At 37.4% G+C, this 60,948-nt stretch overlaps 2 protein-coding genes across 3 annotated transcripts; both read right to left on the minus strand.

Annotated features, from left to right (window-relative positions):
* Positions 1-20,653: 20,653 nt before the first annotated feature.
* Positions 20,654-32,791, minus strand: lhfpl2b (LHFPL tetraspan subfamily member 2b). The gene is made up of 3 exons (XM_060884079.1): positions 32,660-32,791; positions 26,187-26,803; positions 20,654-22,020 (listed from the first exon to the last, which is right to left on the minus strand). The coding sequence occupies exons 2-3, from the start codon at positions 26,593-26,595 to the stop codon at positions 21,764-21,766; spliced, it is 666 nt and encodes a 221-aa protein (XP_060740062.1). The 5' UTR covers positions 26,596-26,803; positions 32,660-32,791; the 3' UTR covers positions 20,654-21,763.
* A 6,524-nt stretch (positions 32,792-39,315) lies between these two features.
* homer1b (homer scaffold protein 1b) lies at positions 39,316-60,687 on the minus strand. Of its 2 annotated transcripts, XM_060884194.1 has the most exons (9): positions 60,225-60,687; positions 55,262-55,418; positions 50,792-50,923; positions 48,509-48,601; positions 47,732-47,889; positions 42,085-42,241; positions 40,836-40,946; positions 40,682-40,762; positions 39,316-40,547 (listed from the first exon to the last, which is right to left on the minus strand). In XM_060884194.1, the coding sequence occupies exons 1-9, from the start codon at positions 60,227-60,229 to the stop codon at positions 40,359-40,361; spliced, it is 1,083 nt and encodes a 360-aa protein (XP_060740177.1). In that variant the 5' UTR covers positions 60,230-60,687; the 3' UTR covers positions 39,316-40,358. The 2 variants fall into 2 exon arrangements, with proteins under 2 accessions (XP_060740177.1, XP_060740176.1); XM_060884193.1 differs by lacking the exon at positions 60,225-60,687 and having other exon boundaries at positions 55,262-55,663.
* Positions 60,688-60,948: the final 261 nt, after the last annotated feature.

Genomic DNA, 60,948 nt, shown 5'->3' on the forward strand with positions numbered 1-60,948 from the left:
TTGCTCTGTCATGTTATGATTGATGTGTTTAGGTTGCCTGGGTTGTTTCTGTCATAACGGCACGGATAAGAAACATTTCACTGAGCACAACGGCTTTGCATGTTTATACTGAATGACCCATAAACCATCTCCCTCTTGCCTACAATAGTGCCTCTCTCCTTGGTTAAGGCACAGAGTCGTAAAAGTGTAATGACAGTGCAACCTTGAGCTACTTTTATCCTGTCACGTTGTCCATCACCGATGAAGTTAGCGACAGCTCCATCCGGATTCCTCTCCACTGATTTATTAATGGGAAAATAAACGTTATACTCTGTTCAGTCCCGTGTCCCTAAGAGATTCTCTCCCTTTACGCTGCAGTGTTGGTTGTTGTTATTATTCTGTGGAAGATGTCGGGCTGGTTTTGAGGGCGCCGTGAGTGCTGAGGGGTTTGAACAGGGGGTAAGATGCCTTCCCCGAGCTGCAGGTGATGGATGGGAGCTGGGCTCGGCTGACAGATGATCTAACAGGTGTTCATAACCAGTTTATAAGAGCCTTTATTTATGACAGGCCACAGCCAAGCTGCTGCAGAGCAACCTCGCCAGCTGCAGCCGGAGGCACCTCAGGGGCCAGATGCAGCGCTAGCCACCGTCAAACTCTGTCCGGAATCATAATTAGCCAATGATTTGTCGGGGGAGGTTACATGGGCACCAAATGAAGAGGAGGGAGGGGATTGGAGGCATGCTGTCTGCTAATAATGAGAGGACACCGCTAGTCACTCCAACAGATTGTGGCTTCCTTAGACAATGAACTAATGCTACTGGGTTTAGAACACTAAGTGCATATTGTCTACTGGCATATGAACCATTAATTAAAATTTAGAGGTGTGTGTGTGTGTGTGTGTGTGTGTGCTGTTCCATAGACATTGAAGACTACTATTTATAGTCCTTCTCCTTGAAAAGTTTGCAATGTTCCTCTAAGCTGTTGTGATAATGTTGTATCTTCAAGTGTAGATCTCAACACCCCAAGACTGTAGCATTCTCCCGCATTTTTCCACACCAAGCCACAGGTCCTGCATGAGGATATTCATGTAGCTGTAATGCATGGCGCTGGAAAATGGATGACCGTGCTGCTGGAGGTGACGTGTTTGTTCTCCTATAAAGCATTGCCTGGAGGTGTGGGTGCAGAGGGGAGAGGGTGTCATGGGTGTGATAAATGGCCGCTTGGTAACATCTTCACTCCTGACCTCCCACACGTTTGAATAAGCAGCACATTACAGAGGGCCTACTTCATGCACATGAACTGGAAGCCATTCACATTTGGAAGACTCCAGAAGCATTGTGGGTAATTGAGATGCCAGAGAAGTCAGTATAGAGCATCTTGCAGAAAAATATCTTTTGTCTGTAACCACTATAACTTGACTTTAGTGTCAGTACCTTGAAAAAGTAGAAGAGAATCTACAAAGTAGTCTTTACAATATAACACCATCAGAGCAAAACTCTTTAATTTAGCAGATGGATTCACAAAATAGTGTGTTGTTGATATCCTATTATATGTTTCTTGATTTGATATCAAAGCAATAATTTGAACTGTGCAGAAAATTGGGTATTGTTTTTGTTGCCTAATTTGAACAGTGTTTTTTTTAACATGCTTTTTTTTTTTTTAATAAAAAAGGGTTTTCCTTTATAATAGCATTGGTGATGACAGAAGCAGTCCATGTAATCAGACAGAAGTTCAATTCAATTCTTTTTACAGTGGACATTGTCACAAAGAAGCTTTACAGGAATGAAAAATTTATAATACAAGATATAACATTTTTAATTTAAATGTATTGATATTTCTAATGAGCAAACCAGAGGCAAAGGTGGCAAGGAAAAACTTCCTGAGACAACATGAACCTAACCCCATCCTCATTTTCTTGACACCATAGACATAGTATGATTACAAGTCATGTTAAATTGCCAGCTGAGATTTTTGAACCCATGGCTGTAACCAGGATAAAAATTTTACTGAGGTCTACACAACTGAAATACTTAATACACCCCAATGCAGAATGTCTAGCATACTACATCAATGGCTAATTTTTCTTCTTCATTATATATTTTCCTTTCCTTTTTTCATAAATTGCTCCATTTTAAATTTGATTAAGTCATAACTAAATATTAGTTTACCAGATAAGAACTTGTTGATTTCAGCCTTCAAATTTAGGAAATGTCACACAAGCTTTTTCTTTCAAATTTCTTAAAAATTACATTGAATTGAATTCATATTAAAGGGGCAGACTTTATGGAATATTCCTTGTCAAATGGCATGGACTTTATACTTTATAAGGAGCATATGAAGTAAGAAATCCTTTGCAAAATCACAACTTTTGTTATTGAAATTTAACTTATTATTTGCAACGAAATTGAAGACATATCACTCTTTCTTACAGAGCATCTTCTGTATTTATCTTTGTATATTTTACAGAGTTATTTGGTTTCTTATTAAAGAATGATAGAGATTGTATCACTAATTAATGTTATATTTTATACATTATTGATTTGTATAATATATTTGCATCTGTATTTAATAAAAAGCTGTCAGTATACTTTCTACTTTACCGCATCAGCTTTTATTCTTCAACAGCATCGTCTTTTATTCTTCAATCACATGGTAGTGATTATAAAACCCTCACAAATATACATGCTCAAATTACACCAGACCTGCCGAGTTCTGGTCCTCACTGTCCTTATAGCCAGTTACAGCCATGTTTTGAATCTAATATCTAGATCATCTACTGCTACAGCAAGGCAGGCTTGTAATCTGGATATTGCCTACTGACTCAGACAAGTTTTCTAGTTTTTTAAATGTAGTGGTCATTATTATTTTAATAATGCAGTCTAACTTTTTAAAAACATGTCAGTTTAACTCATGTAACAAACTTGCAGTCTAAAATAATTTTGCAATCAGTCTTAATACTGCTTTGTCAGAATGTTATAATGGGAATAACCTTGTAAAATTGTCAACTGTTACAGTCATTATATAGCGCAAAGTCATTTAAATCACATTTTTAGATCATAAAAGTGATTTTATCTCAGGCTTGACACATTGTACCCAAAACACACAGGGACACAGATTAGGAAAGAATATCAAAACACCACAAATCCCATAATTACCAGCTATTAGTGTGAGAGTGACAAAACCTGCCAGTCTATTATTGCAGATGACTGAAAAGCCATTTAGGATGGGCCACCACCTCGTTGTCAATCGCAGCCATTCAGCAGTGCCCCAGGGGGTTAGACAGGGAGCAGACCCAGACCTGCTTGGGAAGATGGAGTGTTGAGGTAAACGCCCCTGTGCCGTCCTCGGTGGGCCTGGAGGAGCGTGTTCAGCGCCGCGTATCTCAGCAACACCGTATTGAGGGTGAACAGGGACACATGGGCCTATTGAAGGCAGTAACAAGTGCCAAGCGGGGCCCTGACCCTCACCACCCCTCTCCAGTGTCTCAGCCCTCCCTGCAGCCCTGGGAAAGCCACGTGTCTGAATCGAAGCCATCTGCCTCAATTTGCCTAACATATTTGGCCACAATGGCCGGCCAGTTATCCATGACAAAGGGCCACAATAGGCCGTCCTCAGACACGCAGTGAGGCTGGAGAGTGCAGCGTGGACCCATTCGTCTGAACACCAACTGGACAGTGGCTCATGTTCGACGATTAGCACACTCTGCCCGTCGCCAGCAGCTCAGCACTGTCTCAGGGGATATGGGTAATTACCATCAACAGAAGAAAGGGAGTTTATCAGCAGACTCTTAAACCCCCCTCTCTCTTCAGCCTTAATCAGGAGTAAATGAGTAATATACTCAAGGGTCCTTTCTTCTGACTCTGCTTTTTTGTAATTCGGTATGTGTCAAAAGCATACATTACAGATAACAAGGGATATGTTGTGTGAACAACAGCTATTCCAGGATTAATGAAAGAGGGCTTAGGAAAATGCTACAAAAGGATTATAGTTGAACAAGTAGAGCAGAGGAAAAAACCCAGAAATCAGAAAGTGTCCAATTTGAAGGGGTTCAAACTGTTCAAATGTGAGTAGAAATGAAATTCAATTGAAGTAATTCAGTCAGTCAATCAGTTCAACTAGGTATTTTCACTTCAATTTCAACAGAAGGTTGTGATTATTAAGTTTATTGTGTCTTTATTAGTTGATGAATGATGTGCAAGCACGCTTCTTGAATAAATATTATACACTCTTCGTTTAAAGTCCATATTATTTTATTTATTATATGCTAATGACTGTAAATATAAGAAGTACAATACTTCATTTAGTTACTGAGTAAAACACAAGTGTGAATTGTAGTAATATATGCCATATGTACTGTAGTTAAGTGAGTGCATTTACAATGATATATTATTACTGTCTAATGTACTGTGGGCTGGAGAGATTAAGAAACTAAAGCTCTTTTTAGTGTCCTCTCTCTTGACCTCTATTAATTTTGAACATGTTCATTGGTTTCCCACACTTGTTCTGAATGGTTTCTATTATTAGATTTATACCATTTTATTTTTTTTCTTTTGCTCTTAATCAAAGCATAGTATTATTTATGCTGCTCTGAGGTCAATAAAAGTGTTATTTGAATCAGGATAGGTGTCAATATGGGAGTTATTACATGTTTTGATGCAAATTTATTGATTATAAGATTATGGTTTTCTTTTCTGTTTTTCTTTTTAGTGCTTTACTTCAGCTTTCAGAACAAACACAAAAATAGCACTATATTGTTATGGTTTAACTGCTAGAAATAAGCTGTCTTCTGTTCACCACATATCATGTCCAAAGGTTAAAACCAAGCAATTACTGTCATTTTCATGCTTTGTGATAAAAATCATAACACGGTTCCCTCAGGTGGTGTCACTCTTCACTCTTGTCACTTGAACAGTGACCAGCCATCGAAGAGGGCGGCCCATTCAGCCGAGCTCTCTTTTGACATGGAGTCCTCAATTAAAGTGTGCTGAAGCAGACACAATCCTATTAGTGAGCAGCGAGTGAGAAAAGAGGGCTGGCCCCTTCATTTGTGCTGCCAGAATGATTATCCTCGAGTTGGTAAATTGCACTGAGGCCCCACATGGATTATGGTAAACAGCGTACAGAGTGAATGTGGTGATGACCACAAGCTAGCAGATTCTTTTCAATTTTATTTTGATGATATTAATTGAAGATGTACTTCAGTAAATTTCCATGGAAATTATCAGTGCTGTGATAGTACTGATAGCGTTGAACACAATTAAATGTTACGGTTATCATACAAAATAGTGTCTCAGTATAGCTAGTTAACCTGTAATAGACCTTCATCTAATTCATCTGACCAATATCAACATTGCCACAAAAATTACAATAATGCTGGTAATTATAAAGCTATTAACACCTTAATTTTTTTTTTTTTTTTTTTTACCAAAGTACTGAGCAGTGCTGCCTCTTAGTGGTCAAATCCACTGCCCACTCACAGTGTGTAAAGCATTTACACTAAGCATGGCATGAAAATGATACACCATACACACCATGTATATGATTTAGCATTCTAAGCAACAGTTCCAGACACGCAAGCATCTCCAGCTGGTATCTGGTTGCTTGTACATTAGATTGGTACTGACATAAAATCCAATTTTTACTCATTTTAAGATTTACATGTAGACGTTCAGTGCAATCATTTAAAAAATGATCACTTGCTGTAGCTTTTGAACAGTGAAATGAATGTAAATAGCAGCAAAACAGTACTTATGAACAGCTATTACATGCTGGCGTATCTCCCTCCGTCTCTGTTTTTTGAAAGATTGCTGTTTAATAAATTAATGCAACCATGTTTGTTTATGCTAAAGCCCTGTTCTGCACTGGGAGTAAATTCGAGTGTTGTTTAAAGCCAAGTACTTTTGTCAAGCTGTTGCAAATGGAATGATGGATGGCACTCAGGGCCTTTGCAAGTGAATGCATTGCTTCCTGTTTAACCTTAACATCCTTGTTGCTAATGGTTTGTCTGAGTCAGATTTTAAAAGACATAGTGCTGCTCCATTGAAATCAAAATTAAAAATCCACCATACCATATTTCTCCAAGCAGGGAAATACATTATGTGCTGCTAATGTATTGGCATAAAGCAAAGTAACATCCCATCAAGTGCTTCAATTTGGGCTTTTTTCCCATTCATGCTGTTTTATTGCTATGGGCAATTTGTACCACTCAGCATGACAGTGTCAACTGAATCAAGATTAATTTACATGCAAAGGAACACTTAGCGAAGCGGCTTGATAAGCAAACACATTGTCTCGATTGCTGAGCTGGAAAAAAGGCTTGGGAGAGTGGGACAAAATTAAGGAGCATCAAATGTGATTGCTCAAGGTAGTTAACAGAGCAAAATGGCAAGATTTTTACGAGGAGTTAGAAATTGTACATGGCAGTAAAACTGGGCTAGAAGTCATGTTTACTTTTTATTATATATTTATATAGGAGATAATAGTGTTAATGTTTAATAATAATTCTAAGATCAGGGTGTGTTAAACAGCTGATTTACATAATTACAATAAAATAAAATGTAAATTAATTCAAATTTGAAATATCAGGTTATCAGGTTATATTTATATGTATATTTATCATGTAGAAAATCAAGCATGTCAAGCATATATATATATATATATATATATATATATATATATATATATATTTATATATATATATATATATATAAAGAAGAAAGAAAGAAAGACATACAGTTATTACTTTTACAGTGCTGAGACTCCAGAGGGGAATACTTTTAGGATGTGCCTTACTGTTGTGCTTGAGAGATAAGACATGTGTCTTGTGCTCACTGGCCCCCGTAAACACACCGTAACTGAGCCGTGGAAGTGGTGAGGGAAGCGAGACACTGTGGGATTCACTTGAACATGTGGTGCATTTGCCAGCCTCGAATCCCCTGTCAAAGACTGAATGCAGACTGACAGGAGAATATGATGCCATGGTGCCAGGAGGCCTGCCTCTATTTACAAATATTTCACATAAACAAATTTTCAAATAGCTTTATTCTGAGTAGCCTTTCTGCTCTATTAGACATAACACACAGCTGCCACAAGCACTCAGACACATCATCAACAACCACTGGAGAGAGAAGATAGAGAAGCGAAAAATAAAACACAACAGCAATGTGGAAAAAGTGTCCTCGGAGAGTTTCGCCACTTTTGTGGCCAAAGTGCGCTTTGGCTCTTTCTAAGCAAAGCAAATATGACTGTGAAATATATCTTATTCTTCAACATAAAAGGCACAAAGCTCTGATGCACCAGACAGGCAATATGTCCATTTTATTCACCAGTTTCCTGCATCAGAAAAGTCTGAATTGTTCTTTTATCTTTTTTCCCAAAAGAAAAAAAAAATCAACATTAATTATCTGCACACTAGCATACTATAATAAAAAATCTATGCTCATGCTGGAGATGTGCCACTCTCCTCTGTGCACTAAGGCCCGTCATTAGACAGCTGTTGTGCCGTCTGACCTTCATTATATTTCGCTGACATCTACAAACGTGACAGCGTAATGGGTCTTGCTCATCATGCCACCAGACATTAGCTCCCGTAATCAAGCAATTATCAATTTCACACTAATAACTCGCCATAATGCAAACTCTCGGCCTCGTAAATAAGGTCATTTGCACGTCTCGTTTGCTTAGTTTGTTTGTCCTTTTTAAGGCCAGATCTGCTTCATTCCACTGTGTTTGCTTAAAAATTAGCAAGCGTTATGATGGCTTTCTTTCCAGCTCTATGCCCATATGAACAATAATTCCACACAAAGAAAAAGGGTCACTATAGTCTATGATGCACCAGCGATATTCCACTTTAAGTGATAACTACCTGGACACATAGCACTTCACTTCAATTACTATTGCAATGTAGATTTTTGTTTTCGTCATTGCATTTAATCATACTCTTAAGATGTGACCTCATTTTTATTAGTCTGTTCAGACAACGCATCCTCTTTTGAACAACAAAGGTGTATGAACTTGTGGCTGCTGTTTTCGTCAGTGAATGCAAAACGATCAGTAATCGTTCAGGGCTGGTTGATTCCACACTGCTTGCCCAATCCCTGTCCCCACACTCGCACCGCTAACACCATCGATTCTAGCCCAGAGAATCGGATTCCTTTCGCTAATGTACAGCCGGCCAATTAAGGAATTGAGTAATTGTGATTGCACTGCTTCAAGATCAATTTTGTTGGAATGTGAGATAAATAACAACCTCGGAATGAAGCAGCAAAGAAAGAAAACAGATTTTTAATTTATTTCATTTTGCCTGTTAAAGATTTCTCATGGCTGCTTCCTTCCACAGTAGCGGTCAGTTAACATTATGCAAATGTCAGCATGCTAACTGGCTTCTGCTAGTTTTTATCTGTTTGTTGGTCACATTAGCATTTCATTTCAATCAACATTTGATGGTATGTGAGAAACCAGGGCCATACGCTTCAAAAGGAGGCTTTAATGAGCTACATTTAGAAAAAGCAAATCAAATTCTACGCCTATAAATTAAGGAATATAAATACCTACACAACACATCCATTAGTGTGATGCCTTTGTGAATGGGTTATTTGCGTGTGAATGCCATTGACTTGACATTGTAGTGATCATTAAAATAATCTGTCATTAGTGTCAGAGGGAAAAATGTATTAATGTTGATGTTATTCATGGCCCTATTTTCTAAATCATTGATTATCAATGTTTGCTTAATAGGAAAATAATAAACAATTACGCAGAGACTTGTGGTAGGGTAATTGTGTTTCTAATACTGTACACATTAACACCATACCCCTCCCAAAAAAAAAAAAAAAAACATTGGTGATGGTCTGCATGAAATCGATAAGAAGAGATGTAATTTGTATGATAATTTTATACTAAACAGGGACTGTGAATTGTTTTTGTGTTTTGTTTCTTTTGTTGATTTTTTGTTTTTGTTTCACCATCAGATTCATAAGATCACTCACAAATCAAGCCTGGAATATGCTCAATACAATTCAAATGTCAATCAATCCAAATAAAATGGCAAAAACACAAATGCATGGATACAGAACACTAAAAAAGTAGTGTAAATGCTTTTTGTACAGAATGTTTACATTCAAGAGAAAACTAATTTAGGCAAATAATAGAAATACAGACTGTCGTTTAAACGGCTTCTTACCGAAATCTAAAATGAACTTATCTAAAAATGTGTTGTTCCTAACATTAGTGAAACGAGGACTGGTCATTTATCTCTGAGCCACACTCTGGTAGACATGTACAGAATTTCTTAGCAATTAATATTTTTTATATAGAGCAAGAACGTTATCATTCATATTGAGAGACCGTGGTTTGACTTTAAATGTTAAAATTTGATGTACATCCTTATATGTAATTATCTAACGTCAGTACTTTAATACTTTTACACGTTCCCTGACACCTTTTCTCCCTTTTTCCATTTTCACCTGCCCTCCTTTTCCCTCTGTTCCAACAGTATTGCAGAATGTCAAAGAAGCCAATAAAAACTCACATTTGAAAAGGCAACCAGACATCCAGGTTTATCAACATAGAGCCCTAACCTATTCTCTGCTGACCAGACACATATTGAATGCCCTCACTCTGAAAGGGTTAACAAATTGGCCTATTACAAAACCCCGGTTTGAGACTAACCCCCGCAAAGAGAATGACAGAAAATCATTTAAGTTAAAGCCATTAGCTGCCCTGTGGATAAGAACTTGGCAGGTACTATCAGTGTGCAATTCTTGCCTTCCTGACAGAAGTTTCGAAGTAAACAGAGAGAAAGCTATGTTGAAGTAATGTTGTTAAAATGTTTTTTCAGTTTCAGTAGCAGGTTGAGCCCATGAGGGTTAAGAGCAAATGTGAAGAAGCAAACCAAATTAAAATCACCTATACTGATCAGGACCATTGCTCCTTTGGGGGGGCCTCCAACAGTCATCATTTTCTCTTAGAACAGACAAAAATCAATGCTTCATCATCCGTCTGATAAAAAGGTGCCCTTTGTCTCTCTTCTGAGAAAGATTTTCAGCACGTCCTATTATGGGCAATGAATGTACAATGTCAAGCAGAATACCATGCCCCTTGAGTAAATGGCTGTTAAGTGCTTAGCTTAAGCCTAGGCTCAACAAGCAGAGCATGTAGCCTAGCACAACACTTTTGTGACTGGCAAACAGACTTTCATTTTAAAGCCACAGAACATTCACTTAATTGAGGCATTCAGAATGAGTATATGAATGGATGCATTATCAAGATTGGACTAATTACCTTTCCATGGCTGAATCACTCAAGTAGAAGCCAGTGACGGGTGACATTTTTGAAACAGAAATGTTAAAAGCTTTTTCACCTATTTATATTAATCACATGTAGACCCGCAGACCAGGCATGCTGCCGTGTAGTGTCCATCATGAATATTACAAACAACAAAAGGAAAGAGGAGGCAGAGAAAGAGAAGAATCAGTGGGTTATAGCTTCACTAAGAGGGGACACGGCGGCACTCGTTTTAATCTCCAGCTGCCACTGGTTCAATTTTCTTCGAAGAACGCCACCTATCTGGTTTGTGTCAATCAGCGCATGAGTGACAGCTGAAGGGGTGTTCGAGGTGGACTCTGCTATTGCACTGGATTTGCTGACTCATAATTAAAGCAGAACCAAATGGAATTGAGGAGGGGGAGGTCAATGGATTGGCGCCTGGGAGATGAAGCTGGACTGATTGCACCAAATTATGATGGGCCCAACTCACTGTGATGAGGCCAAACGCACGCCTCCATTTGCTGACAGTTCAATTTCCTCCAAACGTCTCTCATATCAAGACGAGCTAATTATGAGTGAAAAGTTATCAGAGGCCCACCTATTGAAAAGAGGATTAGATGCATTTTTTTTTTGTTAGGATCCAAATGTCTGAGTGTTATTTTTGACTACATGGTTGCTAAAGAGAAGGTCAAACCCAATAAGACTGCCTAAGATGAACGCTACGATATGTCAGGACGTGCCATCTATGAAAGAAAATGAACAATGTTTACTATTGAAACAGAAATTGCTTGTTCAACCTTGTGAACAGAGTGCCATTAAACTGAGTGCTGCACTGTGTAATTATTTTCTGTAAATTCTAACATTATACTCAGCATATTTTTTCATTTGTGTGTTTAATGTGCCTAAGAAAGAAACAACTAAAATATCAGTTCAGTCTTTAATACCTGGAATTGACCTCAAACGCTAACTGAAAATTAAATTAGGGCACTGAGAGCAAGGCTAATATTTTATGATGACAGACAGTGGGATAAATGTTCATGATGATATTAGAAGCTCAATCAGTGACTGATAAGACATGCTAAAGAAGGGCTATTAAGATGAAGAAAGTGGGTCCAACACACTCAAATATGTCTGTGTAATAGAGACCATTTGGAAGGGACAGATAGTAATGATCCTTATGAAGCAAGTGGGGACACATTCAATATTTTTACTCGTAAGGTTTAATATAGTATATCTTCACAATTATCGATTATACATTTAGCAATTAAATTCCTAGTATGGATAAATATTAATATTAAATATATTATTTTCTTTTGTTTGGTATCCAGAGCACACACTTACACCTTCAGACAAACAGCCGTAATCATGCGATGAAATACTGCACATTGCAACGGCACCGTTTTCATGGTTTATGCTCTAAACCCGTTTGTTCCTTGTGTTTCATAATTTGAGACGCTGATCATTTTTGTCATGCCTTGTCATGGCGTAATATAAAATAAGCACAAGCACAATGATCCCCACAGCATCCTCACTACAGTAACATATGATGTTATGAACACGTCCGTCAGAAATGGCACACTTCCATAACCCAACCCAACCGTTTTCACCCTCTGAAGAACCATAAAATCCACCACTGGTTCGACACACAAAGCACGGCAGCACAAAAGAGAGATTTTACACAGAAAACAAACAATGAAGTTAGAACCATATCCCATCAAATACCTCCCCATTCAACAATTCATCTTGGTAATAGAGATAGAAGCAGGGTAATGCACGGCGGTCTTGAAGCGTGAGATTGAGGATTTCTGTGGCACAATGCATAATTCATAGCCTTGGCCAGCAAAGTGTGTAAGATGGGAATTTCACAGCATGCTAAGAGTAATGGGGATGGGGGGAGAAGAGATGGGCTATATTAGTACTGATTTATTAATACATTTCTCTATGCATGCTCATTTCAGAGCTTCCTAGTAATCAAGTATCAGAATTACCTAAAATTGCCTGAAAATTTCATCTGCACTGCTATATTTGCCTGTCAGATAATTTGAATTGTCTCAGACTACTTCTTATCCTATGTAACCTGCTGTAACAACGATGGCGAAATCAGTGTACTTGACATTGTCTTAACACCAAATTGTGCTTAAATTATACCAAAAATTAAATATCTAGTGTGTAACCTGGATTGACCAGTTTCTTTGCAGTAATTTCAGAGATAATATTAAGTAATTTATGGTTATCTAGAAATCTGATTAAGTCTCTAATAGAAGCAATTGAAAATATGAGGCTTTTAAACCCTTAGTCTTTACCCTACAATGTATAAATTATGGTAAAAGCTGCTGTATCTGATTTAGGAAGCTTAAGCACACCGCAGAAACTGTTTCCCATTTAAATTCCTTGCGTCTGATTGTTTTTCTGCCTGCCTGGCAGTTTCAGATGTGGAACTAAAGATGAAAATGTGACAGTAACAGGCTTTTTAACTCTCCATTGACGAAAAGCCTGTGTTAATCTGAGCTACATATTTAATTTGTTCAGAGCAGGAAAAACAATATAAATCATTTTTAAAACCATTAGATGCTGACTTACATTAATAAAGTCTTAATTTGGGCATTATGCTGGGTTGTTATGGAAGCAGCAGGGTGAAATAGCATAATTAGCATGTGTAATAGGGAGAGCAGGGTGTGGCGGATACGCGTCAAGGCCACGGCTGAGCGAGAGAGAGACTGGTCACAGGGGCCAATTTTAGTCTGTCTCTGGGATGTGTGTACGTGTTTGTGTGCTTATGAGCAAAATGACATTTGTCTAGAGTTCGAGGTTTGGTTTAATTTCCTCTTTCACCACACAGGAACGTATGTCGGATGTCTTTATTTATATGAACTTTGAAGTCATAGTATAGCAAAGGACGGGGAATAAAAAAAAAAAAAAAAACTTGCTCGGAAGACCGCACTTTTAAAACACTAATTACGGCCACATCTGGCCGTGCAGTCATCTTGAGCGGAGAGCTTTGATGCACATTGTGAGGCTGGGCTAGAGAGGTACGCTAGGGAAGACTTCTGTCTATTAGGCAAGAGAAGAAGCACTCTGATCACAGCACAGAGCCAAAGTCACAAAGCAGTCTAATAGGGAACACAGGTAATTGACAGAAAATCAAGCCAGGTCTTCATGTATAAATGGCAACTGGTGCCAGGGTCTTGTGTTAGAGGTTGCAGTGTAAAGCATGAGGGAGGTTTAGACAAATTGTCATTGGATTAAACCAATGACACACACACACACATACGTATATATATATATATATATATATATATATATATATATATATATATATATATATATATATATATATATGTATGTATGTATATAAACCTGTGTATGTGTCATTGACTTAATTCAATGATAATTTGTCAAAACCTCATGCTGAAAGCACCACACTTACATATATATATATATACATATATAAACACACAAAAATATATAATTTTTTTATCTTGAATTGTCTGTATTATCTTGCTGTCTTTTTTTTCGCAGGACATTTTATTCCCAAAAGCAAACTCATACATAACCAGTCACAAAAATATGTTTGTTCTTAATGTATAGGCAAAGGTAAAGCCTTTTTTTCCAATTACCCAATTACAGATGAGCCCATGAGTCCATCTTCACCAAATCTAATCGCCATACTACTTAAGAAGATATAATAGCTGCAGCTTCACTATGAACTCAGTTATCATCTTTGTCTCCTTTGACACTTTTTCCCTTTAAAATGTACATGGACATAAGGCAGCCAATGAGATGCAGCACATTAAAACTATGCCTGATAAGTTTGCATATGTTGCAGAACATTGCCCCCGTCTGCAGCACTTTCACAATGGTTTGACGTCCATCAAACCTATTATGAAAAAGAAGGGCTGGATGGACGTTCTCTGTGTGGGCCATTATGCACTCGTGACTAGTTTTTATGAACTGAGGGATAAAACTAGCATGGCTTTGCCTACAGACTTTAGATCTCTTAGGATAAACGTCCCAATGACAACATGATTTCCCAAAGACTGAGCACAGCAAGACATGAATCTGAAGCATTTTTGTTGGACAGGTTTTTGGTGTAACAACTATAGATGTACATAGAGTAACATAATGACCAAAGTGACACAATCAAAGCAAAGCAAGGCTGCCACTTCCAGCACCATGTGTCTCTGTGTCTGTATATGTGACCTTCAAGAACTGTACAACAAAACATTATTTATCCAATATAAAGCTCGCAATCGGAAGTGTATTCTGCTCATACACTTGGCAAATCTCATCCATCTTTCTAAACTTCAGGGCCACTCACTGTAAACAGTTTTTGAGTCTTCTTGAGAGCTGCTTAGAGGACAAATTAGAAGGAAGGTCCTCATATTCATGCTTATTGCAAACTTCTTCGAAAAAGCCACCAATGCAGCATGCAGTTAGAGACTCATCATCACATTACTTCAAAATTCACCCACTATAATTTGAAAATGGAAATGCAAATTGTGTGGTCTACCAGTGGCCCTTTCCATTTATTAATCTAAATAGGTTTCATTTAAATTTTTCACGGCATCAGCTTTATTTGTAAATGTCGCGCCCTATGAATACTGTTTTTTTTTCTTTCGCATATTCTTGCTGCCTTTCATTAATATGTAAATAGGAAGTCAATCGCTCTTCTTCCTGACAGTGAACTGCACTACTAGTGCAGTGTGTAATCAGCTTTGACCGCAATTCACTATTTATCATACGGAATGCCAGCTTTGACAGTAAATTATGGGAAATATACTGTTATGCCCCTCTCTGTTTGGGTGGTACACGTTTAATTGCCGATCATCAAGCACATAATGTAAATACTAACACATTTGGATGTGCTTTACAAAATAACAGATAGCATCATCAAATGTGTGCAGCAGCTAATTGTTGAGTTCAACCACCTGTACATATAGTCGTCGGCTGCCAATTACGTACTGATGTCAAAAGTCTGAAATCTAATTAAGCATATTGTAACTGTATCGGGTGCCTAAATTGCACCTGAAACCCCATGCTGAATATCTGTGGCCAGGTTGTAGCTGTAGACAACTAATATCTCATACGGTGAATTTGGTGAGCTATATTAGCTGACAGGCCGGTAATAGGAAATATCACTCTAAGCAAAATGCTTGGCCAAATAACAATAAATTCTCCATGAAATGATGAGGGCTACAGCATGCTGCCTTGCATATATTTTGCCATGAATTCTAATTAAGGTGGCATAAACCTGAGAGTGCACGGTCATCACAGCAAGATGCCTGAAGCTTGATTGATAATGTGAAGACACAAGGCCCGAGCTGCCTGAGTTCCTCTTCTTCCTTAAATTAATGGCCATCCCAACAACCCTAATAATGCAGCAAGGATAGTGCCCCCCATCTCCGCCACCAGCAGCACCAGTCCCGCAACACATACACACAGCATCAAGGATACACACTTCACCACCTCCACCCCCCAATTTCAATTTTCTAGAGGCATGGAAAATAGGAGAGATCATTCATTTATCTTGTAATAGCTGGATAATAGATCCATCACAATGGAACATCTGCACGCACACACACACACACACACACATACACACACACAACCATTTCTGCTGACACTAAACACTCTTACCCCCTCTCGTCCCCCACACCACCCCACAACTATCCACTGTGTTAAGTCGATATCCAGAGGACGCCTGAGCCCACCATGTTTGAGTTTCTGAGCACATATGTGGTTATGGATATATAGCAAACGTGTTGATTATGTAGTGCTGAGACCAAATGTGTTATTCTCTAAAACGAATACATTATAATAAAATACAAGAATTCTGATTTAGACTTCTAGAGAATATGCATCTTAAGAGACATTCACATTGTTATACTGCTTGGTATCTAGTGATCGAGCAAAATATGTAAATTATAAAATAACAATAGACATAACCACAAACAGTAGATTTATATCAACATCAAAATAATTTTTAATCTAGTGCCTTTTAGATTTTCTAGCATTTTACAAAAAATCTTTTGTGCTAATGTTAATAGGAAGATACAGCAATTTAAGACCCAGATGTTGATCTCAGTCTTGGTTGGAACTGAAATGGGGAAGCAGATTGTTCGCGGAGGTTAATGGTGCTGTCACCTGGCCTGGCTGTGACGAGGAAAAGGATCACAGGCTCACCGGGCTTTTCTCCATCCACCTGCTGAATTAGCAAGGTGCACAAAAGCAATAGCCTGCTCTTCGCTTCAGCCTGCCAATCATCCCAAAGCACTCGGCCAAGATGCAACTCAGTGACCCCAGCAAAATGAGAACTGCTCATATACATAGTTATTGTAATGATACTTTTGGCTAGTAGTAAGATATTTGTTTACTGTTTATGCTCAGGGATATTTCAGAAGTTCATTCATCAGAAGTCATGCCATAATGAAATGTGAAATAATTGAATAATAGATGTTATTAAGAAAATTCAATAATGTGTCAATAATATTTTAATAATAATAATAATAATAGTAATAATTTTTAAACAATATGTTATTCGTTTATTTAATATAACAGTATAGAACAATACCTATAATTATACTTAATTGTGTTGAATTATTACTTCTTATTGCAGTATTATTTGACTCATAATTGTATTCTACTATGTTACTGGGTACTGTTTGGTGTTTAGTGAAAAATTATCAAAACAACAAACACGCACGCACACACACACCACACACACTTATACACTCATATATATATATATATATATATATATATATATATATATATATATATATATATATATATATATATATATATATACAATAACCTAGAACAAATGCCCATGCCCTCATCACAGGCTCATAATTCGCAAATTGCCTCAATAATTTGTTACACTTCCGGGTCCAATAAAAAGCAGATAATTGGAGCGTTGGCTTTTAGCACTTGGCCTGATGTTTAACACTGAAGTGCTTTCAGTCACTGGTTAACTTGACTGGCATTAATTGCGCATGCGCACATTCTGCGTCCTTCACCGTGTTCCACGGCGCTTAATTAACCTTCATAAATTGCCATAATACGGCACTAAATAGTATGTCATTGCCTATGGTTCCGTACTGTTCTGACATGCTATTTAGTACAGTAGTATGAATATTTGGGTATAGCCCAGGTGTTTAAGGGCGCTAATGTAGTAGCCATTAGCGCAAACAATTAGCCAGAGGGAAATGACACCTCGTGGGTTTGCTTTTTTTTTTCCCCGTCCCCTACGTGTTTACCTTTCACATCCAACGGCAAACAAGCCATGTGATGGCCCGTGTGCCCAAAGCGGAGCATTATTCCTAATTAAAAGCCAGGGATGTTTGCCATTAGCAAGATTCATGCTCGGCTACAGGAGAGTTCATTCCGGCTGTTGACTATCCATTGATTATTCATACGGGTTCTGATTCGGGCCCATTAATGCAAAATCAAGTGGGAAGTAAATTTTGTAAGAGCAAAAGCCGCACACTGATGACGGCCCCACTGAGCACGGCAAAGAGTGTAAATGGAGCAGGTTAGGGGCTTTTATATCATTGAATTTACAATGGAGCAAATGATTTTCCTCACATTTACAGCTCGTGCGCATTGACCAGGCTAAGGAGGCTTCTCCACTGGATGTCTAGATGTGCAATTTACATTCATGTTTTTTTTTTTAAGGCTATAGTTCTGACCATAGTCGTTTAAAATATACACAATATTTTGAAGAATACGTAAATATCTGTACTTAACTTGAGCTCTTTATTTATTTATTTATTTATTTATTATTTTTTCAAAAATGACATGAAATAAAACCAATGAAGTATTTGATAAATAATAAACAAATAAAAAGTGAATTTTAAAAAAAAAAAGAAAAAATCCCCAAACAAAACAATAATCACACAAAACACAAAGAAACTATATAAATTAAAGGAACGCCGACAAAAACAAACCAACCGCCAACAAAACACCCTTTAAAATCAATAAAACAAACAAGCTGATTAAAAGAAATAAAACAATAAAATAAACAAAGAAGAAGGAAGAAAGAAACTCCACTACACACCAACCAAAAACAAAGCAGCAATCATATAAACACCCCCTTAAAATAAAACACGCAAGCAAGCAAATTAATAAATAAACAGACAAACAAACAAACAAATAAAATCAATAGAGAGAAAACAACTATTCCCTTATAATCCAAGCATATCAGGTATTATATCAAATCTGTTCGTGTATAATAAGTTAAAATATCCAAACAAGTGGGTTGTTAGAGCCAATCTGTGATTTGAAACTGTGTCACAAGTGCAAACTCTCCCGTGGCTCATTGTGTAGTTAAAAATGGATGTGAAAGTAATCGTATCTAATGCCTGCTAAATGTTCATTACAGTTGCAGGTTTCCAGTTGGTTGGAGCTGGTCTGCATGAGCACTGTCCTCTGTTCTCTTGTATGGAGAGGTTTTATACCTGGCTGTGAAGAGTTTGACACAGGCGCCTCCAAGTGGTATATACAGTACATTACAGCATGCTGCAGCAGAGACAAGTTCACTGTTGCATTTACAACTCCATACCCTAGTAGAAAGACATTTGTGTTGTATAGATGTTTTACAGATGTTCATTATGGCATCTAGCAAAATAGTGCATGTTAATATATTACTAATTAAACAATCCACAATGAAACTAATTAAATATTTTGATCAATGGGATTCCTGAATGTTTTCTGAATGGCTATTTCTGAATGTAAAATAATTCTGGACCTTTATTCTCTTGTTTATTCAAGTCTATAGTTCAAGTCTCCTGTTTGCTTTGAATTTTGTATATCCCCTTGGCTGCTATTTATGTAGTTCCAACTTATGTCTTAAGTTCCCTGGGATAGGCTTCAGGTTCTACTTGACAGAGTGTAAGATAAGCGGTATAGAAACTGGCTAGATAGATGACTTCAAAAGGAAAACTGTATTATTGTGATATGTGTAAAAAAAAAAGTGGTAATGATTTACTCAAAAGCAAAGGAAGGGTATGTGTGTAAACTATTTGCTGGAACTCAAACAAGCACACTGATACAAGTCTAACTTTTAAAATAGTCTTTGTAAATTGTCAGTGTGTCTGTTAAAGCCTGCGCATCAGAATCTGCACTGATAAAAATAGTCATCCTGAAACATGTGGCACGGTGCGGCAGTGGATGGACACAAAATCTTCTTGTATTCGTGTGGGATTCCTCTAAATTCCGCTGCCCTGATTTGCTTCTAGGTGTAAATGTGTGTGTGAGTGTGTAGGGGGAATTCTCACAACTTTCAGCAGCTGCTACAGGATAATGGCCAAGTAATGGCTCCACCATGACTCTAAACCTATTACTGATGAATGAAGGGGTGAATGATTAATACACAACAAGCAAAAACCTTAAGAAAAGTGAAGGATTAAGAGTGATTCAGCAGCCCAGCATTGAACACCTTTTTGCTATGATCATCAGACCCATACAAATATTATTATTATTATTATTATTATTATTATTATTATTATTATTATTATTATTACATTAAGTGTCAGACAGAAAACTAAAGCTTAAAATGCTTCACTGATTGAACCAAGTGCAACCAACCAAAATCAATGTGTAGAAAAAAAAACATCAGCCAGCTCCAACCAGGACACGGCTCCCTAATGAGACGAAACAGTGAGCCATGCCTGTTTGGACAGTAGTTGAGGTGGGAAGTCCTGTATACATTCATCAGGGAAGAGGCCACTTCATTGGGAAGGCATTAATCACCACAAACCTAATTATAAATTGATTACATGGTCATGCAAGATGAAGAGGCCTGTTGTGCACTTCTGATCAGTACGCAAAGGCCACAACGGTCTGGGTGGAAGACTGTTAGTTAGATAAGAGAAGGGTGTAGGAAATCCCCTCTTATCAAAACTATTACAATAAGTCATTATTGGATACATTTTACAGGTCTGAATATGGGTGGAGCTTTTTACTACCACTTCCTAATATAGTTTGGTAAATTTTGTTTTTGACACTTTTTCTAAGGTGCCTTACAAGTTAGACAACCAAAGTATTAGGGTATTTTTCAAGGATACTTTTTGGTATTCTCTATATTTGCACTTACAACCTTAGAACATTAGCTAAATCCCACTACCACCTTCCCAGTTTATCTATTCGCTGCTCAAGCTTATGCTGCAACCTTGCTTCTTCAAATCAATTCAGTTTGCTAATCAACATTATTATGAAGCCATAGTTTGCATGTATGGGGGAAAATTCCAACAACGTTTGTTATTGTAACAGTGTTGGTCAGGGAAACAACGAGGAAGCCCCCTTTTCCGCCTTCAAGCCAATGATATAGTGTTTCCTGTTTCCTTATCTGCTTCCTTCCTATCTTCCACCTTTATAGTCAAATAAAAACAACACAGTACCCGGTATGTTTTATTCTAAAATTTTAATTCATACTGCTTACTAAAAGCACAGCAACAGATATAAAAAAAATACAAAATATGTTTGTTAATATAACAAATACATGGAAAAAAAATAAAGGCAGCAAGAGTTATATGAGACCGCAGAAAAAGATCTATTGAGCTCCTGCATTAAACAGTTTGACAAACGTGTGTGTGAGAATGATAAGAATGAAATGCAGCATTCTGTTTTATTTGCACTACATATGTCGCCTGTTGCCATCACAACTAAAAAGAACTAAATATAGATAAAGCTAAAAAATAAATGATGTTTTACCTACTCTACAGAGTTTGTTCCTGGAACATTAAACCTACCCTCAGGAATGACTGGATACCTTTAAAAAAAAATAAAAAATAGCAACAAAGAAGAATATTGGTAAATGGGCTCACATATTGTTACAGATGTCGCATTCACGGCTGTTGTACCTTTATGAACAGAGAACGCTCTGTTTCTAACACTGCGGGATACAATCATTACAACATATTAGTGCTTCCTTGAGCTCTAAGTGGATTATTTGAGCTAAATAGAAGTACATAAACAGGAATAAATGAAATTCAGAAGCCATAAAAACTTGTTCTTGCTGGTTTCCTTGATTCTAAGGTAATGAAACCTGAAGAATCATAACTTCACCTCAGATAATGCTCCTCAGGACATTCCCAAGTGATTTTTACTTTCAGGTGAAATTTATGTTCCTAATATGTATGATATACAGCTGCTAGGCATCTTCTTATATTCATAGCTCATACTTCATAGCCTACAATTCTTACCTTTTATACGATTTACAGTATTATCAAGCTATTACATTTTTAAAATACTACTTTTTATAAGTAACTGTGCATTTAGAATTTGGCAAAAAAAAAAAAAAACAGAATCAAGAGATTGTGCAGTAAAAGGTGTTATTACTCTCATTGCTCTCATCTGTCATCAAGTTACAGTCTCTCAGAAATCTATCACAAAGAGAGCTCTGTGTAAGACCGCACCGGTCTTGGTAACGAGCGCAGCAATGCGGCCTTAGCAAAACAATGTAAACTTAGAGCTAATAACTCTGAGAGAATCATTTCTCCTATAGACACAAGACATTTCACAGCACACAGACGAGCGTCCTGCCTTCGTCTATCTCGTCTTGAACCTTGTCGCTGGAGGTGGCAATCTCAGCTTGGGCAGAGAACATGGCACAGATGAAAGTGAGCACCGTAGCTCCTATCGCGGTGTAGAGAGCCCAGCCCACTGAACACTGGCCTGGTTTATACGGAGAAGCTTCAGGGCCACAGTAGCTGACCACTTTATCACATCCAAAGCCTGCTGGGTAAAGCATCAGTCCGAGCATCAGGAACAGGCCTGGGCAGAAAAACAAAGAAATAAAGAAAAACAAAAAAATGTATAATTTCCCTTTACTGGAACTAAGAGACTCAAACCTATTCCAGTAAGACAATGCCCCTGTGTACAAAGCAAGCTCCATGAAGACATGGTGTACCAAATCTGGAAGAAATCTAACGTCATGCACAGAGCCCTGATTTTTGACTTAACCGGATATATATACTGATGTATAAATAAGATAAATATATAATCAGTTCAGTGACACAAAGATAACACATTACATTAAACCACACTGTGCCATATTCTATATCCCTTGGAAATGTGTGAATATATATATATATATATATATATATATATATATATATATATATATATATATATATATATATATGAAGAAGAAGAATAAAAAATAAGAATAAAAATTAAATATGAATATATACAATTAAAGTTTAAAACTAATTTAATAATATTAATTTAAAATTTAAAATATTATATATCTATCCATATCCCTAATGAGCAAGCCAGAGGCGACGGCGGCAAGAAAAAACTCCCTGAGAGAATATGAGGAAGAAACCTTGAGAGGAACTAGATTCAGAAGGGAACCTTATCCTCATTTGGGTGACACTGGACAGTAAATAATGTAAATGTAAATAATGTCATTTCTACAACAGTTTATAATAGTCAACCGAGAGCTCCTGAGGAACTAATGGGTCAGTGCAAACTCTGAGTTCACCATGGACCCAACACTAATTCCTTCCTGTCCAAGTCTTTAAATGATTGCTGATAAAGTCCAGACCATACAGCTAACTGACACAACATTCATTTATATGCAGTGAAGTGTTTCTGTTATAAGAACATCATCCACAATGGTCTGGTTGGGCTCAATGCTGGAACAAATTGCCGATGTCTGCAAATTGTAATCTATTTACTGATATATTGTTTTTAAACCATCAAAAGTTAGCTCCAGTTATCACCTATATCCTAGAGGTTTTAATCATCTGTATTCTCCATATTGAATTTAATCAGACAAAAAAACTCAACCATGTTAGTGAAAAACTGGAAAAGTCCTCTGTCCTGAAGACTTTGTCTATAGTGGAAAAGGAAAAACTATCACTGACAAGCCAAAGTCCTATAAATGTTCAATAAACTTCTCACAGAAAACTTCACCATGTCCAGAATTACATGTTCTTCTTTGTTAAATAAAACGATTTTAAAATCTGTTTATTGTTAACATTCGACTATGTAGAACGTCGGTTATAAGTCCCTGTGAAGGAGCTGTTACTGTCACATCCACAAGCTTTTCTTTCCCTCTTTACCACTAATGTTTATAAACCCAGACCTCACCCATACTTCATAAACACTTAGAATTCTTGAGGATTCCTATGTGATATCATAGATCATCTAGCTAGCTAGAATTTGCACTCAAAAGGCCTTTAATGCAATTAATATTTCAGTGTCTTAATATTCATGGACCATTTGCAGAAGTGAAATAAAAAAGTGGCTTTCTCAGCCACATAATGCACTCATTCTGCCATCAAATCGGGCATGCGAGGTCCTGCCTCAAAAGCCTTTCTTCTGACTGTTTAGGAATTGCTCAATCCCACCGTCGTAAATATTTCACTAAGCTTTCAGCACAACTGCAGGGCTCTGTTGTCCCTACATAAACCCTTTAAAAAATGAAAAAATCCCTTATATAGAGCTGAAAATCAGCATTTTCTATATTAGTGAAATTAAAGCGGTTGGTCTGAGACAGGATAGTAAGTTACGGAGCTGCTGGATTCATCCCTTCTGAACTGGAAATAAAGGGATAGATTGAATGGTGGTTCCGGCAAACGGTAGACCTTGCCATAGTCAACAATACAGTGCTGTTGCTGCGGGTTGGGTTGGGAAGTAGTGCTGATGGAGCAGGCAACATGTGGTTAACATGCTTTACTTACCACTGACATAATAGATAGCAATTTTATGACTTGCACGCACCCACAGCAAGATCTCCTCTCTGGAGTCTCTAGGATCTCTTTTAAAAAGCTCTCAATAGCTTAGTGTTTATGTTATCACAGATAGTTTATTGTCAAATTGAAATAATGTCATACTTTATTGCCATATTTAAATCATTGATCAAGGTTTGTTAGCAGTCCATGTCATGATTCATATAATGCTGGAAGTCATGGAAAACATTATTATGTGCTTCCCAGGCAAGCCTGAACCTCTGAGGCTGTCAGGAATGTGAGGATTGCTCTCATGTAAGCTTAGAGGCTTTAACATCTGACCTGAATATACACTCTAAACTTGTATCTTTATGCTCTGGGATCGAAATGAAAAGCAGCGGCTAAGAAGAACTAGAAGACTAAATATGAATAATCTCATTTAATGCTGGCAAAAATACAACTCAAGGGACTGATATGAGGTCGGATTTTAAAGAATCTCTCTGCGTGATGTGTAACATTTTAAACCAAACGCAAAAAACAAGCTGACACATTTTTTTTTAGTTTGATCCAGGGTGGGGGTTTTTTCCGATATAAATTTTTTTCAGGTATATGCTGTGCTACGCTTGTGCATATGTGAGTTCACATAATGATTGGCAGTTGAGTCTTCATAGCAATACAAACAAGGATTGTTAAAGATTTAAGTGGTTTGGAACATCTCCACAATTTTCACACAAATCTACCAGGATAAATGGAATTCATTTGCGTGTTTGAGAACTTAACTGTGGAATTTAAATTAGCTTTAAAAAATATTATCAATTGATGGCACTGTGAGGAGATACCATGCTCCTGGTTTTACATGGACTGACATTTTCCTCACATTGAATTATCCCCTATCATACTGATGGCATGCAGCTAATCCACCAGATGACCCCTGTTTTATAGCCCTAAGTTTAGTCATCTGGTATGACTGCTAAAAACCCGAAATGATCTCACGCTATTCCAGCTATACTACTAATTTCCAGGTTATTTTTACATGGTTTACAAAAAATGTCACCATGCCCATGCATAAAACTACTGCACAGAAATGATACACAAAATGATTAAAATGCTACTCAGCTAGCTGTGGGATTATTCATCGTCTATCAGACACTAAAAGCCATTTCAGTTTGCGTGGCTGAGTTAAAAGAAGTAGTTGATAAGGAGGTTAGTTTCATTTGAAATCTCTTAGCAGGAAAGGCCATCGTTTACACAAAGAAAATAAAACTAATGGAGTCCCAAATTCCAAACCTGTGTCCTGACTTTTCATGACTTATCGTTTTACCCTTAATATAGATGACTTTTTAATATAAATCACAGATCATTATTTATACAACAGTGAGTTCCAATCCACAAATCCGATTGATTAAGCAGAGTTCCAAGAGTGACTTCATTTCCTATAACGACGCTGGGACGGTTCGTTGTTGGATTCTCTTCTCATATTTTGCTTGCCATCAAAAATTCCACCTCTTAGTTCAAAACAGTCGCTGCAGTAGTGTAATTTTTTATTTATTTATTTTTTTTTTTACTCAAAAAGGTGTTTTTCTGAAAGTTGTTGACTAATATTCAATAACAGCAGCTCTGCCAGTAGTGCTAATTATATTTAAAATGTAATACAACACAGGATTATATATTTGATTATGAATTAAATTCATAAATTTGTTATTTAACATTTAAAAACAAAATAATAATTGATATGGTGAAGGTTGAAGATGTTTAAAGTCTTAAGGACATCTTGTTCTCAAATTGGCGTGCTATTATTATTATTATTATTATTATTATTATTATTATTATGAATAATATTTCAAGCAAGATGTTGGTTAAGGTGTTGTTTAGTTTCTATAATGTAAGTAACAACAGGAATGAACTAGTAAATGCAAAACTAAAGTTTTTCTAGAAAAACTAGTCTTTCTTCAATTAATCAATAATGTAAGCACTTACATAGTAGCAGTTACTCCACGTTTGCCATGTTCCATCACATCACCCGATCACACTACACCGCACACACCACTCTCCTTTGACAGTACATCCCTGAATGTTTCCTTCCTTTTTCTATTCATTAACATTCATATTTCGAGTTATATCTGTCTCTATTTTGGTAAAGCCCAATGATTCCTTGTAACGTGATTGTAACACTACTGTAAAATGACTGTAACACATATACTATATAAAAGTGTCTCAACATTCCTCAAGATAAAAATGAAATTACGTAAAATATGCTCCTACCTGCTATGCCTTGAAGTAGGCCGCACACATTAAAGATGCTTTTCCCCAGGATGCTCTGAAAGCACATGCTAAAGACTGCGAGGAATCCCACTATGGACAGCAGGAAGATCCCAACAACCAGGAATATAATAGAGGCCTGCCAGAATCCACTTGCAATCTCTGTAAAGTCTGCAGCATATGGTCCACACTCAACCGTCTTATGCTGAAACACTCGGATGCAGCGACTGTACAGGCCAAGCGTAGGTGGTTTAGGATCCGGTGGTCCTGTAGCTGAGGCATTGTACTGAGAAGGGTGGTGTATCCCGACTAACCAATCAGGACTCATGATGGCCACTAGCTCAGCAAAAGCCACCACAATGCTCAACAAGGTCCAAAGCATAGACCGGCATGTTACAATGACATGACACATTTTGTCTATCCTTTGAAGCTCCTTTAGACCGAACTTTTCTTTCTAATAGGTAAGTCTTGGAGAGGTGCATCAGCTGAAGACTTGTGGCGCTATCTTCATAGATCCCTTTTCACAAGCTGACTTTCATGCTGGACGACATACACGCCTGGCAGAACAGAATCCTCATCCATTCTCAACGTATCCAATTGGGAGAACAGAAACTGGGCACCTATGAACAGATGAAAACAGAATGACATTTCCAGGGAGTTACATGTTTGGACCTACCTTTGGCACTGACAGATTGCTCAAAGGCTATGAATCAGCATGTCTAACCTCAGCACTGCTGCTGCATCTGGCAACGTTGATTGCATGAATCCCGTCTGAACAGGCACAAGCCTCCTAAAATCAATCCTATAGGCACACTCTAATTCTATATCTCATTTTCTCGAAAATGGAAAGATAATGTCTACTCTAAATACAATATTGCACCACCGGGTGGCTTCTTGGTTGGTGAAAATGCTCTTATAAATTCTACACAGCTTTTGAGAACTCCGGTCAATACTCCCATTGGTATCATGCCAGGTATGCCTTGTAACACTATTGTCTGCGGAAATTTGGAACAGATGGGTTCAGAGATATTATAGGGGATTTTCTGAGCGTGTTTGTATTTCTCCAAAGTTACATTGGCTTTAGAAAGGAAGCAGTGAGAGAAATATTTGAACAAAGATAGTTCCTAGACAAATCATCAAAAGAAGCTCAGAGCGTTAAGCAGATTGAGATAAGCACTGACAGGGCAACAGTGTAATAGACACATAGCTTTGAGCTTGTGCAGGCAAGCTCAGGGAAAACCAACGCAGGGAATAAGTTGTGCCTAGGTAGTCATAATACAATCATCCCAAACCACAAAATGCTACAACGTGGAATTTAAACCTTTGCATGACGCATACGTTTTTTCAAACAAAATGAAAGTAGACTACACATAATATGACAGTAAACAGGGGTTTGCAATAACGGATATATTTTCTGTATCAACAATGACATCAGACATAAATAAGCAGTGGATTAAATGTATTTTTATGTGGTATAGAGATTATATACTTTTTTATTCACTGAAATGATGCTAACAAATTTTGTAATCAAAGCATTTAATATAAAAGTATAAGCATAAGAAGTATGACATTTTATCTGAGATCTCTGTGATTTTAGGTACAAACCCATAAAGACTTTAAACTTCCTTAAACCCAAAGCACATCGAACTTTGTAGCTTCAGATTATATATATTTCCATTAAACATAGTTTGGTATATTTCGGTGTAAAGTATGCCACATATATTCCCTGGATATGTAACAGATTTATAAACATTTTGTGGGTATTTGACTTCTATGGTATTGATGCACATTCATTCATTCATTCATCTTCTACCGCTTAGCCGAACTACCTCAGGTCACGGGGAGCCTGTGTCTATCTCAGGCGTCATTGGGCATCAAGGCAGGATACACCCTGGACGGCGTGCCAACCCATCGCAGGGCACACACACACTCTCATTCACTCACACAATCACACACTAGGGACAATTTTTCCAGAGATGCCAATTAACCTACCATGCATGTCTTTGGACCGGGGGAGGAAACCGGAGTACCCGGAGGAAACCCACGAGGCACGGGGAAAACATGCAAGCTCCACACACACAAGGTGGAGGCGGGAATCAAACCCCGACCCTGGAGGTGTGAGGCGAACGTGCTAACCACTAAGCCACCGTGCCCCCTTATTGATGCACATTTTGATTATTATTATTATTATTATTATTATTATTATTATTATTATTATTATTATTATTATTATTTTTTTTTTTTTTTTTTTTAAATGCATCTGGAAAGTTGCTAGCAGTATATCATAAAAGAAGGCTTGTGTCAATGCGGAAAAAACCTGCCATGTCAATTCTTTAGATTTGATTCACTTCAATAAATTGACTTCAACATACATTATTTGAAGCACAGGTCTCATTTGTCCAGAACCACACATCAACTCATACTGTCCCCTAAAAAATGTGCCCATCTGCTGTCTATATGAGAAACCTATTTACAGCAATTATATACAGTCATGCTGTGATCCTATTTACCTAGATAGGCGCATGTGTCCAAAGCATAAATCACACAAGGAAGATTTGCTCAAGAGCAATCTAATCAAATCAGAGCGCATGACTTCCCTGCAATAAAAGGCATGCAGGCAAGAGCGCCTCTGATTCTCAGGAGACATCAGACAGGAATTTCACAGGCCAGGAGTTGCTGAGAGGCGTAGAGACAATGGCGTCTCATGCCGTGGTCCCAGCATGGACCTCAAACATGGATGATCAGACTCTCAGACCCCCAGTGATGTGGATCAAAGAGCCACAGATGTTGCTTCAAAGTCAAACAGATGAAATGTTGCCTCAGAGACTGGTCACACACATAAAGGAATGCCTCCTTGTTTCTCTCTCTGAATATTATTAGTAATATTATTTGATATTTAAGGCAAACTTAATGTTTCTAAACAGAGAAACACATGGTAGACATGATATTCTGAAGACAATGAGTTTTGGTTTGGCCTACTCCGATGAAGTCCGCATTTAAAATCAAAACCATATGTAATTAAAAAGTTATCCCTCAATGCATCTTTTTTAAAGTGACCTGAGCCAAATAAAGAATGAAGTCCAAACCCAGTCTCATTATTTAATATCCCAAACTCCTTGGTCAGCATTCTAGCAGAACACTCCGCATGGCTTTCTGCAGCTCCACATTGGACTGCTTTAACCACTGCATATCCTTGAACAAAGACAAGAATAAAACATTCAAGTAATTTGAGAAGTTAAAATACTGAAGCTGACTAGCACTTGGGACTAACTTGCCATTAATGGATGGTGTTACAGATGGACAAGTTTTATTTTTAAGATTTAAAAAAAATCCACATGTACATCTATTGGATAGGTTACAAGTGGCACACTACCATAGTATAAGTCTAAATACTATTTAGTAAAGTAGCACCACATGTTTCATGCTATTTTATGGTCTTATTTTTATAGTATTTCAGTGGTTTGCTATTGCTATTTGGTACGGTAGCTTTCATTTACACAATGAAGGTTTTTTACACAATTTATTATACTCTTTTTAGCACAGTAAACTATACACTATTTAGTATAGCAAGCTGTTCACTATATTGTATGCTAAGTGTTACACTTTAATGTATGGAAAGATATATACTTTTGTACAATACAGGGTGTAGTAAACTATACATTATTTAGTGTAGAAAAATATACCTTACTTTGAACAGTAACCTACATTATATTTAGTATGGTAAACTACACGCTATATAGTACATGAATGTCTGTAAGAATGTATGTTAAACTATGCACTATGGAATACAGTAGGCAATTCACTACAGAGTTCAGTAAGCTATACACTATTTATTAAGTTAAGCTATACACTAGATAGTACAGTAAGCTATACAGTATCTAGTACGGTAAACTATACACTATATATAGTTTGGTAAGCTCTTCCCTATGTAGTTTGGTAAGATACACAATCTTTACTAAGTTAAGCTATACAATATATAGTACGGTAAACTATACACTATATAGTTTGTTATGTTATACACTATTTATTAGGTTAAGCTATACAGAATCTAGTATGGTCAACTATACACTATATATAGTTTGGTAAGCTATAGACTATTTATTAAATTAGGCTATAAACTATAAAGTACGGTAAACTACACACTATGTAGTTAGGTAAGCTATGCACTATATAGTTTGGTAAGCTATACACTATTTATTAAGCTGAGCTATACACTATATATTACGGTAAACTATACACTGTAAAGAATGATAAACTATACACTATTGAGTATGTTAAACTATACACTATATATTACGGTAAACTATACACTATATAGTTCAGTAAACTATACACTATACAGTATATTACATTAAACTATACACTGTATAGTACGGTAAACTATACACTATATATTACGGTAAACTATACACTGTATAGTATGGTAAACTATACAGTATATAGTAATTTAAAATATATACTATATATTACGGTAAACTAAACACTGTATAGTATGGTAAACTATACAGTATACAGTATGATAAACTATACACTGGCTACTACGGTAAATTATACACTATATATTCCGGTAAACTATACACTATATATTACAGTAAACGATACATTATAAAGTACGGTAAACTATACATTATATATAGAGTGGTAAACTATACACTATATAGTACGGTAACTATACACTATATATTACGGTAAACAATACATTATATAGTACGGTAAACTATACACTATTGAGAATGTTAAACTATACACTATATATTACGGTAAACTATACACTATACAGTATATTACGTTAAACTATACACTGTATAGTACGGTAAACTATACGCTATATATTACGGTAAACTATACACTGTATAGTATGGTAAATTATACAGTATATAGTACGGTATACTATACACTGGCTACTACGGTAAATTATACACTATATAGTACGGTAAACTATACACTATATATTACGGTAAACTATACACTGTATAGTACGGTAAACTATACACTATATATTACGGTAAACTATACACTGTATAGAACGGTAAACTATACACTATATATTACGGTAAACTATACACTGTATAGTACGGTAAACTATACACTATATATTACGGTAAACTATACACTGTATAGAACGGTAAACTATACACTATATATTACGGTAAACTATACACTGTATAGTATGGTAAACTATACAGTATATAGTACGATAAACTATACACTGGCTACTACGGTAAATTATACACTATATATTCCGGTAAACTATACACTATATAAAATGGTAAACTATGCACTATATATTACAGTAAACGATACACTATAAAGTACGGTAAACTATACATTATATATAGAGTGGAAAACTATACACTATATAGTACGGTAACTATACACTATATATTACGGTAAACAATACATTATATAGTACGGTGAACTATACACTATATAGTACGGTAAACTATACACTATTGAGAATGTTAAACTATACACTATATATTACGGTAAACTATACACTATATAGTACGGTAAACTATACACTATACAGTATATTACGTTAAACTATACACTGTATAGTACGGTAAACTATACGCTATATATTACGGTAAACTATACACTATAGTCTGGTAAATTATACAGTATATAGACGGTATACTATACACTGGCTACTACGGTAAATTATACACTATTTATATTCCGAGTAAACTATACACTATATAGTACGGTAAAGTATACACTATATATTACGGTAAACCACACGATATGAAGAATGGCATGCAATGTGTTATGTAGTATGTTCTATAGCTCTATAGTACGGTAAGTTATACACCATGTAGTATGGTAGGGTTATTTTATTGATTTTTTTTTATTTGTTTTTTTTCTCTCTCTCTTTACTATGTTAAATGGTATATGTTGTCTTCGACTGTGCTAGCTTTCATATTTCAATTCAGGAGGCTGTTTATTCCAGTGTATCATGCTATTATTTCACATGAACAGAAGAACTGAGGTCAAACTTACATATCCATACACTTCTTCTGTCACTACTATCTCCGTACATTTTAACCCAATAGATACAATACTTCTGTTTTTTCAGTGAGTTTTTGCGAAAGTTTATCCATACCCCATTCACAGCCTTAATTCATCTTCAGTAAACCACCACCGTTCACGATGATCCTTTTGCTTCAGCAGATTTCTCTATGGTCTGAAACACAGAACTGCTCACAAACACAAATCTGCACTCGGTTTAAACCAAATGATTCATTCAGTCCTCTGGTCCAAAGCCCACTTTAGCCTTAGCGCGATAACGGAAAATGTAACGGAACACGGAGGCAACATAAAAACTACTTCTTTGTGTGGCGGCACTTATGATTTTACGACCTGGAATTGGTCAAAAAGAAAGGAAATACGAGCCAAATGCGTCTGTACATGAAGTGCAGTTAATGAAAATGGACGAATGTTGTGCAGTTTTAAAGAAGAAAGAAGCTAAAGCTGACCTGTGTGTTGGTGAAGTCTCATTCTTCTCCTGCTGTTGTTCTTGTCCACTCCGGCATTGTGGCCCATTCAGGAAGTCTTCAACAGGATCTTCCCCTCTCTCTCTCTCTCTCTCTCTCTCTCTCTCTCTCTCTTACACACACACACACACACACACACTTTCATCTGTCTCTGTTCTCTCCTTTTTCCGTCTCTTTTGTATTCCTTCCCACCCTTCATTTTTTTTCTACTTCATCCCACTTTTTTCTTCTTGTTCATGTGTTCACTCTCTATTTTAGTCTTTTTTTCTGCATATACTCTCACACTTTTAATTTACTCTTATATAATTTCTTTCTATTTAGATTTCACCCCCTGTTTTTCTTCTGCTGTTTTACCTTTTATTACAGTAATCATCACTTTTTCCATACTTCCTCTCTGTTTTTCTGTCTTTATGCTGTCTTGATTACTTTCTCCTTTATCTTGCTCTCTTTCATTTGCTTTTCCTCTTTCTTTCTTTCTTTTTTTTAACCCCCCAACACACACCCAATCACGCACACACAAACACACACACACACTATTCTTATTCCAGCGATGTGCTTTACAGTAAGCCTTTTTACAGCTAGGAGCACTGAGTAGCTTTACATAAGATGGGAGTATAATAATATATAAAGTATTATAATAGTTATAATAATAATACAATCATGCAAAAGAAAGCTAACAACATTAATAGTAATCCTATTAGATAGATAAATGATAAATCCTATTAGATAGATAGTCTTTGTCTCCAACTTTTCCTATCCCTCTCTTCTTCTTACATTCTCTACAGACTTCTAGTCAGTTTTTAAGTTTTGAACCCGTTCCTGTTCCAACCTGTATCTATGTTAGGTGGCTTAAAAACATCAACACATGAGGATGGGGTTGAAACTGACCTTTCCCCTTACTGACAATCACTCACTTTATATATCCGAATAGTTCATGGCACACTACTGAATGTTGGTCATCTCTCGCTGACACAATTGGGCCATTTATACTTTTTTGACTTTTTTTTAAATGTTTTTTTAGCATTTATTCCTGCCCTTGATTAGTTGTTGCCTTTGGTTTTTCCTTAAACTATCTTGCATTTGTTTATGGTCAGTTGGTGGAAACTTGCAGTGCTTGTATTAATGTGAGCTGCTTCAACAGCTTGGGCTGTTTTTGGGACTTGTAATTTGCATAGGACAAAGTAGCTCAGTTCCTATAAACAGTACCATGCAAAGGGACTTTGCTTTCAAACATAATGAAAGGAAATGTTCGACAGTTCATTTATCTTCAGTAAGCATTTTATCCGAGTCAGGGTCGCAATGGCACTGGAGTTTATCCTGGGAACACTGAGCATGAAGTGAGGTCACAATTTGAATGGAATTCCATTGCAGAACACAATACACAACACATAAGTACTTTCAGAGGCTTTCAAGGTTACTGACAAGGTTTTTCAAAGCTTGAGAACCAGTGGAAACACACACAGCCAGACCATGCAAATCTCCTGACAGTAACCCAGGACTGAATGAGGGAGCAGTGAGATGGCAAGGCTACCTATAAAGAACAGTAAATGAAAATAAAATAAAATCCATATTATGTGTGATAAACCTTTAATTAGAATTGTGCAGTTTTAAGCAACTTAAGCAGGTTGCAAGTTTGTAGATTTTGTCTTTTTAATGTCTGCTTTTCACTAACACTTTAATGCAGAAATCATTTACATTTATAAAATGTATGTTCTGTATTACTATACAACAGCACTATTATTCTGTATGTTATTATGGTGTTGAATTACACTGTAGCCTTTACATTGCCGTTAACGAAAGAAAAAAGATTATATTACAAATCATCTGAACCAAATGTTCATCAACCATCTGGAGTATGATGTCACATCCTCTCTTGTTTAATTTATATAAAAATGAATTGAAAGATTCTTTCTTTTCATGGTCTTGAGAGAGGAGTTAAAAAACGTGTGCATGAATCCTGTCAAAACCATAATACTAACTGGACCTGAAGGAAAGCAGTCTGCTGTCAGCTCTAAGAACTGTGCTCGCTGTGCTGAACAGTTACGAATGTGATGAGATCATAGTTTGTGCAACAGTTTATAGATCATGGCAACATGTTCCCTCAGTATGTGGGAAAAAAGACCCCACAAGGCCAAGCAGAGCTGAGTGTGTTTACTGGCTGTGCACAAATATTTAGATTAAGTGTACATATCATACTTGAATACGTAAGTAACTCCTAGAGGAAATGTGTCTCCTGATGGAGCATTACTCCTATACTTGTAATGTCCCAAAACAAATAAGTTAGACAGAACGAGCACTCATCTTTCAATAGCATTGCTCAACAACATTGTACTTAACATTCAGTGCACGTTCACACAGCTTTATATACATAACAATTCAATACAGACAAAACAACTTTCACAGTTATGACCTCATGCTTTACCGTTGTGAGTCTGGAATTAAGCACTCAGTGATTTCACTACATGATTCAACACTTTAAATCATGCCAAACTGAAAGCTGCCAAGATTTTTTGACCTGCCAGAGGTCCAGTTCAAGACAAACATTACCAAATTACAGCAAATCATATGACAAAACACGAAAAAATGTTAGAACTGACATGTTACCGTTTTCTTTGATTTAACTTTTGTGCAACTTTCTGAAAACACAAACCTGTCGGAATTCAGCGCACAACAGTATAATGAATAGACCCCAAACCTTATTAAAGCCTTGCACTGGTTGTAAGCTCACCCACAGTGTGTTTCTGGCTCATCACAAATAAAGCTACATGAGATATTTGATATATTAAAAATGTTAATATAATCGTGCTACTTGCTTGTTCTCAGACATCTAGAAGCTTTGTAATCCCATAGGCATATCCAAAATTGTTATTTAAACCATTCAACCATATCAAAATGTTTCTAATCTAATTACAATCAATATATTTGTCTAAGAACAAGAACAAGCATTATTGTCCTGTTCCACTTGGAAAAAGACACACAAGCTTATAGGTACATGTTGTGACCAATGGCCAGGATACAATAAATATGACATTAAAATGGATTGAACATCAAATCTGTGCGTGGATTTACACTGTAGGACCAATAGGAACTGTCCCCAAAATGTTGCCCACATTGTTCTAATTTCTTTGTATTCTGCATCTTTACAATTTCCCTTCACTAGATCTAAGAGTCCAAACCTGTTCCAGCATTACAGTCTTAGCACTAAACAAGCTTCAGGTTTTGCCAAAATTGAAGTGAAACTTGAGTAACCTGCACGGAGCCCTGACCTCAACCCCACTGAACACCTCTGGTATGAACTGGAACACTGACTGCACCCCAGACCTCCTCAGTTGACATCAAACTAATGTGATAGGATCTTGTTTTTCATAAATGTAAAGATTTTATCACCTCGAGACCCATGTTTCCTCTGTTTAGAAGTCTTAATATGGATTATAAATTTGTATGTAAAATAATGTAATTTTTCTTATCAATTCTTATGCAATGCAGATTGGATTGGATAGAAATGGATTTTAAATTGTTCTGTGGAAGAAGGAAGCCCAATCAGATAGTGTGGAAAGTGAACTTGGGGCCAGGGACATTGAGGATAAGTGCTTTTCCACATGAGGACACACCTTTTATGTAACTCAATAAAACTGAATGTTGAACCTTGACTATTTGCTTTGCTTTTTTTTTAATCTGAGAAATAAGCTGCTCATTTTGTCAAGTGTAACACCAAAAATATGTATATTAATATCAATATTATACAAAAAAAGCAGATAAATATGAATGAGATTGCTGGTATATTGGTGGTACACTGGCTTTTGGCTCCCCCTAGTTGTTTTATTTGATCTAATGTTGCAGTTCTAGGTTTTAAACTGATCTCTTTAGGCAACAGTATGCCATTTTCTATCAAATCGAATGTGCTACATATTTTATTATTCCTTGCTGGAAAAAGCAATGCCCTAGACTGGCACGTTGCAATGTTGTGAAACAGTAAATGATTTGCTGTATTATTTGTAGTACTTGCCAGTCCTTTGTATGTCTAAGATTCAGCAATGTCTGTCCATAGATATTGTTGGGGGTTGTTAAAAAATCATTACTATGCTATAGTACAGTAAATGAACAATTTAGTACGTTTTTTAGCAGCTTCATTCATAGGTTTTTGTTGAAGTGCTAGATGCAAACAGATTGAGCAAACTCAACAATTAAATCAATTCATCTCAATTAAATTTCTTATATACTGATAGAATCCTAGGGGGCACGGTGGCTTAGTGGTTAGCACGTTCGCCTCACACCTCCAGGGTTGCGGGTTCGATTCCCGCCCCCGCCTTGTGTGTGTGGAGTTTGCATGTTCTCCCCGTGCCTCAGGGGTTTCCTCCGGGTACTCCGGTTTCCTCCCCCGGTCCAAAGACATGCATGGTAGGTTGATTGGCATCTCTGGAGAGTGTGTGTGTGTGCCCTGCGATGGGTTGGCACTCCGTCCAGGGTGTATCCTGCCTTGATGCCCGATGACGCCTGAGATAGGCACGTGACCCCCGTGACTTTGGTAGTTCGGATAAGCGGTAGAAAATGAGTGAGTGATAGAATCCTTCTTTTACTCTCCCAGTCTTTGCAGTGTCTTACAATAGAAATGGTTCTGTGCTGCATAGACACACTGTGTAGTGAACATTTATTAGAGTGAATTCCAGTTTGTTAAAAGACTTCACCTTGTTGGCCATAAAGTAATTTTAAACAAGCTTTATTAGCATACCATGACAATCCTGTCCACTGCTCTTACATTACCACTGAAAACATGAGTCCTGTAACAATGGGATTCTACGCAGTAAACGCAGTTGCAGTGCCTCTTTTGACCACTAGGTGCAATAACTCTGTGAAGCTACATGGAGGTCCATCCAGAAAGGTGACTCAGTCAACAGAACATGGTGCTTTATTTATATCAGATTTTGCCATGGATTGCATGCATATTCACTTTTGATGAGCTCTACCTTTATGGACAAGCTGGTGCTTTTTAAAATGACTGACTACGTTTTTGTACAACAGTGAAGATGTCTGGCTTTTAAGTGTTTGGAGTCAAACCTAATTTCTTCCAGAGGGGCGGTGATGCTAAATAGGCCTCATCGTGCACTGCTCCTTCCTCATGGACCACAAGGTGTCTCCCTCTTCATACTGATATTAACTACAAGCCCTTACTGAAGGAGCGCGTGGGCGGCACTAATGCAGCACTGTGCAGCAATGCTGAGCCTTTATTTGCTGGATTGTTCAGATCCATGTGCAAAAATAGTCCTAACGATTAATTAAGATTGAGATTTGAGATTTTATAGCATTATTTTGAGTGTGACGTTTGTTTTTGTTTTGTATCTTTAACCCCCAAAAGGCACTGATGATCATCTGTGTGTGTGTGTGTGTGTGTGTGTGTGTGTGTGTGTGTGTGTGTGTGTGACTGCTCTAAAATTACAGCAATTGTGCAGTAGTCTTTGCACACAGTGTTTAATCTGGGATAGTAAGCAGCTTAAAGCTGCTTCAGCTCAGCACTAATCATTCACAAATAAAGCAACAGAAACAGGAACAATTTGGGGGTTTATTTGAACAAAGACCAGAATTTTCATCCATGCAGGGGTTAGTTGGATTCGAACACAAATAAATCCTGGTTTCAGATGTATAGGATAACAAACCTTAATACCCCAGTGCTGTTTTATCCACATAATGTGCTGTTGATTTGCTTGTAACAGTCTGAGGTAATGCTGTAATTTTGTTTCCGTGCGAAATCTTTAGAACAGAGGACTGCATTTCTAAGAATTCTTTTAATTTGCACTGAAAATGCAATTTCTGACATAATAATAATAAGAAGAAGAAGAAGAAGAAGAAGAAGAATTTTATTATTATTATTATTATTATTATTATTATTATTATTATTATTATTATTATTATTTGTAAATTTCTCATATAGATATGCAAATAAACCTTGGCAGTATTCTGATTATTGAAAGTCATATTGGATAGTCAAATCATATAGTATATACTATATTATATATATATATATATATATATATATATATACTATATATATATATATATATATATATATATATATATATATATATATATATTTTTTTTCTAATTCAATCAATACAAATTAACCTATCACATTATGCCATAATGTTGGTGTGTAATGTTGACCAATGACATGTATGATGGCATCAAAGTACAGACCAGAAGAGAAAATCAGTGATACAAAATGACCAAAGATATAATAGTGCAGGTCATAGCCTACATCAGTTGTTTAAAATGTAATTTTGATGTGAAGTGCCTTTCCAAATCCCTTTTTATTGACAGTTCAAAACAGCACATGTAGTTATGAATGAAAAAAAGTATAAGGTTTTTATTCATTCATCTTTAGGAAATTACTTTTGGTTTTGGAAATTATTATTTAGTGTTGGATCCGGAGCCTATCCCAGGAACCCTGACCACAAGGCTGGAGAAATAACCCTGGACAGGACAACAGCAATAGTCTGGTGTGTCTTTCATTAATTATTAAATGTCTAATTCTTGGCAAATTGTGTTATAACGACAATAAAACACTTTGCGACGCTGGTATTATCGGGCTGTGGGACACACAGACACACACACACATGAGGAACCACACAAACACTGTCTTTTATCTTAAACATAATTTTGTAGATATTTTGAAATATTTTATTAATATTGGGAATTTTAAAATTAACTTTCCCATCTATAAATACAATCATATTAACAGTGCTCTATGTAGCTTATCCATCAGCATATACATTTCATAATAACACATGATTTCATACTGTAAGTTTCACACTGCATTTGGTAATGCAACAAACAAAAAAAATGAGGAGATTCCTCCCCATCGAACCGGATATCCAGTGCAGAATTTAAACTCTAAGGCCAAAACAATCCAAAGCACTATAACTGGTCTGAGGAGAACTACCGGGGGTACATCTACTAAATCACGCAAGTCCACAGATTAGTCCAGAGTTGGAATACCTGATAAATACACTGAGGTGACATAAAGACTGGTTTGAATATTGCTCATTGTACATTACAGGCCAATATGCCACACCTGTATAAGTGTTCAGACTTCCCGGGGTGTCTTTGTTCTTGTCTGGAAGTCGATGGTAGAGTATCCTGAAGCTCTGACTGAACATTGAGGCAGTTTCCTTGAAGGTGACGAGGCAAGCCGACACGGTCTGGCTACAACATATGGCTCGGAACGGACGATCCGGTGGGTGTGATTGACTCGAGTGTCCTCAGCAGCATAGTAGATGTCCTTTAACGCTAAACCAGCACCTTAGAAAGGAAGAGCCTATGTGCAGCAGTGTTCGACTTTATAGGCTGCCTACTTTCTCTACACTACCTGCGTACAATTAAGGGAAACATTTGAATAATATTCTAACCATAAGAAAAGAACAGGAGCATTATACGGCCGATTATCTCTTAGAAGGTAGCAGTGGCACTGAAGAAATATTATTCACCTAGAAAGTACAAATTCAAGTGCAACTGAATGCTTATCATTACCATATAAGTGAGTATATAATAATATGTGTCCTCCAGTCAAGAAGGCTTTAAAAGTGTGAAAGTACACGACGAGGTCTGGGCAGAAGAGCTGTGCGTTTCGTTCTTGTCACTGTGTACCTCGCAAGCAAGTCCATGTTTTCTGAGGTGAAGGCAACGTGTTCTAGCTGTCCTCTATGAGCTTGGCCATGTTGTCCCTCATCTCTGTCAGCTCGAAGATCTTGCTGTCTAGGATCTCCAGCAGTGTTTTGAGGCTCTTGCGGAAGTTCTCCTGCTCTAGCTGGCTCGCCTCCAGACGCTGCTCCACGTCAGCTAACTGTTCCTCCAGATCCTTGTTCCTTGCATCTGTGGCCTAGATTGCAGGTTGACACAAAAGTGCTGTGAGACGTGATGAAAGATGCTAAGGCTTTTTAATAAGATGCGTTCCAGATAAAGACGTAACTGCATGTAAACAGAGATGTTTAACATAAGAAGCCTTTACAGTACCTCCAGTTTCTGTTCGAGCGTCTCTTTCTGTGACTGTAGTTGCTTGGCATTTTCCACTTCTTCTCTCAGACGTTCCATTTCCTAGCAGAAAAGCTTACATTATAGATCATGTAATGAAAAGTGCTACTGAAAGAATTATCATTTTAGCTTGTACCTCTTCTTTAGTCTTCAGTGTGGCCTCTAATTCCTCTATGGTTTTGTTGAGCTCTGTTTTCTGACATTTGATTGCATTTGCTTGACTACTTTGGCTCTCCAGTTCTGACACCTGCAAGCCCAAAGAAACATATGCCATTAATAAAATGTGTCAGGACCAGTGGTGTAGGTTTCAGAAAAGGTTATTTGTGACCAGAGCAAACAAAGTACTTCCAATGATGATTATTAATATTATTATTAGTCGTAGTAGATTTAGACAAGAAAATACAGCAAATCCAAACAGTATAAATGGTCAATAACAGTGTGTTATGAATAAATGGTCTACAGTATTGCAGCTCTTCTCTCATATTGAAGTGTTTCATTATTTCAGTTTTTATTACGTAAGAAATTCCATCAACTATTTGCTAAATAGCACTGATACTGATTTATTCATCTTACACTTCTGCCTTAGTGTAAATATTCTAAACACTCAGAGTGTAAGAGAGATAAAGCATCGTCATTGCTATATGTTGCTGATATGTTCTAGATAACCTTCTACATTGTTTATTACCCTTTTCAGTGTCAGACCTCACAGTTTTAGTTATTTTATTGGATAACTGATGCGGAAAGAATCAGATTTGTCACATAGCATAATTTCGCAAATTACGAACATGACCACCATTGTCTCTAACTCCCAGCAATCACCTGCACTCCTACACACTCCTCCTTTGTTTAATTATGTATATTTGTTTAGCACCCTTTAATAGCACCTTTGTTTCAGTTGAAGTATATGATCAGTTCTTGTACGTTTGTGACGTTACCGTGTCTAGCTATTGCCATTATGCCAATATAACTTAATACATAAGTTTTTGACTTTGTATGTAGCCTTTTTTTGACTCTGACCTTGCCTAGCTTATGTGAATAATGTTCTGACCTGTTTGACCCTACGCTTTGTCTGCTATTTTTGGATTATTCCTAATGTTTTGATCAGTTTCCTAATAATTTAACTATTCCTATTTTTGTTAGTTTACTGTGTTTTTTGTTAATAAACCTTCTGCACTTGCATCCAGCCTTTCCAAGGATCTGCCTCATGACAAGAACTGACCAAAGATGATGATGAATGGAGGTGAGTTGGTTTGAAATCTAGTAGGCTAGACAGTAGTCTAAATAAATTTGTCATGTTGGGTGCAATTCCTAATAAAATGAGTCACTTCTGTTTTATGTAACTGTATTATCCATTCTTGTGATGAAAATGTTTTTCTGATCCTCACCCTTTTATGAAGCCGCTCAGCCTCCTCCTGATAAGCAGCCAGCTGTTGTTTCCACTGCTTGACATTGGCAGTGGACTCCAGTAGCGCCGCTGTGAGTTTGGCATTGTTGCTCTTCAGCGCTGCCAATTCAGCTTCCCAGTGCTTCGTGGCAGTCGGACTGTCGTGACAATAAAAGAATAAAGATCATAAAAATACAGATCAATTATACGGCAAAGTATATCACGGGTCGTGTGATATGACAAAACGTGGAATGAAATTTGAAAACATTTCGCCCAGGCATGACATCACTGCTAATAGTTCATTGCTTATAATTCAGCAGCAACAAAAACCTAAAAGCAGGTGATGTTGTAAGTCATTAAAAAGGAACATTTTAAATGATAGATGATTAAAACATCTTTTAGGCTGTCTGCAAAAACAGAAGCAGGTGCATTAGCCAGAATCTCCAGAAGGACTGTGCCAGGTTCTCTGCTATGCTCTGAAAAACTTTCCAGCTGATTACCTTAGAAAACTGCACAACATTGTACCTAAGAGAACTGATGCAGTTTTTATGAGCAAGGGTGCTCATGCTAAATACTGATTCTGTGTTGGTGTTAATTCTCTTTATAGTTAGTACTTTATATGTCAAAAGCTTTCATTTGATGTCACCCCATTTTCTCCTCAATTTAATTACCTGCTATTTCCCATGTAGCTCATCCCTATCATACAACAGCTATGAAACTGTGAGGATGAAGGTCAACACCTGCTTCCTGTGAGACCTGTAATGTCAGGGCAACATTTTTCAAAACTGCGTCTCAGGGCAACACAACATGCTCGTAGGAAATCTACAATCTTTCACATACATGAGCTCACAGATGTCCATGATTTGTTAGCATCACTGTGATTGACAGGGAAGAGAAAGTATGCCATGCCTCCTATACTATCTCCTATCTTATCACCCAAATGAGGATGAGGTTTCCTTCTAAGCCTGGTTTCCGCTCAAGATTTCTAGTCATCTCCGGCTTGTTCATTAGGGATAGATGTTTCTATACTTATGTAAAGCTGATTTGAGACAATGTGAATTGTTAAAAGGGGCAGATTGGGGCAGATGGCTGTAGTTTGTTGGAACTCAAACTCTCTTGATCTCCTTCTATCTTCCGTCGATAGGCTAAAATTATTATTATGCAGGTCTACTTTGAGTTTCTGATCTATAATTGCTTCTAATGAAATATAAGGTTTCAACATAAGGACAGGTCCTGGTGGTATCAGCAATGTGCTAAAAATCATATGGTTTCATAAATGATAATAATAATAATAATTAAGTCAAATAAATGAATCAACATCGAATCATTTCTTGATGATAATTTTTAGTTGGTATTTTTTTCCTATTGGCATCATATCCTTGAAAACAAACAAATAAAAACAAAAAAAAATGGATGACTCAGTGGCATGGTTACTCTCATTGCAGTCAAGTACAAAAGGCAAAGAGAGGCTATTTAAGGCCACATGTAATTACAACCTTGTTCTGGGTAACTATAAGTGGTGTTCAATTTGAACTGTCTGTCAAAGTAGCTTTATCCACTGGAGTGCTTGGAAAGCATCGCATTTAAGGGAGAACTAGCCCTGGAGGAGTTATGCAGTAATACACCACTGTGCTGCCCTTTGCTTATTGTGCTTCTATAAACAACATGTAAAAATGAATATAACATCCCTGTAACCAGCCCATGGCTACCCCAACATGTTGACCACTGGGCATGACTGTTCTTGTTCTCAATGCCATAAAAGTGCTATTATTTAAGAAAATGCTCAGCAAATCTAATAACTACATTCACAAGATGTCAAATATTAGGACAGATTTATAGTATTATAAAGTCCCTAAATTAATCTTTTCACCCAGCATCACTATGTACTCTCAAGCTAAAATCTTCCACTCAGTGAAAGAGAACTATGAGCCATATTGAGATTGTGCCACCAACGCAGATTACAGCCCACAGAATTCCCGCTCTCACCCCTTCACTCTTTACAGAGTGGTTACTGAGTTGGTTCTCATCTTTCCCCAGCACATCTCCTCTCTCCTTCTCCCTCCCTCCTATACACCCACCCACCCACACGGCAGTGCGTAACACACGCCATGTCTAAGCACTCCAGCAAGTTCGATGCCTACACTGCAGGCCCACAAGGCCTGATTCTAATTCACTTTCATCTCTCACGACGCTGTGCCTGCAGTGCTGACGTCAGCGCCACCTTTCCCTCATGACTGCCATTCTGACTGACGGATCCTCAGCCCACATCCTGACACCTACTGAGGACATGACAAGGAGCCACACATGCTTATAAAGCTCCTCACACGAGCAAGTGAGGCAAGACGGGCCTCAACGAGACAATTGTGTGTATGTGTGTGTGTGTGTGAGCAAGAGATGGAGCAAGAGACAGAGAAAGAAGAAGAGAGCGAGAGAGAGAGCGAGAGAGAGAGCGAGAGAGAGAGAGAGAGAGAGAGAGAGAGAGAGAGAGAGAGAGAGAGAGAGAGAGAGAGAGAGAGAGAAAGAGAAAGAGAGAGAGAGAGAAAGAGAGAGAGAGAGAGAGAGAGAGAGAGAGAGAGAGAGAGTTATCCTTGCAGGGGAACTGGAGAAAGCCATTCACTTAAAGAAGATCTCGTTTGTGGTAAGTTGTATTCAAGTTTTAAAATATTCATTAGATTTTTACAAATTTCCTCCAGTCAAAAACTTTATTACCAGCACACTTAGATGATTTTTTTAGCCATTGCACACCTTAGCTATGAGCTGTTTTTTTATGTCTTTGCAATTTTTATCTTATTCTGTAGTATTGAATTCATCGTGGGCCATGTGACTTGGTGACTTTGGCAAGAAAATACGTTATATGATATGTAGTATTGAAAATGTATGATTTAAATCTTGATTTCTTGACATGACATTTCTTTTTCCCCAAATCTAGGCCACTGTGTGTATTTACTATGCGGCATTCACAAGTTTATTTAATCGAACACTAAAACTCCTGTTGACGGCTACATTGCTTTAAAGTATAAAAGCCTATGGTTATTGGTAAGTGGGAAGAGTGCTTTGTTGGTGCACCGATGTTCTCTGCCTTTTTGAACACTGAAATAAACTATGCAATATCTTAAATAAAACACTGTGCTTCATTTCTACACCTCCTGAATAAATCCTGAATGAAGAACTATTATATGCTGATAGAAACTAACCATGTTTAGCAATTCTACACAACCTGCTTTGCACTATTTTTAGTTGAACAATGTTTCTTTATCTACACACAAGATATGGCACTGATTTCACTAGCATTTGAAGTGACAATACGAAGCTCCAAATCGTTTCAATCTTTAACCTAAACTCTAAACATCATGCATTCAGACCTTTTTTTTCTCCAGCAATCTGACATAACAGGCCATCTGACTGACTCATGCGCTGCAGAAGTGACTGTGAGAAGAGTGAATTCACCACCCACACACTCCAAACACACACACATAATAACTACAAGTCCAGGATAATGTAGTCTAACAGCAGAGAGCTCGGTTTCTTTCTAGAATGATGAAACTGAGGTAAATTTGAGATTTATTTTTAATAAAAGATGTAATTAAAGTCCATACTTGTAATATAGTTAAGTGCACAATGTGTAGAGAGGATTTTACACAGAAAATGTGCACATTCATATACAGACTGCAGATGTTACTATAGACTTAAATGTCACATAAAACGTGTAAGAGAATTGTGCACAAGCGGCAGAGCTTTCCTAACATAGAGATGTTCGGTGATGCCTTTGTCTCAGTCAGTGACGTCTGGCTTACGTGATTAGTCTGACAGTTTTCTTAAACAATATCGACTTGAGCAAAGAGCATCTGGGATAAGAGCACTATACAAAGTAGAATAGGGAATGTAACAAGTTCTATAAATATAAATATAAATGTGAGTCCAGTGTCATCATCTGACAGTTTGATGTAACGACAAATTTTGGGATGTAAATATATAAAAAAAACACAATATGCCAAATATCAGAAACATAAATATGGGACTATTAATAAATTAATAAATTGTTGTATTCTTTTCTGATTTATTTACAGATTTCTTCAGAATTTCTTATCTCGAAGAATACATCACATTACATTTGACATCAAAGAAAAAAATAAAAGCACTATTTCATTATTCAGGTCACATTTCATGGTGGATTTATTTATGTATTTAGAGAGGTTGGTGTTTAAAGGCAGTGGTGTATACGTTACTGAAAATGCCTTCTCATTACTTAAGAAAAATCGTTGTAGAAAAAACTGGACACAGGCAAAGTTAATAATCCAAAGCAGCTATAAATACACAGAACCTTCTGAACCTCCCCAGCTTATTATTTGGTCCTTCATTTAGATTGCTTATCTCCAATTAGCACACATTAAATTTGATATATTATTAACTAGATTTACAAAAACATCAGAAACAAAGAAGGGTGCAATATATATATATATATATATATATATATATATATATATATATATATATATATATATATATATATATATGCAATATAAATACAGAAAATAAAACTCTTCTCAGAAATGTTTACAGAGATGCATAATCATTCGCAGATGAAAATAAGGAAGTGCATTCCAACAGTCACAAAGTCACAAGAAGTGTACAAAGAAGTGTGAAAGATAATCAAACATATTATCCCTCAGGAATATGAACCAAGATAAATAATTCAACAAAGACAAGCTTAAAGTCTCTTCAAATGGCTACAAAACATTAGAGGAATGCAATCCGTCTGCACCAGGAAAATATTTATGCATGTAGAGATGCTGTATTATGGAAAATCCAGAACCGTCAGAAATACAGCCCTGTGTGCTGTGTGTGTTTCAGCAAAATGTGCATGTCAGCAACTACACGGTGGCTTTTATCACAAGCAGCAGGAATAGGTTTATCAGAAAGAGAAGACCTGACATGTCTGAAACACGTCTCTGAAAAAAAAAAGATAAAAAATAATAATGTACTTAATAGTGAATAAATGATCCTCAATTGTATTGTGGACCACTGAGGCATTGCTGACTCAACTGTTTGACTCAAGAGGAACAGATGAAGAAAAACAGATGACGCATACTTGAAACTAATAAACAAGATCTACTTGGCATTGAGAAAGCATCATACTGTACTGCATCACAAACAGAGACTGTATTTTATTTTTCTCCTCTATGAAGGAGTCTACAAAATGCCGCATTATTCAACCGGCTAAAAAGTGTTCATTATTCGAACTTTATTACATCCCCAGAGACTTTCAAATCTGAAGGGAATCGTCTTAGAGTTCAAATGAAATTTTTCCCTCAAGGAATCAAGCTGATCTAAATGTGCTGCTGTGTTAAAAGACCCTGAGTCTTATATATAGATATTTAAGAGACATCACCAGTGCAGATACAGTAGCATAAATTTAGGGCTACTTCACATTGGTGTATTTTTATTCCAAGAAGGTCACTTTTTTGGTTGAATTATAATCTAAGATTATATAACTACATTCAGCTCTTTTAGATAACAGTATTGGGTTGTTGAGTTGATTAAATGAAAGCATGAGTGCTAATTGCTTTAAAAGTGCTTCTTTCAGTGCACATACACACACACACACACACACACACACACAAACAAAACAATTCAAAAAATTTAGCTACCTGTGCGCTAGGGTTGGGGTGGTTGGGGACAGATCTGATTGGAGCTCAGAATTTGGCGATGCATCAGACAAGGTGACATCATCTCCTGTGCCGTTGACTCGACAGAGGTCAGCAGAGACGGGAGGAGTCAGAGGCGAGTGAATATCAGCAGGCGATTCCTGTAAGGAACAACAACCACAAAATCCATTAGTTTAAATACTATGATTTCTGTTCTGCTCATCAGCCAAAACAAACACAATGACTTTCAATTCAATCTGCTGTAAGAATTAATGAGAACCTTTTTATACTACAGGCACAAGATGACAATCATAACTGCAGTCAAAATACTGCTATACACCCAAACTGCTAAAATGTACTCATTTCATGGAGTAATATGAAGAAACCCTTGTATTTGTCTGCCGGAACTCAGAGGATATTTGTGTCTACTGATAACACGCAAATCCTCAGCTGTGAATTAACAAAGCCACATCAATTACTTATTACGACTCTCCCATCGACAACTAACAATACATCATTTACAGTAAGGAGCCTCAGGCTTTGGTGCTGATAAGAATAGCAACATTAATCAAGTGCTTTTTTTTTTCTTTTAGATTTTAACTAAACAGCATGATAAAACTGTTCATTAATCCAACTTGCCCAAGGCCAAAGCCCCAGGGAATTGTTTTAGATTTAAGTAAATTTGACTCTCAAAGGAATCATGCTGAATAATACATGTTGTAATGAAGTGTGATAAAAGACCTAGACCGGCCGAGATCTTTACAATGACAACATCCGTACCTGAGATGGAGAGCTCGCCAGCTCCATCTTCTCTAGAGACTTCTCCTTGGCTAAGCGGGCTGCTTCCTTATACTCCGCAAACTTGTCGGCAAACTGAGAAGATATTTGAGGTCAGATTTGTACATGTAAAAGCAACTGAGTGGAGCATTGAATACTCTTATTAGAAACCAGCAGAAATAACAGTGTGAGTTGAGAATGATGAGGAAAAACATAAAGCCGTTTTCTACTTTAAGTAGTAAGGCCTATATCTACTAATCAGCCCAACTGTATTTTGGATATTAGCATGACTTTGTTTTGGTGAGTAAATCCTTTGCTGACTGTTTTCCACTGAACAATGCAGCAAAGCTTGTGTTTCTTAGTGAAGCCTGCTGTCCTGTCACAAATGAAACGCATCAAACGCAACGTTATATTTCACATTTCTTTGCTGTTCATTGTGTTTGCTTTTCAATCTAGCACAGAATCATCTCTGTAGCTAATCAGAAAGAGAACGCAAACTAGGGTATGAAAGTACAGCTTGGTTACTATAGTGACAAGCTTGCTTTGTATTCACATACACAGTATAACTGCTGTGTTAAATACGTTGTAAGGATTAGACGTATCAACAATGCCTTCCTTATGTATTGCTGGCCCTGGCAATACCTTTAAAATAAATAAATAAATATATGAAAGACATGAAAGAGGGTCCCCAGCATAAATCATGCATGTGCTTACAATTCATTAAACATGTATAAGGAACTTTAGCACCTAAAAGGTTTTGGAATCACAATCACATCATACTGCATTATAGAACAGAGTTAGCAATGGTTTATATGATACACACAAACACCCAAACACACATGCACACACAGGAACACAGGGAAATATCCCCTGGCCATCCCAAGCCAAAACACACCCATTCACACACTTATTTTCATGAATTTAAATATTACCAGCTTGTTTTTGGAAGGTGAGAGGAAACCAGAGAACCCAGAGAAAACCCAAAGGGACATGGGGAAAACATGTACACAGACAGAGCTGTGAGGCGGCATTAGTTTATGTATCAAATTTGTCTTACTGACATTATGGAGCCATACAAACTCCCAAACAGTGCAGTAATGATCTGGATATGTTACCTTCTATTACATCTCCAGTCATTTTAGCACGTCTGGTGAGCAGTTAGGTGTGTATTCTGAGTCACTCACAGCCCATGAGCAGGGTGTGAATGTGTAATATCAGGAACACGACAGTCGTTGTAAATGTTGTTTTTGGATACAAACACTCTCAATACTCTATGAAAACCCATCCATTAGCTAACCTTTCTATCTGAGTACATGGCTGCCAAAACAGTCATAAGACGCAGGGGCATGACATCACATTCCCAAAACTTATAATATGATGGAGGGGCAATCACTGGTGTGTTAAGCTTTTGCCTAATTATATATGAATTTTGGAGTGTAAACAATCGTGTGTAATTTAACATTGCAAATAACAAATATTGTTGCATGATTACCAGGCCTGCCAAATTGTTTGATGAAAGGAAGGCATGCTAAAAAAAACAAAACTTTATAAAAGTTTATATTGTACTTTATTGCTTTACTCTAATTAGGAGTCTTCCTGTGTATATTTGCATGCATGTTTTAAAATTGGCCACCCCACTAGTGTAAATGGTTATTAAAACAGCTGTAATTAGTGCTTTAGTAAATATGGCCCTTAGTTTGGACATAGAAATAGAGAAAGGCTAGACATGTATTTAAAAAAGTCATTTTAAAATAATGTACCACTCATTTATTTTCAAGAACATTCTTGAAAAAAGTGACTAAGATGTAACAATAAGCCTGTGTAGGATTTGGACCAATAAACTGTAACTGTAACTGGTCAAGTGGACATTAGAGATGAATCATGCCTATTTAATGCAAGTAAAAGACTAAGTGAGAAAAAGAGATCATAAAAGAATTGTGTGCATGTGTGGATGAGGGTGTGAAGGTATGATGTCTCTCTTGCATAAGCCTGATAGTGAAGCCTTGCTGCTTTTCCACCCCCAATGTGTGACAGTACTTAATCATAATGTGGAGGAAAGAGAGAGAGAGAGAGAGAGAGAGAGAGACTGAGTGAGACAAACCAAGAGAGAAAAATTCTGAAAGAGAGAGAGAGAGAAAGGGGAGAGGAAAGGACCACGCAGAAGAAGCCTCCCACGCACTGATGACTGTACAGCTGCTCATTAGGGCACAGTGTGTAGGTGTTCCCCAGCACCACGATGCACAGAAAGAGACTGAACGAGCCATTGCAGTGCAGAATTCCACCCACCTTAGAAAGATGATGCTCTGAGGAGAACCCCAACCCATACACCGTGTTGGCACGGCTATCTGCCCACTGCCCAAACTTCTGCGACGTCTTCGTGAAGCTCATGTTTGGGGTGATGGTGCTGTTTATTATAGCCTGTGGGCGAATACAAAGAAAAGCGTTATTCTTCACAACCCACAAAGAACAAGCAAATATGAGATTAACAGAAGGGGAAATGAGCCTTTAGTGAGGGGTCAGGGAGTTTTCTTCAAAAGATGTTTGCTTTCCTCAAAGCCTCACCTTTGTCTCTGTGAGCAAACAGCAGATATAACAGAATAGAGCTTACATGTGGTGCATGGCTCGTCATGGAAATTTCATAACGATAATTCGTGTCTACGTCTCCCACAGAATGTGAGAAAGAGGCTCTATTGCAAATATTGCTATTGCAAGAGCATCATTTGATGTTGATTTAATTTGAATTGACTGATCATCAATAGAATGTAAAGGAGTCCATAGAGTGTGGTCATATACTCTTAAGGAATTGCTGTGCATGTATTGATCTGGAAACAGAACACCTTCCTATGTAACACAGAGCTCCTCTTGTAAAAGCCACAGTGAAGAATACAATGCACTCCCTGGAATACTGTTCACTAAACACACAAAGCATCTCACAATAATAAATCCTGAGTCTGGTTTGCACAAACATTATAAAACCGGGTGACGAACGATAACAGAAATAGCCAGCTATAAACACTTAATAGCTTCTGCTAAATCTTAAGCCGTTGCTGACTTTCTAAGACATTGAAATGTGAGCGATGACCAGCATTGCTGCAAGTGAATGTGTTTGTGTGGGTGTAAATCTGAAAGGCGCTCCGATCGTGCACAGACAGCGAAGACAGAAAGAGAGAGAGAGAGAGAGAGAGAGAGAGAGAGAGAGAGAGAAGCAAACAGCAAAGAGATAAAATGATAGTAAAATGCAATAGCTATAGAGTTAATGATATGCAAAATTATACTAAAGTCTCAATTAACAGTACATGCTGAGCATTAAGATTTTCTGTAGTCAAGCTTCCCAGGTAACCTGATCAGAAACAGAGAAGCGCCACGATGTTTATGCATGTGTGCAGTATGAAAGGCTTCAGATTTCCATACTCCCACACACATATCTGAGAACATGGTAGTCAGAGATAGATTCCATACAACTGCGTTACATGATTTCATAGATGATAACTGACAGTGGGCTTCTTCAGCTTTTGCTTGTGTAACAAATGTTATACAATCCTAGCAATAGGAAGTGGGAGCTTTCTCTTCTCCATCCCCAGTTCTCCTCTCTCACATGGGAGAGTTTTCTCACATGGAGGAGTAATGACTCCTACTGACTTTCTCTTCTAATGCCTTAAAGCTTAAAGCCATACTTGTTTCTCTGTACATAGAAAAGAAAACCTTTAATCTCTGCTCACATATAACGGACCTATAAGTCCAGTCTTTTGAATGTCATTAAAAATTGTTTTAGGATATCTGACTATAATATGCAAATTCAGTGATCTTAAGATGTGGCAGACCAGTGAAAGTCAGATCAGTGAAAGTCATACTAAAGCTGTTCTTATAGGAAGAATCCACCTTGAACAACATGTATATTACTCTTCAGAATTTACATATAATCGTCACATCCAAGATTTATTTTGTTAACGTTTTTACTTAGACATGTTAGTCTGTATTTCTTTTTCCTACATTACCTTGTTGATGTTTCATACTTCACCCACAATGCAGTTGGACTGCCTGCTGATAGTGACCCTAGTGGGGTAGTACAACCGCATTGCATTCTGGGACTTTAAGCTTCTTGCCTCTACTACTTCTACCATGGATTTATCATTAATTAAAATGAAATTGAACGTTGTGGTAATTCATGATGGGTGAGAAAAGAAGTTTGCATCTTTTTTTAATAGCTAACAGCAAAATGTAAGTGTTATCCCTTAAAATTTGTTCTTCTTTTAAATACCTGAGCTAACTGCGCTAGCAATGTTCACCTGTACACAGGAAACACTCACAGGAAAAATAAAACGTCTCACAGGAAAAATAAGCATAAAAATACATACAAAATAAAGATATTTAACATGTTCCATGGTGGAGTTTTCTTTAAGCAGTTATTTCTCATTCTGTTTCTCAACACTGGAGCAACACACTACACAGCAATTCTGGTTAATTATCCTGTCAAAAAGATAAATTTGCAACAACAAAAAATGCTTGAGTATTTATTTAAGGTTTGTTCTTATCTATAGATGTATGACACATACAGACTCATGAGCACATTTATAAACCAGCACTAATATTCTCGGTGACAAGCAGTACTGTCAAACATATAACTGAATGAGATCAGAATTTATGTTGACAGCTCATCAACTCTCAATTTACTGCTGACGGCCAAAACTAATGTTAGCTAATCAATCAAGCAAACGCTAGCCAATCTAAATCAAAGCGTTCTAACCAAAGCAACACAGTTTCCCAACCAATCACTCAAACACTGATCTGAACATTGAGACAAGGTGTAAACCAATAAAGGAAGTATGTCTGAGTTTGGAGATTGACAGTTTGAGCCTTTTAATGTCCATACTTGGTGCTCCTGGAGCTGAATCTTAAACATCTTGGATTTGCTGACATGCTGTGTAATCAGTCTTGTAGAGTGTTTTTGTGCTTTACTGAGCCTTGTTTCCTGTTCTTGTCAAAAAGTGGCTACTTTAACAAAATTGTTACTTCAGACGCCACAAAATAATATAAGAAGAAAATCATATATCGTAATATATAATAATAATAATAATAATAATAATAATAATAATAATAATAATAATATAAACGTAATAATAGTAGTTGTCTGTCAGTTTTCTGTACTGTTTATCCACAAGCACCCACGCATACTCCAGTCTATTTGAAATGCCAATCAGCCCAAAACACATGTCTTTGGACAGGGAGAGGAAACTGCAGACTCTGTGCACACATTGGGTGGAGGCAGGAATCTATTCCCAACCGCAGAATGGCAAGGCAAACATCCTAACAAAAAAGCCACAGTGCCCCCTAATATTTGCTTGATAAAATTAATATTTTAAGTGGGTAGATCTTAAAAAAAATAAAACACATGTAGTGGACCAATGCCCTCCTGACACTGTACAATAGAGTAGTTCAAGGCTTAATAGCGTTCACTAGTGGAGCTTCTATCGGTTCTGCTGGAATTTACAGAGGTCAGGGTGGAATACATAAATTGTGAGTCAGATGAGAAGACAGGCATATTACAGCTTAGACATCAGGCAAGGTGTTAAATAAACCAATGGATTAGTGGACTGTCCTGTTAATGCGCCACCGGCCATAACTGAACTGTCCTCTCCCCCAGTGTGGCCTTAAGACCATGCTCTTATTACGTCTGACCTCATTTCATTGCCTTAGTCTCACCTTGCTTCTCATAAAGGCATCACATATAAAATATATTTACTGCAATACTTCAAATGCAGTACAAGAGCAACATCCAGAGGAACTTTTACAACCTAAACTGTTGTATAAAGAGCAGCTAAAGCCCTCACTGCCAAAATTGAGTTTGCTCAAATCCATTTTGATGACATTTGCACAAAATGATCCAGTGGTTATTGTTTTGTTGTGGTATTAGCTGCTGCTATGGATATACTGTACAGGCGATAGGCTCTGCCGAGCAGTTAAAACCACTTCAGTATGCTGGGAACGCTTCACACGTTATTTCTGTCTCTGAAGCTCTGGAGCTGCGGTACAGAGAACTCTTATACACAAATACACACACACAGTGGTGTATGAGCTATTTTAACCAGTCTAAGCTAGGATACTAGGATTGAGTTGCTTGAATTGCCAGTGGCCTGAATTGCAATGTTTTATCGCACCTAAGAGGTTTATGTTAACAGCCATGTAGTGCATGAGAAAATGTATGCATTTTTTCACACAGTGATGAATATGGATGTCTTACATTGCAGTAATGTCTCAGATTCTGCTCACTGCTCACTGAAAGTAGGGAGTGTGTTTCCAATACTAATCATGGTCGCTGCCCTTAAGGGCTTGTGATGCAGGATTGGTGCACCAAAATAGGCTCCATATAAAATCAATCTAGTGACTATTGTATCACTGCTTTAGAGCTGCATGTTAAAAATCAAACACAGAATTGAAAGAGTGAACTGTTCAAGCATGTGAATAAATAAATAGTTGCAGAGACTTTGCTTTTTTTTTTTTTTTTGTTGCATAAACTACACTGGGTGCGGTGTTCCAATGTATGCTCCTCTGCATAGAAAGGAAAGGTATCATAATGATACTTCATACATGCCGTATTACTGCTTAAATATAGACCTTGTTGACTGTCAAAACTTAAAAAGACAATACTGACAAATAATGATTATGGAAAAGTTAAAATATAAGCGCAAGACCAACACCAAAGACATCAATCTGTTCCAGATACGACTAAACAGAAATGCAAAGCAGAGGTTATTTTACCTTTGACCCATCCAGGCTGATGATTCTGTACACATTCCTGGTGCTGTCATAGAAGTAGGAGACGGTGACGGCATGCTTGCTGGTGGGCATCCAGTTCTTCTTAGTATTGGGGTCGATCTGGAAGACATGCGCCCGTGTGCTGTAGATAGGCTGCTCCCTGAAGGGAACAAAGAAGAAATGGTGAACTTCTTTGTGTCGCAGCACCGTGGTCTGGCCAAAACCACTGGGTGAACTTGCACGACCCGGTAGTCGGAGGACCATCTGTCTGGCCTCCATCTTTCTTTCAGCAGGAACCAGAGAAACGCAGGTAGTCCCTCCCACCAAGCTAGATACATCAGTGTCCTGTTTTACGGAGCATTAGAGAAGCAGATACAAGTTGCTTAGCTGTGATGGAAATGCGGCTGTTTGGCAGGGGTGGCCTGGGGGAGAGTGTGAGTTGGGGACTAAATATAGTATGGAAGAAGGTAATCTGTCACGGTCCCATGATCTACACTGTTACTCCTGTGCTAGCTAGTGTTTGCTCTAACACAAGACTGGCTACAGTCAGTAACATTTTAGCCAAAGATATATTTTGTGTAACCCATGAGAGTAAACAATTCCCTATTTGTATTAATATCTCAAAAGAAAATCATGTTCTGTATTAAGGTTATTGATAGAAATACACTTCAATGAAAAAACAGTACTGTACCATAATTACTGTTGTTATTATATAGCATCCGTTTGTAGTGGTATGTTTCCTCTACCTATTAGGACCTATTCCAACTTCTAGAGCTATTCTTTGCACACACACACACACACACACACACACACACACACACATATATATATATGCACACATATATATATATACACAATATATATAGTACGTGCTGTATTCGCAAACATCACTTTCTATTTTTTTTGCTATGGATAATTCTACTTGGATACCCTAAAGATTTGCCCTCACTTAAGTCACAAGAACTTAAGGCTTACCCTTGCTTTAGGTGGATAATCTGACCTGTATACTATGTACTTAATAACTGCTGCTGGAATCATGAAGACCCTTGTGCTCATCCCAGGACTAATCACAATAAATTCAACAGCTTTTTAACTGGTTGACCTTATAGTATAGTATACAATAATGGTAAAGAGTCATATGAAATCCAAAAGAGGATGGTTCCCCTCAAATTTTCTTCCTCATATCATCGCAGGAGGTTTTGCTGGCCACCAATCTGATTTGCTCTTTCGGGATTTAAATCTACATCTGGATTTTTGTAAATCTGATTTGTGTCTACAACATGGTTGTCCAAAGGGCCAGTATGGTTGTACAAATGACACAGCTTATCAGTTGTAGAAAGACCAAGACCATCTAATAAAATATGGGCTTGCGTGAACTTACTGAACGCTCGCTTTCACAAAACCTGAAGACACACTGGTCCATGTTGAATGATATTCAGTCTGGAGGCTTAAAATGTGGTAATTGTTTGTTGTTTGACTAAATATTTATCCTAGGACTCTAATTCACAATATGGTTTAGATTCTACTTTCCAGCATAGTACTGATCCCATTTTGAGTCTGATTCATTTCAAGGTTTCTCCTCAAGTCAGCTCAGGATGTTTTTCCTCACTATAACCTCTGGTTTGCTCATGAAAGATCTCAAGCCAAGTCAAGTCAAGTCAAGAAGCTTTTATTGTCATTTCAACCACATATAGCTGTTGCAGTACACAGTGAAATGAGACAATGTTTCTCCAGGACTGTGGTGCTACACAAAACAAAGATAGAGCTAAGGACTTGCAACAGTGCATCTGTGCATCCTGATGCAAACAGTGCAAGACAACAGACAACATTACAGTGCAAGACAAAAAGACAGTGCAAAGAAAAATTACAAGACATTACACAAAAGACAATACGCAAAAGACAATACAGGTCCTCAACCTCAACTATATTGCATGTGAAATACTGGAATTGTAACGTACTGTGCAAAACAGCAATTGACTGAACTGTGAAAGACAGCATCTGCAAAGAGCAAAAAACAGTGTGCAAAACAGCATGTGAAAAGTTTGATATGGTGGTGCTGTGTACATGGATGTATACTGAAAGAGTGTGTATTTGGTGTAGGTCAGTGCAGTCCACGCAGTTAAGTGTGTGTGTGTGTGTATGAGTGTGTGTGTGTCAGTGTGTGTGTGTGTTGTGCCCTGTACAGTTCAGCTTAGTTATTGAGGAGTCTGATCATTTTGTTACAAGTGTTATACAAATAAATCAGATTTGAGTACTCTAGTAAAATTTGCCCTATTCCACTTAATCATTACAACAGACTCAACAAACCATTAGTCCAGCAGGCCTCAGATCTGCATTAAGATCAGCTTCTATAACCATCCAATTGTTTTCCTAGATCATCATCAGACTGGACTTACATGTGACCTAATTCCTGAGAGAACACCTTCCCCAAGAAAGACTAACCATTTATAGTATTCATTTCTACATACAGTACCACCATAATCACACCATACAAAGACAAACAAAGCTAAATTGGAATCATGTACAGAAATGTATATGAAAGAGTGAAAAAAGTCATAGCTGGGAGTGTTGAAAGGAAAGAAGAGAACAAAAAGGAAATAAAGGGTGCAGTTTGAACATTAAGCTTACGCTGCACTCAGGGGCTGAAAAATATTTGAACAACATCAAAGGCCGGTTTGCATAATTACCATTAAAATTCAGCAGCAATCACAGTGAAAATACTAGCTGTGGAAAAAGAATAGTTTAGCTTTAGGCATTCAATATTCAATATTGTATTGGTTTTTATGGACTATGAATGATATGTATATGTTTATTCAACATTGGATATTTTTAGTATATCTGTTTCATCTGCCTCTACATCGAAACCCAGCGCTCTATTCAACAAAACTTCTTACACCTTATGTCACAATATCAGAGTAGTTACATGAACTGTATGTTGTGTGGGAGGCTTATGGCAAGCATACCTAGTCTAACTACCTTCATGGTCTAGTTTTGTTTTTCATTGTGAAGCACCTGAGCAAATTAATTAGTGTTGTGATTTTGTGCAGACACTAATGGAGTCATGTTGACATCTAAATTCCTAGTCTCACTGCAGTCATTGGTGTGAGAGGTGAAACACTAATCTGCATTCACCTCAGGAGGAGTGATAGTAGTAACTCTGGTGCGATAAAGAGCATTTCACACTACTTGCTTCCTATAACCAGCCAGCACCCAAGGATAAAAGTGTTCACCCTTGTCTAATAGCACACACATATATTTCAAACTGCTTTGTACTCTAAGCGAACAGTCAGGAATTAATCCTTCTTTAGTAGCCAAAGTGACATAACTATCTCGCATATGGTTGGGTTTCAGATTGGTTTCAAATGATGAAAAGGTTCTAAACAAATTTACAGAGTAGAGGAAATTGGATGATTGGCAAATATTTTCCAGGCATGTAGCACATATTTAATCTGTGTTGTGGAGAAGAACCGAAAGAGCATAACTTTGCCTAGTTTTACTCCATACAGCATGCCAACTCCCCAATCCTCCAGTAAAATATTTGACATCGAATTGTGCAAACAACTAGGATTACCTAATTTAATACTTGGATAGGACTTAAAAGACTTAAAATTGTAATAGAGTTTTAAGATTGAATTCCAGGGTTCTTATATGGGTTTGAGAACTACAATTATTCATGTATTCAACTATTAACGATCAGTATCATAGGAACACTGAGCACACCATGAACTGGACCCAATTTAGCATAGCTAATTAACTTATTGAGAGGTGGGAAGAAACCAGAAAACCCAGAGAAAATCAACATGGAGATATGAGGAAAACATTTGAGATTATACAGTACACAGACTTTAACCTGAGCTCAGGATTAAACTGGGGACCATGTTGTGAGGAGGCAACGCTACCCGCTGCACCCCTGCGCTGCCTCAGAAGTACAATTATCACAACTGAATTAAGTAATAAGGGCAGTGCAGTTTTGAACATATTGCTGCTTATAAAGGGAGAGTGGATTTCCATGAAATCAATGATCAAGTAATACTGAGGTAAATCCACAGCAAATAAACTGAATCTTTTGAAAGGGAGAACACACTTAGCAAGGAATCTATTCTTTTATGATATACACTTTAGCCAATAAAATGTCTCAGTAGTGGCCATAGTTATAATCGCTGGTGTACTAATGTATAACCAATTAATTGAATATAACCCATTCAAGAGCTTTAAAATGCCAAGCTAAAAACCTCCATTTCCCAACCAACAACCAATGCCAGATGACATACGTTGCATTATCTAATTGGTTTGCCCTTCTTTTACCAAGAAAAGAGCAGACAGCCAATTATGTGCATGGAGAATGTGTTTAAAGCCAATCCTCTCTATCTCAAATCTATAGCCATCCATAAAGATAAAAAGCTGAGCTGTTCTCTGTACGTTTTACAGTCGAATCACTGCCAGCGTTGGAACTGCAAACTGGTTTGCTTACATGCAGGAACCAAAAATACACAGGTTACATATTACAAACCCTAGCCAGTACAATGTAGTAGCCATGTATAGATGATATTGACATTCCATTAATTGTTTTCTGTAATAGAGATTTGCAGATAAAGGCTACACAGTGTAGGATTGCTGTATACCGTTACAGTGAGATTAATGGTGTGCAGAGAAGAGAAAGTTGGTGCTTTATGTCTGTATAGAAAAGCAGGTTGGTCAATCCAATGACACAAGTAGCTAATTATGTTGAATTAAAAAAAGGAGTTGACCAAAGACACACAAATAGAATTTTTATTTCAGATGATTAGAGGTTTCATTTCTCTTTTACTATGCTGCCATCTGCTCCTTAAGTTCCAGGCATCTATGGGTGGAGATCATTAAACCAAGGCATTTCTGTCAAATCAAGATTTCCTGTTTTATCAACACAGGATATTAGTGACAACAAAAAGCCCTTTTAGGTTAAACCCATTTGCAGTTATTAACTTACCCCATGTCGGATTTTTTATCTTCTTTCGCGCCGAATGATCCTGAGACAAAATGCAGATTTAAACCGATTTCTCCTCCCGTTTCGTCTGAGTGGCCTTCTGGTGTCGATATTAAATGAACCGTGTCCGTAATGTGTCCATCAGTGCCGGAGCCGTGGCTCCTCCGCGCGCGCTGCCATTCCGCACGGCGGCATTTTCACACGCACACACACACACACACACACACACACTCTCTCACACGCGCGCGTACACACACACGCACACACACTCACACGCGCGCGTACACACACACACACTCTCTCTCTCTCACACACGCGCGCACGCATGCAGCGGTGCTGGCCGACGCTGTGTGGGTTGTGAGTCAGTTAAATCCCACAGTGGATTCACCCACTGAGCCCCTGCCTACCTACCAGAGCAAGAGGGATACGAATGGTCTCGTTTATATCATGATTTCTCCACGCAGAGCGGAGCAGAGACTGAATAGGCGGTGTGTAGGGCACAAAAGCCCACCAGCTCCAGAGCGCTATCACCAGGAGCTGAATGAATGGAGACGTCGCTGAGGATGAAGAGAAAGAGGAATCTGCTGCCAATCGCTAAGCAGAATTCGAGCTGCAGACAACCTTTAATATAAGCATTATTTCTTACAAAGAGCAACAACAACGCCATCAATCATAATAATAATAATAATGATAATAATAATAATAATAATAATAATAATAATAATAA

This window comes from Tachysurus vachellii, chromosome 12 (genome assembly GCF_030014155.1).
Source record: "Tachysurus vachellii isolate PV-2020 chromosome 12, HZAU_Pvac_v1, whole genome shotgun sequence".
NCBI lineage: Eukaryota > Metazoa > Chordata > Actinopteri > Siluriformes > Bagridae > Tachysurus > Tachysurus vachellii.

What these genes read in the sequence shown, in the direction of transcription:
- lhfpl2b (XM_060884079.1), bottom strand. Translation starts at nt 26,595, where the DNA reads ATGTGTCATGTCATTGTAACATGCCGGTCTATGCTTTGGACCTTGTTG. An exon ending in CCTACTTCAAGGCATAGCAG is followed by an intron (nt 22,021 to 26,186) that starts GTAGGAGCATAT and finishes TTTTCTGCCCAG; the next exon opens with GCCTGTTCCTGATGCTCGGA.
- homer1b (XM_060884193.1), bottom strand. Translation starts at nt 55,537, where the DNA reads ATGGAGGCCAGACAGATGGTCCTCCGACTACCGGGTCGTGCAAGTTCA. An exon ending in ACCCCAACCCTAGCGCACAG is followed by an intron (nt 42,242 to 47,731) that starts GTAGCTAAATTT and finishes TTGTCACGACAG; the next exon opens with TCCGACTGCCACGAAGCACT. An exon ending in CGCTCGAACAGAAACTGGAG is followed by an intron (nt 40,548 to 40,681) that starts GTACTGTAAAGG and finishes CCTGCAATCTAG; the next exon opens with GCCACAGATGCAAGGAACAA.